Source organism: Phoenix dactylifera, chromosome 5, assembly GCF_051530095.1.
Source record: "Phoenix dactylifera cultivar Ajwa chromosome 5, Ajwa_hap1_PhDact_Kaust_v1.1, whole genome shotgun sequence".
Classification (NCBI taxonomy): domain Eukaryota; kingdom Viridiplantae; phylum Streptophyta; class Magnoliopsida; order Arecales; family Arecaceae; genus Phoenix; species Phoenix dactylifera.
The window spans coordinates 3,341,682-3,407,748 of record NC_143194.1 but is presented as its reverse complement, the minus strand read 5'-3'; the positions used below and the strand labels follow the sequence as shown (position 1 = coordinate 3,407,748).

The window sequence follows — 66,067 nt, the reverse complement described above, 5'->3', positions numbered from 1 at the left end:
CCTTTGAACCATCTCCCATAAGTCAAATATAAAATCTTAATTAATCTAAAAGAAAATTGCCTATCTCTCTAAAACAAGATTATTTGTATTGAAAGCCGAATCATAACCAGAATTTTGATAGAAACAACTATTTAAAATAACTTGATTAAAACTTAACTGGTATATCTTATTGATAATTATTTTAGGCAAATAGAATCTAAGCTAAATTGCTTCTGAAAATAAAAAAAAAAATTAGTTTGACTTTGATAAATCTTCCTATTGCCTCACATGGGTGTCCTTGAACCATATTATTTAATAAAATTATCTCTTTAGTTCAAGTGACTTGTGCTTGCTTATATTTAGACAATCTCTTGAGTAAAGTGACTTAATATTCAATTATTGTCATATCTTATGTTGAGTCATCTAGCTAAAGAAATATATTGTATGAATGTTTTGTATCTTGAAGAAACTAATGACTTTCCTTCAAGAAAGAAAAAGAGTTTATTAATGATACAGGATTTATGAGCAAGAAATTTCAACTTGAAGGACACCTTGATGAAAGATACAATAAACATTCCTTTGCAAACAAAAAAGGAGAGAGATTTTCTTCAGCCAAGGGTGTAAAGAATCTAAAAGGTATTTGGCTTGAAGAATGCTAAATACACTGGTAATCTAAACTCTTCTCTTGTGAGTTAGTTGAGCAAAATCAATAATCTGAAATTATATGGTAGCATGATTAAACCTTTAATTGCTGATCATCTTGATATCATGCTTCATTCTCATGCTAGTGATGATTGTTTCATGGTGTGATTAAATTGAAGTTTACTTTTTCCTATATAATGCATAACCATGAAATACACAAGTTTATGCCTCAAATCTCTAATTCAAAATAACTTGTGATAAGCTATGAATCATTGGGCATAATGAAAATGCTGTTTGCATGATATATATTTATATGCAGCATATTAGATTAATTCTTTATTCTGCTCTTTCATGTAACTACTTGAAAATAACAAAAAGAGAGAGAGGTAAAGAAAAGAAAATGGATATTATTCAAGAGAAGTAAAATCTAAGTAAAGGCAAATACTTCAATCTTAAGGAAAAGCAAAACAAGCATAATACATTCGGCACATTTGTGAGACTAATATGAACATTCCTTTGGAAGAGATAAAATCCGTAATTAATTACAGGAAAAGGTTGAAGTGAACATTTTAAACCTTCTATATTGCTCATCATAGGGATGGTGCCAATGGGGAGGCTAGTGGTAGTACCCGGCACTATTTGACCCAACTATTCGGTGCAGGGCATATTAGGGACGGCACAAGAGGGAGGCTAGTGGTAGTACCTCGTGCCCCTTCCAACTCCACCGGATAGGGAGCAAATAGAATATAGAGCATAGAAAAGTAAAACCGAAAAATAAATGAAGATAATCAAAATGTTCATTGAATGGTTAAAGAAAGAAATTAAAAATTTGGGGAATGAATGATAAATAAATAAAAATATATAAGAAGGTTGTGAAAAATCAAATGAAGTTTGAATCACTTGAAAACACACCTTAAGGATAAAATCAGTGCTAAATTGTATTTAAATAAAGGAAATTTTATTTGAAAAGAATTGATTTTGATCCATGACATGCTTGTTATGTTTTGCATATTTTGAATTATGTGTTTTCAATATTCAAATAGCAAAGATCTTTCCTAGATATAACTTGTAATGCTTCATGCCTATAAATTTTGATTGAAACATGTTATTACCAACAACAACATCATTTTGTTTTAATGAATATATTTTGAAAAATAAAAAAAAATTTATTTGAATTTGCAAATTAGGCAAAATGGATTGATTCTGACATATCTTTTATCTTGCCTAACATTAGTACATAATATCCTCCAATTTGTACCAAAATTCAATATGAATTACAAAGATTCTGGATGTGCTCTAATGTTCTTGAAATATGTGTCTTCAATCTTAATAATTTAAGATGAGCTACAATGTAGAAGATGCATATCTCAAATTATAATCCTGAAAGGCTCCTTGAAAATTTTTATGAAATTCAGAATCTGATGTTGTATAAAAGCTTAAACTTAATTTAAAAATGCCTCTATCATTGTATTTTTGTAACCTTCATTATACGCTTCAATGATTGCATCATTTTGGGGAATAACTCAATATAAATTTCTAGATAAAATTACAGCTTAAGAAAAATAGAATAATTCTGATGCCTTGATTGCTTGCCCTGATACGCATCTGAAACATATCATTTCTTATCTTCAAAGTGTACTAATATTGGTCTGAATGATGTGTCTTTTGATGATCTTGATTGCAAACAAATATTTTTTAATATATGATTTTATTTTGATATTGAAAAGATTTATTGTGCTTCATATATACATTGCTGAAAAACCTTGATTAAGAAATTGAGTTCTATAAATACATATACTTCAATGGTCATCTATATATTTTTTTCCTCTCCTACATTGTTAAAGACTTTCATCAAAATATATATGTATATATATTATTAAAAGAGTGAATGATCTCAAGTCTAGAAATATTTCAGCTCACTCAAATGATTCTTAAAAGAAAGAAAATATAAATGCTTTTGAAAGAATTTGAGCTTCAAATGAATCATTTTCTGATTAATATTTCAGTACATTTTCTCAAAGATTAAGAGGAAGCATAACTTGTTCTTAAAAGATTAAAAAGAGTGATTGCTATAAATTTTGAATAACTCTAGATCACTCTACATTCTTGATATCATAAAGTTTCAGTTTTATTCACGTTTATCATTAAAATCTGAAATTCAACAAAAGAAAAGAAAGTTTAAAAGAAAATGCATCTTTTGAGGGAGAGCTTTAAATACTCAATCTCTTTATTGAAAATTATCTTCAAACTCTAAACTCTCAAATGGAATGATTAATTGAGGGGGAGAAAGAAAATTTCAGAGGGAGAGATCATATAGAACTTAATCATGTAAATTCACAACTAAAGATGAGAGAAAGAATACCAAATGTAAAGTGGTATTAAACTCTGTGCTTCATTGAATATCTTTTGAAAGTTGGATTTTCATCTGTACTTAATTGGTAAATCACTTGTTTTGAAAACTAAGTGAAAAGGATTCCATTTGTCTTAGTATTGGAAATTTACTTTGGAATCTACTAATGAGCTCTTATTGGCTTGCACTTTAGCGTTTCAATCATGAGCCAATTCATTTTAATTGATTTTGATGTTATGATCTTTAAAGGAGTAAAAGAAAGTCCTTAAGAGAGCTCTAAAAGAACTTTCAAAGCCTTGAATTTTATGTATCCTACACTACATAAATTCATGTTTTGGTATCTATGCCCCAATACTTTTATTTGGATTTTCATCCGTGCCTTTCTTTGAATATTATTCTTGATACTCCTTGAAATAACTTGAAAAAGATTCCATCTACACTTGATTTCAAAACTATCTTTGGAATCTACATTTAGAGATCACTTCTGGCTTACATTCTAAATATCTCATTCCTAAAGCCAAACACATAGAAATAAGATATCATTTTATTAGGGATCATGTGCAAAATGGAAACATATGAGCATATATGTACTGAAAAACAATTAGCTCACATATTCACAAAACCCTTGAGTGAAGATAGAGTCTGCACGCTAAGGAGAAAATTAGGCATATGTGATCCTTTTTATTGAAGAGATATAAAAGGGAGCAAGCAATCTCATGATACATTCCTCCCATTTCTAAAAACCCATGAAACATGAGTCAAACTTGTTATCTATAGATTCCTTACTCATGTATCATTGTCCCATAAAGAGTTTATAAGGATTGGAAGCAAGGAAAACATTTTAGAAGCAAAACGGAAGAGAAAAGAAAAATTCTGCACTTGGGTCAACCCAACCCAGAATAGGGTCGACCCAACGTTGAGTTGACCCAAGAAATTTCTTGAGTCGACCCAACGTCGGGACCCCACTGTTAAAAGGGGGACCCGTGAGCTATCTAGGGCACTGTTTACCCTTTGTCCTCTTCCGAAAACCCTATTTTCCACTCTCAATTAGAGTCTCCCTAGGCTGATCTTAGCATCTATATTTAGAGCCTAGGCTAGAAATCTAGTTCTCGTATGTATCTTGCCTTTTCTCATATATATCTTGCTTTTTCCCTTATGAATCTTGTCTTTCCCTTATATCTTTAAATCTTGATTGTGGAACATTGTACTTTTCATCATTTTGAGCATTAATATATGAAAATGTTCCTATTTTGATCAATGAAGTGTGAAGTTTGTTCTTTATTGCATCTTTTCCCATATATATGTTTTTGATGATAACAAAAAGGGGGAGAAGAGAAGGAAAGAGTATATAAAGGAGAAGAGAAGGAAAGAGTATATAAAAGAGAAGAGAAGGAAAGAGTATATAAAGGGAGAAGAGGAAAGAGTATATAAAGGAGAAGAGAAGGAAAGAGTATATAAAAGAGAAGAGAAGGAAAGAGTATATAAAGGGAGAAGAAAAGAGTATATAAAGGGGGAGACGAAAAGATAAAGTATTCACTCTAAGAAAAGAAAGAGTATTTCATTTGAGAAGAAAGAGTATTACTTTTGTGAGAAAGAGTGAGTAAAGAAGTTATGAAAAGAAAAGAGAAATAAATGGGCAAACAAATTGAAAATCATATAAGAAAGCTTACATATCTAAGGGGGAGCAATTTGTAACAATGAAAATCATCAAATCAAAAATTTCTATCATAATTCAGAATTTGGCACATATAAATTCAGAATTTGGCACGCTCCTTTCTCACCTCGATACATAAGCTGAAACTCTTATTTTATCTCAAATTTTTGAAGTTTCATTGCTAATGAATTATAAATGAAAGGGGGAGCCATTCAAAAAAATCAAATTGGCAAATTTTGAATGATATAGGGGGAGATTTCACTTATATATATGAAAAGCTGAAATTCTGAAATTCAATCCCTTTTATAAACTGATTTTAAAGACAAGTATCAATAGGCTTATACTCTTTATTTTGTAATCATCAAAAAGGGGGAGATTGAGGATGATAGTGTTATTTTGATGATTAACAAGCAATTCTCTAGAGTATGCTATAAGTTAAAATTGATACTTCATTTATAAGTTCATTGCTCTCAGTACATTTGCTTAATTGGAAATATATATATGGTCTTGTTCATTTGGATGAAACTAACCTTGAGAATGCAGCAAAGTGTGGATTGAGTCGACCCATAGGTTGATTGGGTCGACCCCGGCACATCGAGGAATCATCTGGCACACTCCTGCAAAAACAGCACAAATGAACAGTGAGTTGGGTCGACCCAAGGTAAGCAAGAGTCGACCCAACCTCCAAAGAACCTCAAAATGCAAAGGAAGAATGCTCTCTGGATTTACTGAGAGGGTCGACCCAAGAAGAAGTTGAGTCGACCCAAGTAAACCTTGAGTCGACCCAAGAAAAGGTTGAGTCGACCCAAGTGAAAAAAGGCTGAAATTCAAGGCTCTGAATTTTCTGAAGTTGACCTTGGGTCGACCCAAAGAAAGGTTGGGTCGACCCAAGGCAACAGAAGGCTGAATTTCAAGTTTCTGTGTTTTCTGAGAGGGTCGACCCAAGAAATGGTTGAGTCGACCCAAGTAAAGGTTGGGTCGACCCAAGGACAGGTTGAGCCGACCCAAACACGGGCTGAACATAACGGCTAGTTGTGCAGAAATGCTTTTTGGACTCCCAACGGCTATAAACGGCTAGTTTCTTCAATCCAACGGTCAGAAAGGACTATTTGGAGGTTGGAGAAGTATTTAAGAGGGAGTATTCATCAGAAGAAGCAAGCTTTGGGGAAAATACATCAAGTGCATTCAAGAGAGAACCCTAGCAAGACAAGCTTCATCAAGAGCTTCATTCAAGAATCAAAGAAAGGGATTGAGCAGATTCAAAGAGGCATTAAGAGCTCCTTCCCCCATTGAAGAGTGAAGCTTCCTTGACCAAGAAGAGCAAAGCGACTTCAAAGCGATAATTTCTTTCTAACTCTTCTTATTGTTCATATTGCTTTATATGCTCATCTAGGAGTTTAAATCTTTTCTTTTCATTTGTTTAAACACTTTGTAAAGGTTCGTTGGTAAGCCCGCAAAACCAACAAAGGTTCGTTGGTAAGCCCGCAAAACCAACAAAGGTTTTTGGTGAACCCGGAAAACCAAAGTTGTATAGGTTCGTTGGTGAGCCCGCAAAACCAACAAGGTTCTTGGTGAGCCCGGAAAACCAAGTGTATAGGTTCGTTGGTGAGCCCGTAAAACCAACAAGGTTTTTGGATTGTGAGCCCGGAAAACAATCCAACTGTAATCCGCAAGATTATAGTGAATTCTCAAGGGTACGCTTGGGGAGTGGACGTAGGTGCTAAGGAGAGCACCGAACCACTATATATTGGTGTGTTTGCATTGTGTTTGTGCTTTCATTTTCTCTTGCTTTATCTTCTCTTCTTGCATTAGATTAACTCACTTAAATAACCTAAGAGAGCATCCATCGCACTTAATTAAGAAAGTTTTAAAAGTACCAAAAATTTAGAAGAAACCAATTCACCCCCCCCTCTTGGATTGTCACCTTGGGCAACAGTGGACTTCTCCTTCGTCCACTTCTTCTTCATCCGCGCCGGCTCTTCGTCTCTTTCGTGAGACGCCGATGGCGCCTCCGGTTGGAAGCACCCACTTCCGGCGGGATTGCAATCGCTTCAGATGGAGGTTTCGGGATCCCAGATCTTCAGCTCCTCGGAGTCTCCACCTCTTCTTTACTTTCTTTACACCCTAATTCCCCTCTGGGAATTCCTTGTAATCACACGAGCACGCCGTTGTAACCAGAAATTATTGAAATGAAAAGCGTTATACATTTTTGAACTGTCTTTCTAGCATTGTCGTTCTACTGGTAATACATCCGCAGGTTAGCGGAATTCCAGCTCCTTAGAATTTCTCGACCATCTAGGGCCTCCAACTGGTAGGAGCCAGGTCGGTTTACCCAGCGAACCCTATACGGGCCTTCCCAATTTGGCGCTAGCTTCCCACCTTCCGCAGGTTGAGATGCTTTAGCTCGCCTTAGCACCAGATCTCCGATTCTGAAAAGCTTCGGTCGGACCTTGGAGTTGTAATATCGGGCCACCCTCCGTTGATACATCGCCATCCGAACCTGCGCCATTTTCCTCGCTTCTTCCAAGAGATCCAGGTTCCCTCGGAGTTGTTCCGAATTGGCCTCGGGTCGGTGTGCGGCCACCCGAGGTGAGGGGAGTCCGAGCTCCACGGGGACAACGGCTTCCGTGCCATAGGTTAGGCTGAAAGGCGTCTCCCCGGTAGGGGTCCGATGCGTGGTCCGATACGCCCAAAGGACATTCTCGAGTTCTTCGACCCAAGCTTGCCCCGTCCGACCGATTCGCGCTTTGATTCCTTGGAGGATTGTCCGATTTGTGACCTCGGCCTCGCCGTTGGTTTGGGGATGCGACACAGATGTGAACCGATGCTCGATCCCGAACTCCTCGCAGAAGTCACGGAAATGCTTGTTGTCGAACTGTCGGCCATTATCCGAGATGAGGACCCGAGGTACCCCAAATCGGACAATGATGTTCTTCTTCACGAACTTCCGGACTTGCGCCTCCGTGATAGTGGCCAGCGGCTCTGCCTCCACCCACTTGGTGAAGTAGTCGATTGCAACAATCAAAAATTTTCGCTGAGCTGAAGCGACGGGGAATGGTCCGAGGATATCCATTCCCCACAGGGCGAAGGGCCAGGGTGCAGTGATTGGTGCCAAGGGGACAGAAGGGACTCTCTGGACGTTGGCGTGGCGCTGGCAGGCGTCGCATTTCCGTACATGATCCTTTGAGTCCTCCAACAAGGTAGGCCAATAATAGCCTTGCCTCATGATCTTGTGCGCCAAGGACCTAGCCCCCAAGTGTGATCCGCAAACGCCTTCGTGGACTTCGCCGAGGACGTAGGCCGCTTCCGAGGAGCGGAGGCACTTTAAGAGGGGGGCGGTGAACGAGGTCCGATACAGCCTCCCTTCATGGAGTACGTAGTGGGCGGACTTCATAACAAGTCACCGGGCTTGATCTTCGTCTTCAGGGAGGATCCCTTCGGCGAGGTAGGCGACAAGCGGGTCCATCCAAGACGGCTCCGGATCAATCGCCATCACCGCTCCAGCCTCGCCGATGCTCGGGGCATCCAGGGTCTCCAGGTAGATCGCCCTCGACAAGTTGTGCGCGTCTGCGCTCACTAAGCGGGACAACCTGTCGGCCCTGGCATTTTCACTTCTTGGGACCTGCTGGATGTCGACACTGCCGAGGTCGGGAATGAGTGCTCGCACCTTCCGGACGTAATTCTGCATGGTCGGGTTCCGGGCTTCGAACTCCCCACGGACCTGCCCGACCACCAGCTGAGAGTCGGTGAAGACCTTCAGGCGCCGGATGCCGAGCTCCTTGGTGAGTTTGAGTCCCGTGACTAGGGCCTCGTACTCCGCCTCGTTGTTGGTCACTGGAAATCCGAACCTCAAGGCATACTCGGCTATCACTCCATCAGGGCTGGTGAGGACCAGCCCGGCCCCTCCACCTTCGGGGTTCGACGACCCATCGATGTGAAGCGTCCAAATCGGGAGGTCGAGGCTGGGTGTTTCCGGCGACCTAGGTTCCGCCTCCTGCACCGTGCACTCAGCGAGGAAATCCGCGAGCGCCTGGGCCTTGATAGCGGGTCGGGGCTGGTAGCGGATGTCGAACTCACCAAGTTCTACTGCCCACTTCACCAGCCGTCCTGCATTCTCAGGATTGCTGAGGATCTGCCGCAGCGGTTGATCGGTCAAGAGGGTGACAGAATGGGCCTGGAAATAGGGGCGAAGCCTCCTGGTCGCGGTCAGCAGCGCGAAGGCGATCTTTTCAGCCTTCGTATACCGCGTCTCGGCATCCCGTAAGACCCGGCTGATGTAGTACACAGGCTTCTGGAACTTTGCCTCTTCCCGAACCAGTACCGCACTGACTGCGGTTGGGGAGACCGCCAGATAAAGGTAGAGCATCTCCCCTTCTTGCGGCTTGGACAGCAGGGGAGGAGACGCCAAGTATTCCTTGAGCTGGTCGAATGCTGCTTGACATTCGGCCGTCCAGAGGAAGTCTTTCGGGCGTTTCAACACCTTGAAGAAAGGTTGGCAGCGTTCGGCCGACTTTGCCACAAATCGTCCGAGCGCGGCGACCCTCCCAGCGAGCTCCCGAACCTCCTTCACTTTGGTCGGAGGGGACATATCTTGGATGGCCTTGATTTTGTCAGGGTTGGCTTCGATCCCCCGCTGGTTGACAATGAAACCGAGGAACCTCCCGGCCGAAGCGCCAAAGGCGCACTTCGCTGGGTTCAGCTTCATGCGAAACTTCCGCAGGGTGGCGAAAGTCTCCTCCAGATCCGCGATATGCTGGTCTGCATGGCGGCTCTTCACCAGCATATCGTCCACGTACACCTCCATGTTCCGGCCGATTTGCTCTTTGAAGATTTTGTTGACGAGGCGCTGGTAAGTGGCGCCAGCATTCTTCAGACCGAAGGGCATTACCTTGTAACAGTACAGCCCCCGGTCTGTTATAAAGGCAGTTTTCTCCTCGTCCTGTGGAGCCATCATTATCTGGTTGTAGCCGGAGAAGGCGTCCATGAAAGACAGCAGCTGATATCCGGAAGTCGCGTCGACCAGTTGGTCTATCCGCGGAAGCGGAAAGCTATCCTTGGGGCATGCCTTGTTCAGGTCGGTGTAGTCGACGCACATCCTCCACTTTCTGCTCGCCTTCCGGATAAGTACGACATTTGCCAGCCATTCGGGGTAGCTGACCTCCCTTATGAATCCTGCCTCCAAGAGCTTGTCTACCTCCTGGTCGACCACTCGGATCCGATCCGGGGCACAGTGTCTCTTCTTCTGCTTTATTGGTCGGTGGGTTGGGTCGACATTGAGGGCGTGAGAAATGACCTCCGGGTCGATCCCAGGTACATCGGCCGCCGACCAGGCAAATACATCAGCGTTGGCTCGGAGGAATTCCACCAACCGAGCCCGAGCTCCCGGGTCGAGATTGGTGCCGACCCGGACCGTCCGGTCCGGGCGACCTTCCTCGAGGGGAACTTCGATCACACCTTCGGCCGGCTCCCCGTGCCGCAAGGCCACCTCGTCTCTGGCGTCGAGGGACTCGACGCTTAAGGCTTCTATGGGCTCCTTCCCTTTGAGAGTTGCTAGGAAACATTGCCTTGCGGTCGGTTGGTCACCTCGGACCTCTCCAATCCCGGCCGCCGTGGGGAACCGCATGAGCAAGTGGTACGTTGAGACCACCGCGCGAAGGGCGTTCAGTCCGGGTCGTCCGAGGATAGCGTTGTAGGCCGAGGGAACACGGACGACCAAGAACCCGAGCCGCACCGTGGCTTCTGCGGGTGCAACGCCCGCAGTCACAGGCAGCTCAACGACACCTTCGGCTGAGACAGCGTCTCCAGTGAATCCTATGAGGGGGGTGGATGTTTTGTGCAACAATTGTCTGGACAAGCTCATCTTTTGGAATGCCTCGTAAAACAAAATATCAGCTGAGCTTCCACTATCCACAAGAACACGCCTTACATCATAGTTTGCCATAGTGAGGGAGATCACCATGGCGTCGTCGTGGGGGGTCTGAACCCCCTTTACATCTTCATCACAAAAAGTGATTACATTACCGACCCTCTGCCTCTTTGCGATGGCTGCCCCTGATGCTTCAGTCGAGCCCCCTGCGTTCCTCTCGGGCCGGGGGCAGCCCCCAGTGATAGTATGGATCACGCCCGCGACGGGTCGATTCTGCTCCCGAGGCTCCGGAGGGGCCGGGTCGGCCGGACGCGAGTCTGCGGGGGGACGTCGGTCGTTCACATATCGACCGAGACGCCCTCGGCGGATGAGAGCCTCGATCTCGTCCCGAAGCTGGAAGCAGTCTTCGGTGTCGTGGCCGTGGTCCCGGTGGTACTCACAGTACGCCCGAGAGGGCCTCCTCCCAGGGATCTTCTTCATCTGTCTCGGGACCGGGAGGTCCTCCCGCCCCTTGATTTCCATGAGGATCTGGGCCCGGGGAGTCAGGAGAGGAGTGTACCGGTTGAAACGTCGGGGCGGAGAACGAGGGCGTAGGGCGCCGTGGTTCCTCGCCGGCGACAGGCTTCTGCGCCGACGTTGAGGCGTCGGGCTCCTCCCCTGGCGTGCCTCTTTTCGCCTTTTCTTCCCGAGCTTTGGAGGGATCTCGGCGGCCTCCTTGCTCCGGTGGGCGGCCGCCTCCTCGGCGTCCGCATACTGGTTCGCCCGGGACAACAGCTCCGGGAAGCTCCGCGGCAGGCGTTTGTCCAGGGAGAAGGTGAGTCTGCCCTTTCGGAAGCCACGCTTCAGGGCTGAAAGAGCCACCTCCTGTCTCAGGTTCCGGACTTCCAGCGTAGCCTTGTTGAAGCGGGTAAGATAATCCCGCAAGCTTTCTCCCTCGTTTTGCCGGACATCAAAGAGAGAGTCGGAGACCAGTCGTCGCCGGCTACTGACGGCGAAATGGGTGATGAAGAGGCGAGTAAACTGATCGAAGGACTGGATCGAGTTAGCCTCCAAGCCGGCGAACCACGCCCTTGCCGGGCCACGGAGGGTCGCCGGGAAAGCCTTGCAGAGGAGAGGACCTGATGTTCCGTGGAGGAGCATAAGGGTCCTGAAACTCTCGACGTGATCCCGCGGGTCCGCCGCCCCGTCATAGGGCTCGATCGCCGGCATTTTAAACCCCGGCGGATTCGGGGTCCGCAGGATCCTCGAGGCAAGCGCCGGTTGGGAGGAGATCTCCAAGTCGGCGAAGGGATCTTTAGAGTGGCCCTTCAGGACCTGGAGTTGTCGGTGGAGATCGTCCACCCGCCGGTCCAGGGAGCGCGACCGATGGGTGGGAGACAAGGAGCACCGAGAGGGGGACCGACTGGAGCGCGGGTTCCTTGAGGACTGGGGGGTCTGGGAACGCGCCCGGGCCCGCCTCTCGTACCCCGCGCAGCTCCGATGGGAAGGTCCCGGCAGAATGGACCGTGCTCGAGAATCTTCCTCGCGCCGGCGCTCCTCCCCATGGGAGAGGAAGGAGCGCGGGTTGAGGAGGACAGGTGAGCGCTCAGGGAGCAGCGGCTCCTGAGCCCGCTGCGGCGCCCGAGACATCACACCCTGCAGGTTCTGCACTGCCTCCGCGAGGGTGCGAACCTGCTGGGCTAACTGGTCGAACTGAGCGGCTTCGACCATCTGAATGGGGGGTGGAACGGTGGAGTGTTGCTGAGAATGTGTTGGAGACGCAGCGGCCTCCCGGCCGGAGGCGCGAGAAGCCCCGCGACCGGAGGCATTGGAAGCTCCACGACCACCTCGCCGTGCCATTACGATCGCTCTGAGATTCGTCCCTTCCTCTAGCGCCAACTGTTACTGGTGGTCCAAACCGAGAACGATTGGCACAGCGGTGTGAACGGGATTCCGTCTGAGTTGCCTTGGTTGGTGTTGATTGTGCTCCACCTTCCACCGGAAAACCTGCAAGCAAGCCTCGCACCACCACTGGGGTAGTGGGGGCCCTCCGACGATCAAGTCAGAGGAGATTGGAGGAGAAGGAGAGATAATAGTAGCAAGTAGGAGAATGCTCTGGAAGTTCTTGCTTACCTCCCCCCTTCTCCCCCCCAGCAGCATATATACCAGGCTGGGGGGTCCTACTGGGGGGTTGGTCATCGTGTGGCACGATGGAGTTGCCACTGACATGGCCGTTACAGGGCGTCGTGGGGCAGCGCTGGGTACGGCCATGACAGGGCGTAGTGGAGCTCCGCTTTGTACGGCTGTTACAGGAGATCGTGGAGCAGCGCCGGATACGACCGTTGCAGGGAGTAGTGGAGCAGAGGGTCGCGGCGTGCTTCAGGGGAACAGCCTGTCGTTGTCGAGAGATTGCCGACTCGGGGTCGGATTGCTGGATCAAGGGGCAGCCGACTCGGGGTCGGGCTGCGAAGCCGAAGATATCCGACTCGGGGTCGGACTGCTGGATCAAGGGGCAGCCGACTCGGGGTCGGGCTGCGAAGCCGAAGATATCCGACTCGGGGTCGGACTGCTGGATCAAGGGGCAGCTGTAGTCTTCTAGGGCGCGCGTGCCGGTCACGTGGGGCATGGTGGCTGAGTTCCCCCGTAACAAGTACTGAATGTGATGAATGCCCAGATTTTGAGGTGTCTATCGCCCATGTCCTGTTTGGTTGTTCATGGGCGATTCAAGTTTAGAGGGGGCTCGAGTTGCCTCAAGATTTTTGCAGTCCATGTCCTCGGTTGAAGACTTTCTTGGCTACCTGAAGGATTCTATGAGGAGCACCACTACTGTAACTTGGGGTATCATGGGTGCTTATATGGCCTACTACATTTGGCTAGATAGAAACGCCCGCATCTTTGAAAATAGAAGAATACATCCGAGGAATGTGGTGGACGGGACACTTCCACATGCTACTAAAATTACTCAATCTACTGCTTTTCTTTCATCTGGGACGGTTAGGGATATCTGGGACTCCCATCCAACTTTTATAGTGACCCAAATGGTTTTCATCTCCTAGGAGTCTCCAACTTCGAGTTTTCTTAAGGTGAACTTCGACGGCAGCATGATTGATGGCAGTATCAGAGGAGGGTCGATTTTGTGATTAGGGGTTATGATTCTAGACAAATTGCTATGAGGGTCGATGCATTTTGACACATCTGTCCCCAAAGCAGAGTTGAGAGCTTCTTGGGAAGGCCTTACCTATGTGAGGCTCGTCTTGGGAGGAGACAACATCTACCTTGAAGCTGATTTCGTCATGGTAATCGAGTGGATTAAGGATCAGCACAGGATTGGTGATGGATATTTGCTGCTACTGGACATCCACAGGCTGATGAAGGGTTGTGGTGCATTTCGGGTTACTCATGTCTACTGGAAGACAAATAGGGCTGCCGACCAGGTCGCCTCCTTCGTTGCTCAGCATCCGAATAAGGTCCTCTAGGAGAACCACGAGGCTGCCTCTCCTTCTCTACAACAACTTGTTTTTTGTTTCGACTTTTCCTATTCACTCCGACATCTGGACCTATGACACCTCCAGTTTAAACGAGCACTTGGGTTAATTCTATCTTCTAGATATGCTTAAAGCCTCTCCACGAATTGGATTCCTACGCTCGGATAACGAACAAACTAAGCTATGTTTCCATGCATGGGCCCGGCATTGCATGGGCTCTTAGTAGATCACGTATCGTATCCATGCGCGTCCACATTTATTGGAATGATCCACGAAAAAAGAGTATCGTGGAATGTGGACTCTAAGTTTCCTCTTTCCCATCTTCCTTTTCTTTTAGGTTTCATATATATGTTATTATAATGATGAAATTTCTTTGATTGTCCGCGTAATGTGGGGATTTTTTTTTTTTTTTTTGAATATACGCAAGGCATTCAAACTTGTATGAGTTAGATGTCCTCTACTTTCATTCCGTCACATCCTTCTCTTGCCAAAACCAAGATCTTGCAATCTTTGGTTTAAAGTCGGAGAGAGGCATAGAAGAGTACCGAGGGACTACCTAGTTGTTAGGGCTCATTGACTCTTATGTGTCTTTCTAAAGAGAGATTTCCACGTAGATCATGATATCAAAGTAATGTTGGGTTGTACACCAAAAAAAAAAAAGTAATGTTGGGTTCGTCCAACCAAATTGGCCTAGAATTTGATGTTGAAATCATCACTTATCCTAAAAGCTTAAGTTAATAGGATGAGATAGATTTATTTATATATATTTTATATTTTCTTACACTCTTCTTCACATGTGGGCCGGACTTTCTTTTAATGGGTGAGCCCAACATATGAAATTTTTAATAATAGGGTTAAAGAGTGCAGAGACATGGTTCAAACTCAGAACCTCTGCTCTGATACCATGTTGAAATCACCACTTATCTTAAAAGCTTAAGCTAATAGGATGAGATAGATCTATTTATATATATTTAATATTTTCTTACAGTATATACATATAAATATATATATATATATATATATATATATTATCTGGTATTGCTAATTGATTGTTTTCTTATTACTTATAGTGTACCGTTTCAAGATTCTTACTAGGTTGGAAAAGCTCATATTCTTTGCATTTTTTTTAGAGTCACAGGAGGCATAGTTTCGAATGAGAGGGACATGGAGTTGATGTTGCTAGAAGTTAGTTAGCTAGTTATCTCTTTTATTTTGCTGATATCGATGGACATCGAAAACTTTGTAATTAAACTAGTTGATGATTTAATGTTAGTGGTATTATTGGATTGATTTAATTATAATTGTTGGTATTTTGTAGATATTGTTCATCCCATGCCTAGCATATTCTCTAGGGCATTGTCTTATGGAGTGTGCGGCCGTGTTATGTGGTCGGACCTAAGTGTTGGGTTTGGGGTATGACGGAAGTGGTACTAGAGCTTAAGGTTTAGGATTATAGGATTTAAGTATGCGGGTAGACATCTATGGAAAATTAAAAATCACTGTTATGAATAGGAGGCATATTTGTGATGTTGAAGTCATTTAGACTAAAGTAATATGTAGAAGTTGATAATGACATTGTAGGATTATATGGCACGAGGGTGTGGACGTATGTTTGCTAGGAGGCCTACACAATTTTAGGTTAGTGATTATGTTTTGTTGAAGGTATCTCCCACTAAGGGTGTGATGAGGTTTGGGGTTTGCGGTAAATTAAGCTTTAGGTATGTTAGTCCATTTGAAATCTTAGACAGGGTCAGAGAAGTGGCATATCAATTGGCATTACCACCGGCTCTATCAGATGTGCATAATGTATTCCATATTTCGATGCGGAAGAAATATGTTTTAGACCTGAATCATGTGGTAGCATGAGCCATTGTCTCTTCATGAGAATTTAACCTACAAAGAGTTTCCAATACGAATTGTAGACAAAAAGAATCAGATATTATGACATCGAACGATTCCTTTTGTGAAAGTATAATGTAATAATCATTCAGAAAGAGAGGCTACTTGGGAGCTCAAAGATGAGATGATCGTCAAACATCCACAACTTTTGAAACTTCATGTATATTAATTTCGGAGACGATATTATTTTAAGGGGAGAGAATTAGCGGCCCATAGGCTTGTGGGCCGGCCCAAAGGGGGCAAGCTAAACTCCTCACGTGTAGCGGACGTGAGGGAAGCGAGGAAGAAGACTCCGACTCCTCCCCGATCATGATTATGCCAAAAAAATTGGAGTTTCAAGGCGATTCCAAGACCAAATCCTAGCCGGAGTCTTCTTCCTCCCCGATCATGATTATGCCAAAAAAATTGGAGTTTCAAGGTGATTCAAAGACCATATCTTGCCTAGTTATGACCACTCATCCTTCTCTTTTGAGATCCATCAAAGAATAGGCAAGATTTCACCACTGTTCCCAAGCTCTTTCTGAGTTTCTTCCTCCGATTTTTGCTGGTAAGAGTCACCAGATTTTCGTTGGATTGAGGTAGGATCCCTTCTCTTCTTTCGATCTTCTTGCCATATTTTGCCATGATTTGAGCGAGTGAATCGCCGAGAAATCATCCAAAATAGAGGTGTCCTATTTCAGTGCTCTTTTCCGAGTTTTGCCATCACTAGCCACCGAGTTTGGCCGAGGTTGTGGCCATCATCGGGTGAGCAGCCGGCCATCGCAATTGCCACCTTTTACTTGCAGGGGGGAAAGTAGAAAGGAGAAGGAGAAGATGAACTTCTCCATTCATGAAAAGAGAAGAGAGTTTTCTCTCTCTTTTTCCCTCTTCTCTCTTTTCTCATTCTTTTTCTGCTCTCTATTTCTCTCTAGTTTCTCTCTCTTCTTTCTTCCTATTTTCTCTCTCTCTTGGTGTCTCTCTCTAGTTGATGGAGGTAAGTGGTAGAAGGGACTCAGGGGACCTAGTGATGGATCCCTAGTAGATGCCGGTAGGCGGTCTAGGTTACTAGTCCACTGTTTGATTTTTTTTTGATAATCAAGTTTGATTCTATAGAGAAAGAGTCATCTGTGCAAGAGGATTTTGATCGGAGTATTTTGCACTCCAGCTCGTAGACCATAAAGTGGGTCAGTCTTTGTTGTATTTAATCAGTCTTTGATAGAAATAAGAAATAACAAAATATAGTTTCAACTAACCTCGTCATGCGATAGCTTCTACGAGTTTATCCATGGGAGCTGCTGCTTCCCCAGTGCCTTGTTCTGCTACCTGAGGTCTCAGCAATCCCTTGACATCCCTCTCCTCCCGGAGCTTCTACATCGGAGGAGTCAGTGTCGCTTCCGAAGGCGTCCATGGGCTTATGCATGAGATAGCCTCCACGAGTTTATGCGCGGGATAGCCTTTACGAGCTTACGCATGGGATAGCCTCTATGAACTTATGCGTAGGATAGCCTCTACACGCTTATGCATAAAATAGCCTCCATGGGCTTATGCGTGGGATTTTATCAGTCTTGGAATGGGTCATGATCTTGGTTAGTCTAAAGTCAGAACATAATTGATAAGGAATATGGAAATCAAGTTAATGAGAAACAGATAATATGATTTTAAGAAATTATTGTTGAACAATTAGTTTCATTTGAGATATATGTATATATATACATATATTTCTATGATAAGATTATGATGTGCATATTATTCGTAAGAGCTTTTCGAGTATTGATACGATATTTATTTTATCTGGTATTGCTAATTGATTATTTTTTATTACTTAGAGTGTAGCGGTTCGGAATTCCTATGAGGCTGGAAAAGCTCATATTCTTCTTTGCATTTTTTTTTTCCAGAGTCACAGAAGGTGTAGTTTCAAATGGGAGGGACGTGGAGTTGGTGTTGCTAGTAGTTAGGTAGCTAGTTATCTCTTTTATTTTGCTGATACCGATGGACATGAGAACTTTTGTAATTGAATTAGTTGATGATTTAATGTTAGTGATATTATTAGATTGAGTTAATTATAATTGTTTGTATTATATGGATATTGTTCATCTGAGGTCTAGCATATTCTTTAGGGCACTAGCTTAGGGAATGTGCAGCTGTGCTATGTGGCCGGACTCGGATGTTGGATTCGGGGCTGTGACATAGGGCCCCTCCCTCCTCTTCTTCTTCTTCGTCACGTCTTTCTTCCACTTCAATTTTTTTTGCCATCTCTTCATCATCCTCGAGAGAAGTCATCCAAAGTGAGTTTAGATCGTTTCCCTAGCTCGTAATCCGTCTGCTCTTGGTCGTTTACTTGATCCAACCACGAAGGAAAACCCTGTTTTTTCCTCTCCCTAACACCTTATCTGAATTGAGAAAAATGAATAAAGAAGAAAGAGAGGAGAGAGAGCAAGAGTTCCCTCAGTGGTTAAGAGAGAAGAGAGTCTCTCTTTTGGTTAGAAAATATAGTACGTAAGAAAGTAAGATGAAGAGAGTTAAAATCCGTCATTTGCATTAAAAAAGTGAGAAGAAGCGTACCTTTAGTATGTTTTTCAGTAACCAATCCATGCACATCCGGTATCCAAATCCATCGGGCAGCAGCTCCCATACGAGATGAAAAATATCTCTAGTATATCTTTTCGGTTCCAAACATCTGCAGTAGAGCCACGGCATCTCATGTTCCCTGCATTATCAAATGAGATATATAGTTTCAAATTAATAATCCATATCGACATGCAAATTGTAAAAAGTGGGCTTTAGGCAGTGGGAATTATTGATGCCCATGGATAGAATAGAGTATCTGTATCCAGTATCCTCTCCACTGCGAGGACTCTATATAGAGTCCATTCTTTACAAGGAGAGACACCCCTCGCCCCTCGGTCTACCATCCTGCAGAGGAAGCAAAGAACCATATCTCTATAACAACAGTTGTACCCAAGGCTTGTTTTGCTGTTGCAAGACATCTATAACAAGCTTGAACAAATACCTGGATAACTGCAAAACGGTATTAGACATAGAAGTAGCAGAAAGCCAATAATTGAAATAGTATTGAGAATAGGATTAACAAGAGTAATAGGGCCCGCTGAAGAAAGATTGTCCCACTTTCAATCAAATGCTGCTACCGTGCCATAGGCTTCCTCTTGCCTGCAATAAGAGACCCAAGTAGTTGGAAGGAAACGCACCCAATAGTATTTTGTATGGATGGTAATGTGGAGTGGACAACCAGCTCGAAATTATTTGCATCTGATCGTTCTTGCACCTGATGCTCTAAGTCCGTTTTGTCAGCTTTCAGCTGAGACCGTGATTCACATGCTCTATGGAAGTAGACGTGCAAGTTTGCTTTGGCAGGGAACTTTGCCTATGCAGTACCTTTTTTTCAGCGACTTGCAGGTCTATTTAGTTCTACATTGGCTATATTTTAGATAGATCTTTTGTAATTATATAGAGCCAAAGAATTTAAATAATATTTTCTAACTAGTTTTTAAGGGACATTCTAGGTTGCGGTATGGCTACTGTCTTTCTTCTGCTGATCCACATCTGATGACAGAAAAAGTATAGCCAAAACTAAAAGGTGTTTACTGAAGGAGCTATTTTGAAGGCCAAGGTTTTATGGCAGGATTCTCAACAGTAGATTGGGGTTTATGGGGTGGCGTGTTTGTCTTTTGGTGGCTTTATGTTCTCCTTGCTGGTTCTACAAAATCACTCCAAAATATTTCAGGAGCATCTTTGGTTGCTTCAACCTCAACTCCAACATTGCATTTCAATATATGCTACGACCCTGTCAACCTTTATTTTGGCCATTTTGCAATCAGGATTGAGACTGAATCATCTCCTCGGCTGGGTTGAAAATGAGAGACCCACTCATGCAATCACAACCGCGCATCATTATAATCACATAATAATCCATAATTGCATGAGCTCTACATTATATCACACACGTATTGCATTATCCCATGCACCGCAGAGGATTCATGTAATTAAAACCATCGCACCATACACAAATCATCTCAATTTAGGACGAACAACCTACCATCTACAACACCAGACACTACTTGTTATTGAAGCTTTTTTTTCCAGAAATTTTTGCATATATATATATATATATATATATATATATCTTTACAAATTTATTACTTACATGCATATCTTTATAAATTATTTTTAAATAACTAATGAGGATATAAATATAAATAGTAAATTTGAGAAGATATTCATATAATTTTAGATATTTATAAAAATATACGCAAAAAAAAATCTTATATTGTACGACATTCTAAGGTGCAGACATTTGGTGTTTTTTTTAAGAGGATGTTGCTATCATAGCAATGATAGATTTTGCTGTTAATGATATTTGTTTATATATCTCGCATGACAAGTCGATTAATATTTAACGCATCAACTCATATTTACTATAAACAGGACATCAAGGCCATGGCCCACAAGAATGGCTCAACCTGACTCTCCATGCGTTATTATAGTAAGTTGTTGCCACGCTGGCAAACAGGAGTTGGCAAGATGTTGGATGGCTAAAAGCTTCCGCTCCATTGCCAGACTGTCTCCTACCTCCTCTCCTCCTTTCCCTCCCCTTCTCTCTCGTCAACAACAAATCCAGAGAGAACGAAGCAGCGATCAGAAAATCCAACAACCCCCAAATGTCTGATCCAGAAGAGTAGGAGAAGGAGAAACAGAGGAAAATTCTATCTAATATTAGCAGTTATCTTCTTTCAAAAATGAGTCTTTTCGGCCTCGGAAACAGGTCCATTTCACCATCCTTCTTCCTTTCTTTCGTACTTTTTAATCTCTTGGAGATTCCAGTCATGTAGGGCTTGACCATGGTGTGCTCTGGGGTTTCTTCCAATTCTTTTAGATTTCTTTTGCAAATTTTGGCGCTTGTATTAAGAGATTTGATGAAATGAAGCCTTTGTAAATGTATAGCAGATCGAGAAGCTGAGTTTCTTATCTGTGAATAAAATGGCGGTGGTTTTGTTTGTGTTGTTAGATTTTTATGCCATTATTTTGATTCCTTCGTAAAAAGTTCATGGATTAATGTATTGGCTTGTGTGAACAGGAACCAGAAGACATTTCGGCCCAAAAAGAATGCTCCATCTGGAAACAAGGTAAGGACTTTTTCTTGACAATTGTGGGATTAAGACTCTCAAGTTTAGAGCTTGCAATCAAGGCCATAGTTTTATAGATTATTGATATTTCAGTACTTCTTAGAATGTTTCTTTCATGGATAATTATGTGATGAGGGCAGAGCTGGCGGGATTTAATAATCTCTATGGATAATCATGGCAGGAATCTACTCGTTTTCTTGTATTATATGAAAATGCTTATCGAAAATGTTGGATTGTAGGTTGTATGTCTATGCTGCGTAATTGTGTCTTGAGTGCAGAATCAGTGGCTTGATGGATTACCTCTTGAATTATTTTATTTATTAGTCAATGTTCATGTCTTAATCAGAAGGCCTAGTCAACTTTTAGTCGCCAATTAACTATGGTTATTTTATCACTGGCCCATATTCTTGTTACTATTTCCTTTTTCTGTCGATTTATATAATCAAGCATTGGAAAATACTGATGTGCTTTGACTGGTCTGTACTTGTACCTAACTGTTAAAAGATCTTATGCATTAATCATTACAATTCCTCATGGACTATACCAAGTGTATCTCAGTGTCAGTACTATTTTGTTACTAGCCTTAGTACAACACATGCAATCAACATTATAACCCTTGTTTTACCTTTTTGTATGTTACTTTCCTATTTTTCTGATTTTTTATTCTGTCAACAAATACCTCCAACATTTTATTATTCCTCTGTTTCCTTTTTTTTCTTTTAAGTTCGGTCGGTACCCTCAAATCTCCATTATGATATACTAACTCATGTTTTCAGCAAATGAACAGCTCCCTAGCGCTGCCCAAAGGCATGAACTTATAATTTGTGAGTTTTTTTTAATATAGTTTGGCTTGTTTTTTAGTTTGGTTCTTTGATTTGTGTTTTTTTGGGCTCGAGATGAATATTCATACGTTGCTTTATTCATCTAGACTCTTTCCAAGCGTAGGGTAATCTTGGAAGATTTCTCCTTGGTTCCTTGAGTGACCAAAAGATGTCTTCCTACTGACCAATTGATCTAAGGTGCCACTATGTGACCTTCTTTAGTCCAAAGTTATTTCGGCCAAGAATTCAGTACCAACTCACAAAATGTTAAATGATAGATTGAGATTAAACCAAGGTTTGCTGAACCAAAGAGGAAGGGGGAGAGGGAGAAGGAGAGAAAGGAAGAAAAGAGAGAGAGAGGGAGGGGGGAGAGGGAGAGGGAGGAAGGGAGGGTGAGAGAGAGGCCGAGAGAGAGAGAGAGAGAGAGAGAGCTCGAACAATCTTCATCATCATCGTCAAGGGGGAGACAGGGAGAGAGGGAGGGAGGGAGAGGGAGAGAGAGGAAGGGAGGGAGAGAGGCTGAGAGAGAGGGGGCTTGAATAGCCCTTGTCATTGTCGCCAGGGGGAGAGAGGGACTTACCTAGCTGGGCGAGGATAGAGGGGATTAGGGTTTCGAAGGGGAAGGGGCAAACAAAGTGAAGTTGAGAGAGACATGCCGAATCTGAGTGAAAGAAGCAAAGCAGAGGGGTGAACAAAGTGATCGGATTGGGCGAGCCTTATATACTGAATCAAAGCCTTGAACTGTGCCAGTAACCAACTGGTTTGGTTCAGTGCGCCCAGAACCAGCTAGTTTGTCATGGTTTGGCTAACCTTGATTTAAACCTTAAAATATCCTCAAGCTTAGATGAAACCTCGCTTGATTTTTATTGTGGTTAAGAACATGTGAGCTACACATTAGCTTCCATTGACTTCTTTTTAACTTGCTCCCTCCAGAGCTTCTGTGTTATGTATTTTTGTTTCCTCTCTTACCTGATACATTCCAATACATTTAATACATGCAATATATATTCAGTGTCCATCAATGTTACTATTTTTCTATACCCCTCCCAAAATGTGATGCTTATTTGCCAGATTTCTAATGTTATATTGAATTGCAATAAAGTCAGTAATATTTTGCTGCTCATGATTTGAATAATTTATAACTAGCCGGATTTCTTACTTTCTGCCTTTGGATCTAGAACTATTGAAAGCCATTCTCCTTCATTATTTTGTATATACCTTTTTGACCATTTGCTCCTAGTTATTCCAAATTTCTTCATTTTCATCATCATTTATAATTTTGGATCTCCATTTTTTTATTCATCATACTTGATATGCTCCCTCTAACATAGTATTCAAACATGCTAGTAAGCTGTCATTTTGAAAAGTGAAAATTTTCATTTAACGGAACAAAGTTTTGACACTTTTTATAGATTCTCCACTCTCCTCTCTCAGTTCTTATTCTATAAGATGTATAGACTAAATTTGAAACATTTTCATTAAATATTGATACCTTTCTATATCTTTCCTTGGTCAACCTTTTTTTGTTGATGTCTCTATGAATATTTTATTTCCTGTGTGTGGCATTCTAGCACATCTTATACTGCACAACAGTACAAAGCATTAACTCAATATGATAACTTTCTCTATTGCACTAAATTTAGCCTCAACAGCATTTTGGGCAAGGTTTGATGTCCTGCTGAAACAGGACAGTGCTATCGTTATAGTACCATTCCAATGGGAAAATAGGACCAGGACACCCTATGAGACATTAGTCCTATATCGAATTGGGACTTCTCACCCATCTCAGCCTAACTAGCTGTTTCAAGGCTTGGCTAGGCTGGTAAACATGCAACCCCACCAGGTCACCTAATTCTGAAAAGAAAAAGAGAGTAGCGGGGACCTAAACTTTCTTTCCTTTTCTTAGTCACAGACATACTGTGGTTAGAGACCAAGAAAAGAAGAAGGAAAGAGAGGGGTGAAGAGACAGAGGAAGTGATGTCTCACAAATATCTGTTGATAATGTGTCAAATATTGTTATACCAATACCTGCCCCATACACCTCATCATTGTCACAAAAAGCACTTAAACATGTTAAAAATTACTATGAATCTATTTAAGATAAAAAAAAACTTTAAATTTTAAAAATATAGAAATGTCCCAGTACCTAGATTAGGACCATCTCAAAAATAGGGATGGTACCATCCCAGTAATGTACTATCCCAATGAAATACTATGGGTATTTAAGCCTTTCTTTGGGGTCTTTATTTTAGTTGTCTATTACTAATGTGTTGCTAGTCATGTCTTGAAGCAATTTATTTTTATATTATTTGTCTATGAATCTGAACATTATTATGAATACTGCCTATGCACCTCTTTCAGTAAAAAAAAATATGAGAGAGAGAGAGAGAGAAAGAAAGAAAGAAAATAAAAGAAAAGAAATAACTGCCTCCACTAAGATTCTTCATGTCAAACACTTGCGATCCATTCTTCACCATCCACACATTACCAAATTCACCAGGATCATAGTTATACTGTTTTGGAAGGTAAGCTGTGTCCAAAAATGGGATGGCATATTTCAGTTTGATGGTTAATTGAAAAATTTTCTAGTGACACAATATGAAACACTTACACATCTCAAGTAAGATCTTTGTCTCTCCTGTCCTTAAAATAATTTTTTTTTGCTTCTGCATATATTTATTTGTGTGAGCTGTTTAGTTTTGTAACATAAGCATTGGAACAAAATTTTAGTTTGATACAGTTCACAATACACTCAACTCTGGGTCACTGAAATCCACAAATTTGCCAAGCATGATTTCTTATACTCATTTTTGGTTATTATCAAACAGGGGGCGCAGCTGAAAAGACACATTGATGCTACATTAGGTAGTGGGAACCTAAGGGAAGCTGTACGATTACCACCTGGGGAGGACCTTAATGAATGGCTTGCTGTCAATAGTATAGCTCTTAACTCTTTGAGTATTTCCATGCAGAACTACTATGGTGGTGATATATAGAATAGGACATTATCATATCTCTATGCTTTCCCTTTATGTCATTTTTTTCCATCATTGACGGCCAACTCAGTCCACCTGAAAAACTTATCCCCTGGATTACTGGATCTTAACATTTGTTATTTTAATTCCGTACTTCATTTTTTCCTCTGCAGCTGTTGACTTCTTCAATCAGGTTAATATTTTGTATGGCACTCTCATAGAATTTTGCACACCAACCAGCTGCCCAACAATGTCAGCAGGAGCAAAGTATTATTCTATCACCACTGGTCAATCCTATTTGGATTTATTTTAATAAATGCATATGAGTGCAATTTCTAATCTATTTCTGTAAGCAAAAATAGTTGAATGAAGCATTGTTTCTCTAGGATATGCTCTAATGGGGGATGAAATTCTACAGGTTTGAGTATAGGTGGGCCGATGGAGTTCAAATTAAAAAGCCTATCGAGGTTTCTGCGCCAAAATATGTAGATTATTTGATGGACTGGATCGAATCACAGCTTGATGATGAAAACATATTTCCGCAAAAACTTGGTACTTATATGTCCATGAGATAGATATAATGCTCAACGATATAATGGTTTGTGCCCCTTGAATTTTATCAGTTCTGACTTAGTGATATCTACTTCAGGGGTGCCATTTCCTCCGAATTTTCATGATGTTGTCAAAACGATATTCAAACGTCTGTTTCGGGTGTATGCTCATATTTATCATTCACATTTTCAAAAAATTGTGAGTCTGAAGGAAGAAGCTCATCTCAATACTTGCTTCAAGCACTTCATTTTATTTATATGGGTAAATATCTATCCTTGATGTAAGCAAGCAGTATTTTATTCTGGTGTTTAGCAGACTATCTAGCTGGCTACTCTTTCCTCTTGCCTTTTTTTACATGACATAACTGACTCTTCCTGAAGATCTTTGTTGCAATTTATCTGCCATATCTTAGATGATTTATGCCCTGCATCTTGGACTAGAACTATAAAATAATATTATCCTGAGTCCTTATCAAGAATAAATTGTTACTGAAGATAAAAATCAGTTATGTCTGTAACTTCATTGCACAATGATTCCATATTATTTTAGTTAGTAGTTGATATTACTGTTTCCTCAGTATTTATTCCCTCTATAAAAATTCATGGTTGCTAGAAGAATGTCAAAGCTTCTTAACATGGCAACAGTTCAGCTCTCAGGTTACAACATGTCCAGCTCCAATTTTTGGTCCATGCAAAGGAAGTGTATGGAAGTGCTTTGTGTTATACAAGTTTTTTTTTTTTTTTTTTTAAATTTCTGGAAAATACAGAAGAGGCTTCGCCATGTGGTTTTGACATGTACAAAAATTCAACAAAATTACACACTTTCTCCTCTAAAGGAGATACTTATAGTGAGATGCCAATATCCAATGTTTGTGAGACTCCATCAAAGATTTGACTGCTAGCTAGTAAATCATTGATTTTCGAGTCCAGATTGCATCGAGATTCTAAATTATCTTCTCGTTATATTTTTCAACATTTTATGCAATAATATGGTTTGAAATAATTAGAAATGTAAGACCCATTTGTTGCATAGGGTGTCACGGGTTTCAAACGAAGAAAATGTCTATCCGTGCATGGGGATAAAGCTGTATACATCTAACCCTCCCAAACCTATAATGGTGGGAGCCTCGCGCATTGGAATGCTCCTCTCTTAGACATATAAGATCCATAATAATTTTAGATATCTCAACCGATGTCCTTCATACCTTGTATTGTAAATATTCTTTTTTTCCCATATCAAGGTGAGTTTCTTCTTGTGGTGGGAGATGTAGATTAGAATTTGCAATGAAGTGTACATCACAATGTCATTTGCAAGACAATTTTTGGTACTGGCAATGATCTTCTGGCCAATTAGGGGTCATTACTTGGTGCAGTGGTAAAAGGCTTGGGCTGACAAGCATGATTCGACTCTTGGGGCAGCCACTTTGTTGAAAAAAAGTCAAAGGTTTGATCTAACACCCGGAACACCCCTCCTAGGGCATAAATTGTTGGGACCATAAGTGGGTTGGCCTTTTTAATGATCTTTCTGGCCAATAGTTGTTAGCTCAGTTGGTTGGCACCCCTCTCTTAAGGGCTTGACATTAGGGGAGGACCAATATTCAAGAGTTGGGATCCTCTCAAGTTCATGGCTGGATCAAATAGATCCAATCTTACCATCAGTGCCATCCATGTATTGCATGATGGCCTGTGATGGGGCAGCGCCGGTTTAATGCATGGGGCAGACTGGAGAGGATCCAAACTGAAGGTTCAAACCTTGGTGGTGGTACATTATCACTGTATTGCTCGAAAAAAAGGAGCAACGATCATTATGCTACATTTCTTAGATAGACCACCTCTATAAAATTAATCAGCTGACATTGGTTGAGATCGATTTTCGCCTGGAAATTAGGATCTGCATCTCTTCATTTTTGCATCACCATTTGTGAGGTAATTACTAAAGGAATAAATGCATCTATGTCACAATCATATTCTTGTGCGTACTTCTTTTATTTATGAAAGGAAGAGAGTTTGCAATGACATCAGAATTTATGCAGAAATAGTTACCATTTGTGTCCCTTCTTTGAAGGAGAACCAATTTAAATTTAGTGGACATACTGGCTAATATCACAAGAAAAGCTTATGATCTTTAGCTTCTCTTGAAAGAAAATGCTTTGTATCCACCAAAACCTCCCTGAAATGGCTGCAACTCATGGATTTTTCTGAACTGCCAAGGACAAAGTTGGCATTTTTGCCCCAAATTAATAACCTTAGTTTTTGGAAAAATGTGGCAGCATTCTTTCTGAAAACAAATGAATGCAGCCAAAGCAGAATGATTGTACTCCTTAAGCTTGTTCAAGCCAAAGTATGAGGCACTTTCTGTACCTGATATGGGGAAGTTACTTAATGTACCCTTATATTTGAGGAACTGATGTCTTTGTTAAAGTATTACACGGTGTAGAGGCCAACTTTCTTAAATTGTGATATAGAAATAAGCTTGCAGAACTTAATGAAAGTGGAAAACCTTCATTCCAGTTGGTACGTATTAAGCTCTTTCTGTAATCAATGCACTGTTTATAGGCAATATTTTTCTCAGCTGACATAACCAAAATAAAGACATAGTTATTACTTGTGAACAAGAGCAAAACTTAGCTTTGGAAATACAGCTTATGATAAGAGATGCGTTGTGAAAGAGGTCAGTGCTGATTTTCTCTGCTTAATCTAGATGTGGTCTGTATCCAAAAATGTTTCTTCTAGCTGCTGGTCTACATTTGCTTTGAAGCAAACTTTAAGGAGAGAAGTTTCAGATTCTTAATCAACAAGCATGTACTTTGGAGCTATGAACTCGTCTCTGTACTTTTATGATTCATTTATAGATCCAGATCCTTTTGAATGCATGTACTATAGGGACCAGTAAAGCCACAAACTGATAGCAATAAGTACTCATGTAAACCTTCGAACCTTAATATGTATGAATTCCTACTAGGGGCTGAGCAATATCTTACTGATTGTTCCATATTTGGGTTTCTAGCTGTGGAATGTAATGTGGCTTAATTACTGTGCTAATTTAAGTTGTGGGTTCTTTCTCATACCCAGATTTGAGATCATATTTTTAATAGTTGTGCAAATGATACCTTTAAAATATGATGGTTATTACATCATACACTCAAACATTTATTGCATGCAGCCATCAATCCAGAATGGCCGATTGTTATGCCATCTCCTTACTCAATGCTAAACTTATCAGATGACAATATTTACATTTTTAGCTGTACCATTCTTTGGCCAAAATCAAGTGTTCCTAATTTGTGATTCATTAAATACTGAAATATATAGCTGGATGCTTCATTCATCTAACTGCTTGTTCTTGATTCATTTGTTTTGCAGGAATTCCGTCTGATCGATGAAGGTGAACTTGCACCTCTTCGTGATCTAATTGAATCTATCATTGTTGCACATTGAAAAAAAAATGACAATCCTGAAAAGTAATTGACAAAAATAACCAATTAAGATCCTGGTCGCTCTTTTTAACAATTAGTGTTTACAGGTGATGATTGTGAAGAAAAACATAGAAAATAAAGGCAATCCTCTTTGATCTTTTTTGATTAATTGAAACAAGACCTTAGAAATGTTGTTTTATTGGTTGTTTTCTTGTTGTTGTGCTCGAATGCACAAGAACGCTGCCTCGATATGGCTGAGTGATCATGCCGGCATTTCTAATAGGGAAGCTCTATTTTAGACATTATTTTCTAACTGTTATTCTAAATTATCTCACCTGCTCCTACATTTTGTACTTCTATGGCAATCATAGGCTGATGGGATGGGTTTCAGGAGCAATGTTAACAGCAGATTCTGAAGCCACAGAGAAATTCCTATGCAAGTATTTGATAGTTTGACATCAGTTTGCATCACTCTTGCATTGTCTTGCCCCCTGATATATTTGACATGTATCTTGCATTAAAAGATGTTGGGATTACTGCCAGTGGCCAATTGGTTCATCGGAATTATTTGGCTTGGCTGGATACTTGCATCCATGCTAAAGTGAAGTCTGTTCTGAAGAAGAGATAATACAACAACAGAATACATCAGTAAAGTTAAACAATTAGCAAATAGTGGGGGAGAATACCAAGGGGGTAATTAGTAGTACAGCTATTGGCTGTTGCTCAAGTGCCTCTGTTCATGCCACGAGATAAAATGGAACTTGTTTCTCATTTGATGGCTGGAAAGCCAAAGACCAAATAAAAAAAAAAAAAAAACAGTCTCGTCTATCTTACATGATCTAAAAATAAAATAAACTGGCTTTTGTTCTAATATCATGAAGATGGCCAAGCCGTAGACATGGATCTTGTTCATGACACTACCACCTGTTGAATGTCAAGTCAGAGTGCGAATCCAGACATGCCTAAGATTGCTACAGATTTTTACCGTTGAGCACAATGACAGCTTTTGTTCCAAAATGCTTTTTGACCTCAAACACATCTTGGAAGGTAAAGAACATAAAATCCCTCAATATTTCCAATTTTATAAGATGTCTCCAAATAGACATAATCCTTCATAGTTAAAACAGATTATTGCATTCCATAATTTTCATTTTTTTTCTTTTTTCAAACTCATAATAAGCAACAGCTGCCCTGCCAACCAATGCAAACTATCCACAAAGTGTAAAAGTTCCTTCAGTTAAAATAAAAAATCATAATAATCAACAATTCTGGAATTAAAAATCCTTTTGTTTTAATGATATAACTAACTAGACCATAAAATGCATTTGCCAAGAGAAGAAATGATTGGGAAGGATAAAGGGAATGCATAACATCAAATTGCATGAATCAACTATATATTTGTGTGGTTAGAAAGTTATCAATTTTCAAAAATTATGCTAATGCTATGCAATGGCAAAATAATCGAGTAATGTAAATACATATCACAAGTGGCAAAATCAAGAAAGAAAATTCTTCTGCAAGAAATTATTATTAGCCGTGTCACATGAATGAATTTTCTCAGGCAGTGCCTTGATGTCAGATCTGTTTCGTTTTACATAAAGGAAATAATTAAAAAACTAAAGAAGTCTTATTACACGACATCACAATTAGAATGAAGCAGGGTGAGAAGAATATCAAAATCTGGAAAGAGAATTGCGGCATGCTCCACAATGTTGCATTCTATCATATCCAAGCAAATTTTTATACTTGTGATCTTGTAGCTGACCGGTCCAAAGTAATCTTGCATGATTTCGTCACTGTACAGGCTCTACAAAGTTCCAAGCTTGTGCCTTTACCAGAAACAGTGTATGCTGAATCAATAATTGTAGTTTCTACCAAGTAGTGAATGTAAGCTTGGCTTTCATCTGATAATAGCCCCAGCAGTTGTTATAAGAATTTCTTCCTCCCCAAAGTCTTTGATGCACCAATGCACATCAATGAAACAAAAAAATGTATAAAATTATTCTTTTATCTGCTGCTCTGCTGTTTTTCACATATACAACCCGGTAGAGGGTTCGCATAGAAACTCTCTTCCAGCTTCGGAATTTCTCCAGGCTCCCTCAAATATGGAGCTCCATTTCGATCTTTGTGCAGTTTCTTCACTTTCGAGCTGAATTTCTTCCAGGAGATCTTTCCTTCATCAAAGTCATCAATCAGTTTCACAAAATTCAACCTGCATAAAGACCACTGTTTTCAGATAATGCAGCCTATTTTATCAACAAAGAAACGAGGGTAACAAGCAGATATAAATAGAGAGGAAACTATTGGATCAATATGATTGAAGAATTCTACAATTATCAGTCCATTAAAGAGTTCAACCAGAGGAACTGACAAATTTCCAGTAATTGAGTAATACAATGACCTTTGTAAATGTAGCAACCTTCTTGAAGATGCTAAACATGCACATCAAGAACACAGCAACTCTACAAAAAGATCAATCCAATAAGGGTTCCAGCATATAGTAATGTAAAGTCTGCTATAAGACACACGACAATGACTCATTTTTATGATAGAAGCAGTTCTATCAGAGTGCGGAAGAATTTGTGTAACCATTTAACTGTTGCTGTTTCATCAATCAGTAATAATTACCACAGTTAAAGGTGTGAACTGAGTTACATATCAGGTGTCATCAAACAATTATCATGACAATTTAAAAATTGATATTTGCAATACTCCAGAGAAGGGTGCAATTCCAAAAGGTGAGAATAGATGAAAATACAAAAAAAAAAAACAAACATGACCATGACACTTCAATATCATATCTACACCAAGTATTTCCATAATTTTCCCAACAAATGAAGCATAATGACATTGCAGAATAACTTTTTTATGCATTATCAATTTCACAGAGCGAAAAAAGGGGGACAAGTTGATGCATCACCTGTCTGGGTTGATGGTTTTTCTGAAGTTCTCGAAGCGCCTGTGCCCCTGCACAGCCTTTGCCATATTTCCATCGTAAGTGTAAACAAAAACATCACTCTGAAGAGCAACAACATAGTCCAAACCAGCAAGCATGTTTTGGTGATTTCTGAAGGGTCCAAGTTCCTCTTCAGTAGAAAGAGTTGAATGGGAGTAAATGTTCGGGAAATCATCTAACAGATACTGCATGCTACCATTTCCATAAGCTTCACCAGCCACCAAGTATATTCTCGTGTTCAATGGGAAGCCTAGTCCTTTAAGTAGAAGGGAAGTTTCTCTGGGTGTCAGAGGGCAGCCACCCAGCTTTCTTCTTTCAATTCCATTGATCTCCTTCTCTTTCCAGTGGCTTACTTCATAACGCATTTGACGAAGCTCCTCCTCTTCTTCAGTTGTCAAATTATAACTACAACCTGTAAATGCCAACATGTCCTTTTCATACCTGCAAAAGGTGAAAAGAGTATGATTCTGTACCAAAAACAAAAGGGTACGATTAAACTATCTACCTTTTCCAACGAGATTATTTGATTCCTAAATGAATGCTAACAATGAAAACTACAGGCATCCAGGCTTATCATGTTTCTGTAGTGATTGCACCACAGAACTTTAAAGTCAGAAATTGTCAGCAAAAAAGAAAAATATAAAACAATGAATACCTTGAAGCAGCATGTTAGGTAAATGATATGGCACTGTCATGTCAACATTTAACAATAGATTTATAAGCATGGAATCAAGGTTCGCAGGACCGATTGTACCGGCGTACCGGTGAGCACCGGCACCGGTACGGTTCCGGTTCGGTACCGGCTTGGAAATTAAAAAAAAAACAAAACAAAACGCGTCCGCGCGCGTCTGGGACGCGCGCGGACGCTTCAAATGCCACAGAGTGGCATTTAATGCCACTCTGTGGCATTTAATGCCCCCACGCGGGCTGCCAGCCCACGTGGGCACGGTGCCCCGCGCGGAGAACCGCGCTCGGGCGCGATTCCCTGCTGGGAATCGCGCGCGGGCGCGTTTCCTACGCGGGGAAACGCGCACAGTCGCGCGCGCCGCTCGCGCGTCCGCGCGCGTTTCCCAATTTAAAAAAAAAAGCGTCCGCGCGCGTTCGCGGACGCGTCAAATGCCACAGAGTGGCATTTAATGCCACTCTGTGGCATTTAATGCCCCCACGCGGGCTGCCAGCCCGCGTGGGCACGGTGCCCCGCGTGCGGAACCGCGCTCGGGCGCGTTTCCCTGCGGGGAATCGCGCGCGGGCGCGGTTCCTACGCGGGGAATCGCGCGCGGGCGCGCGTTCTCCGCTCGCGCGTCCGCGCGCGTTTTTCAAAAAAAAAAAAACAAATGCCACAGAGTGGCTTTAAATGCCACTCTGTGGCATTAAGAGGCCCACGCGGGCTCCAGCCGCGTGGGCGCTCTTCCCCGCGCGTGGGGCGCGCTGCCCCGCGCGCGGGCGCTCTTCCCCGCGCACCCCCGCGCGGGGAAAGTGTGGCTTGGACCGGTGCGAACCGGGCCGGTTCGCACCAGTACCGGCTTGTACCGAGCCGGTTCGCACCGGTCCAGGTACAGAACCAATCGATTCCGACCCAGTTTGGGTCGGAACCGCTTTATACCCCTGTACCAGACCGGTGCCAGTCGGCACCGGTCCGGTACGGGCTGAACCGACCGGTACCGGTCGGTTCAGCAGACCATGCATGGAATTATGTAAACTATAAGTTGTACCACATAAAAATGAAGAAAATGTTCTGGAAACAATCTATTCCACTGAACATTTGTTCCTTAAACGTGACCTTATTGTTGAAGAACATGTTGCCGCACAAGCACATAAGATGAGCATGGATAAGTGGTAGACTGGGAATGGTAGAACTAGGATAAGAGTGATTATATTAAAATAAGTACAAGCAATTTGGGACAAACCGGTAGTGAACCAAATAAGATGGCATCATCTGCGATAATAATCAAAGCAAGCCACTCAACAAGGGATTGATTTTGTTTTGAAGGGTCAAGAAGGAGGGGAAAAAGACTTAACAAGATAACATGGATAGAACCTGTGAGAAACGATTCTGAAAAGCTTGCTTTTGACAATGATGTAGCCCTTAATAGGAAACATTAGCAAAGAAAAGTTTTATGACATTGACCCCAAAAAGTTGGGACTCAGCTTGATGGTTATGATTTTCTACTACAGGTTTCCACAAACCAAATCAGGGTATCATTTTAGCTACTAACTATTTCAAATTATTGAAACAATATTTCCTTCAGAACATAACAGAGCAAGATGCTAGAATTGCTAAATACCTACTGTTTCTAATAAGTGACAACTAAAATATACTTATGGTAGATAACATCTTGGCTCCAAATAAATCATAGCAGATATGGAATTAAGGGCTAGAGGACATTTGAAGTCTATCTTCATTGGAGATGAAAAACGAGTCACTGTTGGAGCTGAAGATCTTAGTTTAAATGCCAACTTGAATTTTAAAACAAAAACTTAGCTGGAAAGTTAAGCTGTAGCAGAATGGATGAAGCAAAATAAATAAATAAATAAATATTTACAAAGATCTCTCTCAGAAATTCAGGGTCTTGAGAGCAAAAATAAAGTAAAACAATGAGCGCCAAAATGTAAGACCTGACCGAGCATATCCCAGGAGACTAACATACACAAGGGGAAGGATACAAAGAGAAAGAGATAGATAGGTAAGGTCAGGTCACTGTAGAAAGTGAAGCGGATTGATGAGTAGGTCTAGTAGAGAATGGAATTGGAGAACAAAATTAAGGCCGACAAGCATTGGTCAGAAACTTTCCAACCTCAGCTAATGCTTATAACGAATGGTCACTAATACCTAAAAACATTAACACCTAAAATAAGGAATGTGTGAAAAAACTGTGCAATATCAGATCCTGAAAGGCAATTGTGAAAGAATTTTCAAGTTTGAAAAACAGGTTCAACTGCAAGAAATTCTGGAAAACTGTTCCTACGTGCTCTCAAGATGTTAGAGGGAAATGAGCAAAGAAACATCTTTGAAAAAGCTGAGAGCCTTCGAGCAAAAAATTAAAAGTGAGGAATGGAAGATCGTCTAAAGATATGCTTTAACTAAAAGCAGCTACTTCAAGAGAAAACTAGGTGAACAGGTTAAATGTCTGGTCAATCAAGAGCAAAGAAAGCGAGATAATAGCTAGAGAGAGAGAGAGAGAGATCAATTTGGGTAATAACAAAGGAAAAACAAATCCAGACTCGACATCCAAGAGTACGTAATAGTGATAATAGAAATGACAACATAAGGCATTTTTCCATAATTGCCAACTCAACACTGAAAGCTTATTCTCAGAATTAATTAAATTGGTGTGTAATTGAAAGAACATTTACAATGCTCAAATGTGTCATTATGCAGTGACTGCATTTCATGATTATATAGATAAACCAACATGAATCAGATAAAAACCAAGAGAATTTGTTCTATATTTCTAGATAAGAATGTTTAGATGTTAAAGATTGTAGTTTAAGATACCCTGAAAAAGAATATAATTTAACCAGAAAGGCAATGAAATGGATCAGGGTTATGCATTTTGGAATGAACTAATGTAAACAGGTCAAGTATTATAATTTTTTTTTTTTTTTTTTTTTGGGGGGGGGGGGGGGGGGGGGGGGGGGGTTGAGGTAGAAAGATTCGCTTGTGCCAAAAGATGACTGGCGAGATAGTTTTGCAGAGTACTGAATTTATAATTATGAATGAGTTTAGAACTTAACAAACTAATCTGCGCAATAAAGGCATTGTGAACAAATTGTGTAAATAGAATAACTTGCTGATCCAAAGTATTTAACTGAATATTAGGAAGAACAAAAGCTTGCACTGAAGAAAAGCCCGGCATAAAGGGTGAGCAACATGGGGACAAAATCAGAACTTAGGGATTTAAGCACAAAAAATTGCAGAGTGAAACTACATCAAGACTTGCCTTAAATGGAGAGCAAGATATGGACTTCCACCTTCACGCAACCTTGAAATTAAGGTTGCCCCTAGTTCCTCTATCGGTGCTGAATATTTCAATGCCCTGTAATTTGCACGGCATCTCAGTTTCTGGATAGAGCCAGGAAGTCCGTTGTTTGCAAGTCGAGAATCCGTATGAGTGAAATATATAGCTTTGTGTTGTTTCAGAAGTGGGAGAATTTCTGCTTTATAATAATTAGCCTGCAGCAGAACAACTGAATTTATCAGGGAGACAGTTCAGTTCAAATAATCAAGAAATGAATAATTCATTTTCTGCTTGATATTCGGTCTTAACCTTAGACCAAGATATTGGAGTCTTCACTAAAGGTTCCATTCCTACATAAGCAGCAGGCAATGTTTCAACTATATGAATATCATCCTTCAGGGTCTCTATGAAATGCTTCCAGTCAAAGAGATCCTTGAAGCCACTGAGATATTAGGCAGGAACACATTATAAGTCTTTCATTTAACAAGCATCTCTGAAACATATAAAAATGACTGGAGCAATTGCAATTTTTCTTTCCAAAATACCTATCATCTGCCCAATAGGAGTTATGGTCAAGCGAAGGAAGAACAAGAGCTGCCTTCAAGATCTTAGCCACAGCTACCATATCGCAGATCTGCATTCCAAAATATGATTCATTAGAGTCCTGTACCATAATATCTCAACAGTAGCCTAGTGGAATCTGTAAAATAGTAAGCAGACCCCGAATCTCATCTGATTCAAACCTCCATTCGCATTGATGAGGATGTAACCATTCGTCTTGGCATCCAACTCTGCAAAACCAGGAGGAAAAACCTCTTTATGAAAGGCATATCATGTTGACTAAAGAATGAAGAGGTAAAAAGTAAACAAGAAAAGAATCTTAGCATTCAGCAGAAAACATGAGAAAGGTAAGAGATAGGCATGGCTTACTTTTGTGAGGACCTGTATGGTCAATGCACTGTGTAAAATTTGCACTGTTTGGCTTGGCCCATATGCCTGAGTACTGTGTGAAAGGATTATTTTTGGTTACCGAGTCAATCAAAGAATTGTTGGTTTTTGAGGAATTAATAATGGACAAAAATAATGACTTGCCTCAACTACAATGTTTTGACTTCCACCCTTGCTTGATGATACGGTCATAAGCATTCTCTCACTATCACTTCTACAACCAGTAAATTGACTGCTAGATAGATCCTAGTAACCATAAGCTAGAGTATAAGTGAGAGCATTTTTAGCAGATTATATCTACTAATTATTCTATTCAATATAAACATTTCAATGTTCTCTAAGCTCCACATAAACAAGGGCGTAAATCTTACAAAAAGTGTTGACAAAGAGAAGTAGTATAAAATTTGCAAATACAACAGAAATAAGATATGAAGAAACAACAGTGTCATACAAGAACTTGGGCAAATTCAACATGCTTCAGTGACAATAATTGGAAGAAGCTGGTAAAAAGCATCATGATACTGGTTCTGTTATCAAACAACTTAGGCCATTCAGCTAAAACGGACAAATGGCCAGAAGAAATTGAAAAGTAACATGATAATATCACGTTTGTCATTGAACAACTCGAGCTTTTAGGCTGCAAGATAAGGCATGGACTCTGAACATTTATAGGTTACCTTTTCTTACCAAAGAATCCAGTTAGCAATTTCATTCAATCCTTAAAATATGGCTGCTGAGGCAGCTGCCAAAGGCTCTCACCTTAATGTTTTGCATCTATGAAGCATGGACATGAATACCATGTACACATAATGTTGATATAGTGAATCTTAAAACGTAGGACATGGCACGGCTAGGATATAGAAATGAAAATATATGTATTTTTTTATTCTATAAATGTCAAAAAATATCTACAAAGCATGTTGAGCTATGAAACAGCATGGTCCATACTTTGTGCAATAGCATTAACTTCCACAAACTCGTCATGTATTCATCATTCAAATCTATATACCCCAACCTATACTCCATAGCCCATACAATAATATGTCAACGCCATAACCTCCAAAACTAACCATTCACTATTAAAATGTTAACATTAATAAAAAATTAAGAAAAATCCCTCTGCCTGATTCTCCAAGGTCAATAAGTATTCTGAGTGGATCCGAAAATTATCAGAAGTGGGTTTTTTTTTATGAAAAATAGGATACTTATTACGAATATCATATATGTATCCTAGAAGCATCTTATGAGTATCAATATCGGGTACCCAGCTGATGTGGACATGGCATTGAATTTGAAGTATATATGCTTAGAAATTTTGCATCATTTTTGAGTATGGAGGATCAGATTAGTTATGAATTATCACCATTGTTGCCAAGTTGGTACTTTCCATTGACTTAATACATCCGATTTGATATGATATGTTTCCTTTTCCAGATTATAACTTATTTTTTAAATCTCTATTAGTATTCTTTTCTCCTTTGCATGTATGTGTTTTGGGCTGCCTTGACAGTTGGGCACTTGTCTGTATAGGCAGCCACTTAGAAGTGCTAAGCAGGCCCTAGCCACCTATTTATCGCCTAGGCCTTCTAAAACATTGATTTCATTCAACCCAAAAAAGACATCTAAGATTTAGGTTTTTGTACCAACCAAAATAAGTTATTTTTCTTGGGGAGGACAAACTTGAGTCTGATCAGACATCTGACCTCAAGCCTCCATGATCATTATTCATGTTCTTACAACCGAACTATGCTTCAGTATTCTTTTTTCATTAAAAAAAAAAAGTTAATTGACCAACCAACATCAAGCATTATTTTATATTTCACTTAAAATTATCAGTCTTGGTTCCTCAAATTCCAAGATAAAAATTCAATATACCGTACATAAGCTTTGATCAAGACGTGGAAAGAGAATCAGAATCCTTTGGATCTGATCCAAGTGCATCAATATCTTCTGGTCAGGAGCCTTCTGTTAAAAGTTTGACTTATAAAACCATATTTACCATGAACTTATAAGTTTCAAAATGGAATTCACCAATTTCAAAGAAATACCATGTTTTCAAGGTCCATGTAAAAGGGTGTCTCGACGCACGCGGCTCCCACGGGGTCAAATACATACAGCCTTACCCTCGTGTGCTGATAGGCTATTTCCATGTTTCGAGCATGTTATTCCTGAGGCCACAACAGACCAACCTTACTGTTGCGCCAAAGCCAGACATCTAATTTCAGTCCACATAATTTTTAATTTTTCACAATGGTAGTTCTTATTTTGGTGGTCGAGACCACTCAGCTTAGGGATACAGAACAATGCATGTTCTAGGATCAAGCTTTGCACCACAAAATTTGAATGATCATTTCTATTAGAATCAAATAGCTTGTACTGAATTTAAATCTAGAAGATCAAGAACATGGACAGTTTCGAACCTTCAGTCCTCAACCACTAGGAATAGAAAAATGATCAAGTCACATGACAGCCAACAAACTCTACATGAAGAACATATGATCAAATGTTTTAAGAAGATACTGCAACCAAACAGTCAAATAATCATAAAGATCATTCAGATTTGCTACATTTTTGTTGCAAGGATCAATATATACCACCAGCACTGATCAAGCCCCGGATCCTGAAGTAGTTTCTTAGAGCATTGCCTATCCCTATTTCCGACAATGAATCCAGTGGCTTGACCTCCAATAATGTTGAGATAATATAATATGAATTCATTTTGCTAGTCATGTAGATTGCCCAAAAAAACTACAAGAATAATACTGAAAGTATCCAACATTAAATGTCTAATCTTGAAAATATTGAACATATATCTAAATATTAATTGAGAACAAAAACAGGATCATGTTTTCCCTTTTTTACTTGTGAACCGGTGGATAATAAAAATGAGAAACGTGATACAAAAAAGAAAAGTAGCACAAAATCAAGAATTTTGCGCCCAAAAATTTCATTATTAGAAGAAAAAGAAGTGGAATCTCATCAAATTGTCAAAAGCTAACGGATCATAGTAGATTCCTCTTCTGCCCAATCCAAACTTATGAGCATCACCTTGCGAACAATAACTAAAAACGGTAGATTGCTTCTAAGAATGAGGCCTAACCTGATAAACTCCACTTTTTTTGATCCCGGGAAGCCCAAGCCAACCCCCAGCGCAGATCTTCACAACCCCAAGCAGAAAGCACACGCTACAGAACGCAAAGAACAGCAGGTTCCCGATCCTCCTCCTCTCCCGGAACCCTAGCTCCGCCACGCCGCCGGGGGGCTTCCTGAAGAGCCCCTTCCCCAGCGTCGGCACGCCCAGCCGGAACCGGGCGCTCTGGTTGTGGTGGAGGTGGCCGCCGCCCTGCCACCTCTCCGCCGCCGCCGGCAGCTCCGCCCCCTCCCCGGCGGCGCTCCCCGGGTTCTCGCCCGGCGACCTGGGGGAGTTGATCTGGAGTTCGATCTCCCCGTTCCCGCCTCGCTTGAAGGAGTGCGCCCTCCGCGTCATCGACCCGGTATACCGCGGGCTGTTGACTCGCTGGTGATGGGCGACACCATCGCCACCGGAGTTGTTATTGCCGCCGTGGTGGTGCTGTTGATATCCCATCACAAAGAGCAAGAGAGAGAGAGAGAGAGAGAGAGAGAGAGAGAGAGATCTACGGTTAGGGTTTCAGTTTGGTTCTTTTAGGAGCGGAGGAATGGAATTCACCATTAATGGAGCTCGCGGAGCTCATCACTGGCAACGGGAGGCAAGGTTTTAAGAAAATTGCTGGGGGTAGGAGGGTCAGAAATGGCCAGAACGGAGCTGATAATTACGTTGCTGCCATCGTAATCCAATATCGCGTTTGGATTCATTCATTACTAGGTGCATGAAGTTGATACCATTGGAAAGATAAAAAAAAAAAAAAAAAATCAATGTGTAACATTCTTACTAACGCAATCTATACTATATACCTTATTAGATACATGTTTTTTTAAAAATATTTGTGCATACCGGCCGGAGTGCCCAATATACGGTTATTTCTGTTCGCATCGAACATTCTTCTGGTAGAGTGGGAGCCTAGTAGAAACTGCTATGCGGGGATGGGCTCGTCGCTTTCTTCCTCCTTTTTCTTTTTTCAGCAAAAAAAAAAAAGAATATTTGTGCATCATATATCTATGTGTGCATATATATATATATATATATATATATATATATATATATATATATATATATATATATATATATATCAGTGGCATGATAATTATTGTTAATAAGAAATTGCTCCAAGCATTATCATCTTGGATCACATCTAGCTGTGTCCAAAAACATGTATTGGAAATTATCTTTTTTGTTCTTTTGGAGTAGGGTGATCCATTCTTTCCATGTTTGTTCAATTGGATCATGAATTATGAATCTATTCCCCAAAATAAGCTATTATATCAGGGATCCTGTCAAAATGAAATGTATCAATTATTTATGATGACTTGCAAAATAAAACTCTTTTCAAGTCTAAAATTAAAGTCCCAAGCACAACTCGTTCGCCTAAGAATTGCAGTTCATTTTATTTGATGTAATCATTGGTCAATTATAAAGAGTTATTGACCATGGTCTACCCTAAAGCAAATCAACTCATTTTAAGTCAAATACAATCTTAAGTTGTCCAAGTATGACAGGGTTGAAGTAACAGCTCTGGTTTTTGACGTTTATTTTGACTCGAGCTTGATTGAGTCTAAAGAATGCATCTCTTGACCTCCTCTATGAGAACTTAAAACATCAATCAAAGTGTATCTTAGATCTATATTAAGCCAGAATGCTAACAAAATCTTCCACACCTCTCCAAATTATGAAGTCACTAGTGCTTCTAAATTGACCAGAAACCAAGTATGTTACTTCATCTCACTTTGAAATTATGCATAATATGACCTTAGTGTTATGTCCGTGATCATACCTTATTTACAAATGAGGATTCCAGGATTAGAGTTTTAAGTGGTGTTATTTTTAAAGATTTTATGTCAAATATAAGTGAGAATTTTCATTGAGTAAAAATCTTGGGTTCAAGCCACCAGCCCAAGCACTTACGGTTGGGACTGCTCCCTGACCTTAAAATAAATAAGTAAATAATAAAACAACGTACCACAACAGTGGACAGAATTGTGACATTCTTATGCGATCGATCTAAACTTTTAGAAGAAAAGTTTGAAACACTTTAGTCTATTTCCACTCCTGATGAAAGTTATGTTTTTGTTTGTTAGCCCACAGCTCACTTAGTAGAAATAACATTGCATTTATGAAGGATGTTGATCATGTATTAATGCTACCTAAGCTATTTATTATTGTGCAAGCCTGAAAAGTGGAGAATTATCATTTCTTCTTATATATTAGGAGGGGCTAGAGGAAATTACGTACTTATTTAGCTTAGAAGTAAAAATAAAACTCTAAATTCATGAATTCTTTTTTTAAAAAAAAAGGATAGGAGGACATGACAGAGTGATCCCTTTTCTACTGTGTTATGCAAAATTATGGGCATATTTATGGGAGATTCCAGGCTCTGCCAAAACTGAGTATGATTACAAAAATTTTTGATCAGTGACTCTATTAAGTTTCCAAGTCATATTCTTGAGTTATTTCTTATTAATATTAGAAAAAAATTACTCCATTCTAAAAATGGAGGGAAAAACTCCACACAACCGAAACAAAAACAACGGAACATTAAATAGGACACATGAAAAAGTTTATATTAAGGAATGCCTCCAACATCTCTTTTCATGTTGCTATCAACATTAGCCACACTTGTAATAATTTTTTACTGTCATTTAAACATCTTAACCTGTCTCAACCATTCTGTCGCTTAAATAAATGTCGAAGCCGTCCAATCTTTTCTTTAATCTCGCAAAAATCTATCTATTTTTATACAAAAACTGACAACAGCTTTGCCTACATCCAAGAAAATCTAACTTCAAGTCATACTCTTGTAAACCCTATATTGGTACATCAAAATGCCTAAAATGCATCTTCTAAGTTGAAGTCATGATGGGGAAGAAGATATATTATTTGTTTGATTTCTATCACATCCAACATTTGTTTACGAAAATCTAGTACCATATGCTAACATTTCTTTATATGAAATCAGCATGTCTAACACCCATTAGCAAGCAAATTATAGTCATCTATAATCACATCCACCTAAACGAAAATTAGAGTTAGATCTATATTTCAGATCCTCTTCCTTTTAAGCTTAAATTGGAGATACGTAATGTAATAACGGAGGATCTCACCCAAAATAGCTAGCTAAAAAGTATTATTTGGGTTCCTTGATCCTGTATAGGTATCCAAAATCTATCCAACGAATAATCGATATGGAACTAAATACACGTCCACACGAGTCCTCACATACTTCCTCCGTTCAAGCCCTGACGTCCTCATCAGGTTAAGGATTCAAATCCATTCAAATCTAATCACAAACACCACGATCCGTTCATAGTCAGCCCTAATCGATTCGTGCTGCAGTATTTTCTAGTCTACATAGGTTATGGGTCGGGTTCGTTCTGATACTAGTTGTAACAATTCAAAACCTCATCCAAAATAGTTAGTCGGAATGTATTATTTAGTTCCTTGATGTAAGTATCTAAGATCTACCCAGTGAATAACCGATATATGACTAAACACATGTTCGCATGGATCCTCACACCTAATCTTTCGTCGCCTGATAGTTGTAAAGGCATCCACCTTGTAAGCCCTCCTCCTCAGTATGGGAGACCAGACTTCTCCAGTTAAATCCTGGATCCCACTCCTAGCCCTAGCAAGAGTGATGTGGCCTTATCGTTAAACTTACACAAATGCATGTTTAGGGTTGGCCATGCATGTGCCCTTGTCTCGTAAAGCAAGTACACAACTCAAAGCCCCCTATCAACCTCCACCTTCATGTGGCGCGTAAAAGGGCATATGGACATGCCTGTAATTTATGGGAATGTAAAGGTCATTTTGTCTTGATCTTTTGGATTAATTAATTATTCTGGCCTGCGCCCGTGGTAAGATGGAATGCGAGCTGGAAAGACATAAATCTCCATCGCGTTGTTAGTTAAAATTAAAATAAGACGATGTCGAATCCTTTTGAAGGACGCCTGCCAAGTTTGACCTCCCGGAGGGACAAAACTCTCCCTATAAATTCCAGAAAATCACGGACTTGCCACCTGGGAGATTATCTCGTACACCGACACAAGATTACCCTAGCTCATAACCTCAGCTACTGCTTTACCTCAACAAGACTATGATTACTTAGTTCAAAATAAAATTAATTATTATGATAGCCGTTATTAACCATTATAGTGAAAATAATATATACTTATCAAAAATAAGGTTGATATTATATTGTTAAGGTATAAATTAAACTTCAAATTTTCAATGTATAATTTAAGTCAGTATAACAACAAAAGCTTCAAATTATAATAATTATTCTCATGCAATTATGGCTGGTAAACTTAAAATTTATGTGTTGTCAGTTGAAGCAATGGTTATGAATTTATAAAAGCAATGTTTTTAGAAAAGCAGTTTTTAAAATGATATAAATTAAACTTTTTTTTGTAAGAATTACAATTTCTTTCAAAAAAAGAAAATTGTAGTTTAGGATTCAAGACAAGGGCAAAACTGTCATTATGTTATTAAGTGGACACCCGATGGATCCCGTTTACGCGGCGGAGGGACGCGTTTTGCGCTCTCTCTCTCTCTCTCTCTAACTTTATTTAAAACTCGTTATTAGAACAAAAACTTGGTTGTTAATCATTAATATTAAGTAAAATAATTTATTGGATTTCAAAAGAAAGTTAGCTGCATTTGGAAGTTGGTGAAATCTCGTTGTTACAAGTCATTGCTTTTTATTTTTCAAGAGAATGGTCGCAAAGTCACCACTATTTGGTTGTGGAAATAATATAATAGAAGGGGTCTCCAAAAAGAACACTCAAAAAAAAAAAAAAGAGGAAAAGGTTAATGAAACAAAAAAAAAGGTTATTGTCCTTTCATGTTCATGCTTCTGGATAATCCAAATGGTGGTATTTTCTATCTATCATTCTTTCAGGTGATGTTTTTGATAGACTTGGTATAAGTTTGATGGTCAATTGTAATTTACCAAAGTAAGTTTTAAAAAAAAATCATTTGTAGGTAAGCTCGCAAAACCGGGATGAGGCTAAAATGTGATGATTATGATATCTATTATCTATCTTCCCTTATTTTTAGATTGAACATGCTAATTAAGCCTTCGATTATGCAATATATCATGGTTGGAGAATTGGCACTCTTCGGATTGACCCTATATATTTTAAGCAATGCTTGGTAAGAGTGCGATGCGCCATTATTTTATGACCCTATAATCTTCAGAAGCATCGAAACCCAGCTTATGTTGCAAATATTAATTAGCCAATATCCAAGTTTGACATGTTCACAAATAGGACTTGGTAATTGGAACCAACACATGATTGATGGTGAGATTTCATACTTGAAAATGGAAGGTGACATCTACATGCTTGCATGTGTCATGCAAAAGACCAAGCCCTTCAATTTTCATGTGCAAAAGTCTATACATGTGCATGACCGCATAGGTGTTAGACCAGTAAAACATATGATATTATCAAAGTGGTTAAAAAGAAAGACCAAATCAGGAATTACAAAGGTTTTGTTTTATATAATAGGCAACTGTTTTGCCTTGTCCCTCAGAATGAACTTATAAAATTTTTGTTCTACTTTAGACTTAAAAACATTCTGCTCCCTTACCAATGTTTATTTTACCAATATTTTACTGCTCGAGGTGCTTTTGATGCATGCTGCATGATAACCATGAGAGGTTTGGAAGCAAACTTGGTCACACTAGCCATAAAGATTAGCAACATGTTTTAGACCAACTGTGATACTAAGTCTCTTTTTCCTTTTCTTTTTTTTAAGAAAGCATTTCATTTTTAATTCTAATCATTAGAAAGTTACCTCTCTTAGAACATACTTGCACTTGGATTAGCAATACATCAGGGGAGAAGTTGGATCATAGAGTTCACAGTCAAATGTTCTCTGTATCCACTTTTGCTGAATCATTGACCTCAGCCAGGAGTCAAGAGTGACCTCCTAAGTCTGTAAAGCCAGTTCCAAGTATATGGTATGGCACTGGTTGTTCATGTCACTTGTCAAAATAAAAGGAAGTCATCCAATAGGACAGGAGACGACTCCACCAGAAAGGTTATTTTTTGCAAATGGGTAGTTGAGAAAGAGATGGCTAAGGAGTTATGGATGCATTTAATAGTTAGAAAAAAATTAGTAGCAATTTAAATTCAAAGATAGATGCTTGACATTTCAGTCAACCACCATCCATTAGAAAGCTCAACCAATTGGAACAATTTGCATGAGCACTGAATGCAAGCCCAAGTGCCTATCATCATTCATCACCAACAAATGAAAGCTGAGCCTCACATAAATTAAAGAAACACCCTCCAAATTCCAATCTCCATCAGGGCCAGAAAAGGACCATAATTGCCTCAGAAGACAGTTGTTATTTTGGCTTTTGTGAATGGTCCATGAAGGCTATATCATAAATATAAAAAAAAAAAAAGGAAGAAGAAAAGGGGGGAAAGTAAGGTCAAGCAACAGGTGGCCCATGATATCAAAAGGAAACCTATTGACAGCTTTGTCTGTGAAAAAAATACGCCTAGCAGATGGAGCCAGTTACACCTCATGACACAAATGGGTCATGATCCACAATGAAGAGCTAAGTCATGGATGTCATTGATGCCTGTTGGGGGGCGGATGGAACAATACCTCTGGTCGGGACGCAGTCACTTTCCCGCTCTAACAATGCCAATGTCCAGATAACAAATTTATGGTTGCATCCAAATCAAGAGGTTTGCTGAGGAGTATATGAGATTCATGCATTCAGCGAAGTGAACTAGCCCACTGATTGTTTGTACTGAGTCAGCCAGGACTTGAGGCTTCTGTTTGGAGCTTTCTATGGCTCAGCTCCTTGCTGTTAACATGTTGGACAAGTTCTATTGAAGCCTTGCACTTCTCATGTCAAATAGTAAAAGCACCGGAAAAAAGGAACAATAAGAACAACTGTTCAAGATTCCTAGGTTGCTCACAGGTGGCTGTTCTGAATCCACAATGAGAATCCGAATAAGAACATGAAATCTTAGTAAAACTGCGTCTGTATCCAAGAGATTGAGACACCAGATGAGTGCTTTACTTGCAGATGATCTGTTCATATAACTGCAAAATATCACTGCAGAAGAGCATGGAGGTACATAATTACAGATGAGATAGCACTGGTTGAAGAAGACTAGTAAATCAGTAAAGCAGTTAAAAGGTGAAAAGGCAGTCGACCAACTGAAAAAGCATATGAGTTCAGGTTGTAATTGAAGAAAAAACTATGTAAAAGGGGATTGTTTCAAGGACTTCAGTTGCATGTGCTGTACTTTTCTTCCTTGTTCAACCTTTTTCAGGAACTCTTTTTTCTGTGCTGAAAATTGTTGCTTACTGCTAGAAAAGGAGGGACCTAACAGTAAGAATAATTAAGTTAATGCAAAGATTCATCTTTTAGAACAGTTATAACTTACTCGTACCCAATCTTTCTCTATATAACAAAAAGGGTAACATAATTCTTATTTATAAGCATCTGTACAGCAGTACCAAACATGCAACTCTCACACTAAAAAGATATTGCCTAAGTAATTTCAACCAAAAACTATGGAAGCATCTATGAAGTGTCTGTGAGCTATTGAAGCTTAAAAATTCTTTTAGTGCAAGCTTGTAACAATTAAGATCCATAATTTGGTAAATGGTTTTCTTTATTTATAAATAAATTTTGTATAAGCTTTCTAGAAAACAGAAATAGTAGATGAACTGGACAATTCCAAAGCAATAAAATGTTAATCAAAATAAGGTTGGTGCAATAGTTGTAGCAATATCAGATGCTTGGCAAAAACGAAGGAAGAAGTCTCAGACTCTTGGTCTCCATTTTGCTGGGGTTGGGGATTTTGTTCTCCTTCCCCTAAGTCTCTTGTTATTTCTCCATCTCATTAGATGTCAGATATTGTGATCCAACAGTTGCAAAAACATATAGTGCAACTACAAGCGGAACATGATCATGCAGTAGGCCGTGATTTCCATCTTAAAGGACCATTTTGGGAGGATGATGTGCCATCGGATGTACCTTCTAAGAACGTCGCCAACTCTTCCACCATTGTGGTCTAAATAAAGGTCCGGTTCATCTTCCCCTGCTTGATGAGAGTCTTGCAAGACCGTAATAGGCTCTTCGACATCAAAGCCGAGCTTTCTGAGCTTTACAGGAGGCTCAATCCAGACAACTTCCTCAATTGCATCACCACTGTCGAGAGGTTCTTTGAAGTTATAAAGGGCATCTTGAAATACTGAGTCGTTGTAAAAGGCATCTTAAATTGAATGAAACTTCTAGTTCTCTTCTTCATTGTTCTGAGTTTGCGAGTTCTTTATTAGTGCTTCTTACTCCAATGTTGCTACTCCATTATTGGATAAATCGTCTTGCTCAAGAAGAAAGATCACCTTCTCCTGGCGGGGCGGGGGCCCAGTGGGGGCTGCTACGCGGGGATGGGCTTATCCCTTCCTCCCCCCTACCCCTTTTTTTTCAGCAAAAAAAAAAAAGAAAAAAAAAAAAGAAGAAGAAAGATCACCTGTGCACTAATTAACTAACTACATGCAAACCCATGCTTAGTCTGAAATTTCAAACTCCTTATAGATTTGGTCAGGACGACTTAGCTTAGTTCACTTATGTTGGCTCAAGCAAAATTAAGTTGCAAAGGAAGTTCGTATCCTATAACTATATAAGTGTGACCAGAATGATGTGAAAATTTCCTTATTCTCAGAACATCCCTATCCTAGAATACCCTTACAGTGTTTCAAAATTTATTCTCAAAACACACCTTTAGCCCTCCTCGATGCTCTTATCTTAGAATTATTATCTTAATCAAAGTTGGTTCGAATTCTAATCAGATGGTCCCATTTACATCATGTGGGATCTGGGTTTCTGATGAAAAGCAAATTCTTCCAATGCAGGTCCCCTACCATACTGAAATACTACCTACTTCTGCCATTCTCTTTCTCACTTCTTTATCCTTATCCTTACTACTATTTTAATTTTTAAAATGCTCTCACATTTGCCATCCCATGACAGCCCTATTATCAAAATACTCTTTTCTTCCTAATATACACCAACTTAACCAACTAAATATTTCAACTTCACTTCCCTCACAATTCTCTTAATTTCCTTCTGGGAACTTATAGTTTGGACAACCATAATCATCCTAATCCTAACAAGATATAAAGCAGAATTATTTTCTAATTTTTATATTTTAATTCCAAAAATATTCTTATTCTTAAGAACACATATAATTACCCTAAGGATTGAGATACAGCTTGCTCTTTCCCCCCTCTTTTTTAAAGACAAGAACTCCTATATTTCTCTCTCTCTCAAAAAAAAAAAGAAAAAAGAGAGAGAGAGATAAGAACTTCCCCGTTCTTGAATTTTCTGAAGAGAATCCACGTAACTTAATCTATTCTAGGTTCCAAAACAAAACCCATGCAAATAATAAGGGTGTGAATTGGAATCTCAGCTCAAGCCATAGTAGTACTGGCCACAACATAGCTACAGATAGGGCATGTGAAATTATTGGATTTGATGTATATCTCTTTGCTGCTTGGTGATTGAACAGTGAGATGCAGTAGTTAAAAAGATGATTTCTCATCCAAGATGTAGGTGCAATACCACTTCTAATCATGTTATGAATTAGGGTCTCCATCTTCACCATGAAACCTAATGTCTTGCATGTTTTTTGGATGTCCTATCTCCTTAAAAAGTTTAGCTTCCAAAAGGATTAATACATTGCACGGGCAACACACATGGAGAATAATTTCATCCATGTTTACCAATTGCATTTTCTTATCCATTCTATTTCTTTTATTAGATGAAAGCTAGTCAAGACCCTTGTCCAAGTAAATCTAATGTCTTTATAAGGAGGAAAATAAAATTACATGCTCTTAAAAAATGCTACTCATCCAATGTAAAAGAATAATACTGAGACCAATCCAATATCCTGACTTATGATTAGCAACCCATTAGTTGTCTTTCCAAGATTGTCGCATCCTAATATTAAATATGTTACCTTTAAATTCTCTAGAGGATCCTAGGAATCTGACAAAAGAGTAATATCTACCAACAATCTTCAACTCATCCACATGCTTCCCTGACCATTCTCAAAACTCTCATCCATGTAATGAAGCCTAATTCCTTGGGCACTTGAGAGGAGGAGGGCATGGAAAAGTGACCTTTCTTGATATCTTTTCACAGCCATATTAAATCTAGTGAAGAAAACCCATATCCTAGACTGTAGGTATGCACATATTCTTGAGATGATCTTAGCACTTCAATAGGAGTCTGAGAATGCTTCCCTCTTCATTGATCCTACCACCTTATTCAAGTTCTTTCTTTTTTCTTATTTTTTAAGCAATACATAGAATTTGAATCATATACCTCTAGAAGTACAAACCCTTAGGAGAGAGGTGCCAACCGAGCTAGTTTTTTTGAACCACTTTACTATCTTTCTCAGGTCTCATAAGAGTCAAGTAATGTCAAAATCCGAATTTCTAAATGTTGATGAAAAAAACACTAACAGATCTAAACTGAGTCAAAAAGCTATGTGCATCCCAATAATTCCTAAGAAAAGTTATAACCTTATTACTAAATCAAGAAACAACCATGAAAGATTATCCAAATGCAGAAATCAATGACATAAATAATACCAAAGTTGCATGGACAACTAATACAAGACCTTAATAAGAGTACTCCAGAAGAAAACATTATTTGAGACAAGTGAAAATCAAATAAAGCACAAATCATTCAGCATAAAATGATGGTAAAACAAAGATGTATATGATCTAAGTCAGCCTCTACAACCTTGTTGGTTCTATTCATCATCATACATGATGTATACCACCTCTCTTTCATCCCCCTTTGCAGTTTTCCTCATGATCTCGTACTACTTACTATCTAATTTTGCTCACTTACCAGAATTAGAACACTAAGACTGTCATGGCAAACACACTAACACATCAACATCAATTCTGGCAATCGGAGAGCGACCAATCTCGTGAGTCCTCTATCCCCTCTCTCATCCTTCATAAAAAAGGGATTAACCAAATTTTGAAATAGAACTCATGATATCAAATTGATGAAACTGCGGAAAGGAAGCACCATTTTGAATCTCATGCCCATCAGTGAGATGAAACATAAAAAAACTAAAACTCCAACCTAAATGTAGATGTTGTTTCAAGGTTCTCCTCTTCAATAATGATCCCAATGGCTGCTTTCTGGGATCAAGCATCTATGAGAACGTTTCCCAAGTCTCTCTCATTTTATATCTAAAAAAATAATAATTCTCTTGCTTTCTTCCAATAATTGCTAGCACCAATCAACAATATGCCTAAGCCTAAAAACCCATCTAATATATTAGATCCAAGGAACTTATAAGGAGATGAATAAATGGACAAAGTTTGATTTTCCTAATGAGTCAAGAGTTCTGTAAATCCAGATTTTGGCCCATGTAGATGTTCCAAATGAAGCACGTTGCACGAGGGAAGGGAAAGAGGAACGATCATGGAGCTGCACACCGTAATAACATGAGATAAGAGAGAGAGGGAGAGAGAGAGAGGGAGAGAGAGAGAGGGAGGTGCCAAATTTAATATTGTTAAATAAAGAGGGAAAATGGATGGATTGGGTTTTCGGATAGATAGAGCAGGAGAGGAGGCACCAAGAGGAGAGAAATGATTAGCAATTTACAACTGAAGTCTTTTATTATTTTTTTCCTTTAACTGAAAAAATGGATGAATATATTTAGAAACTTCATTTGGGCTTAATTTCCGCCACATATATCAATAAATAGGAGTTAGAGAAACAGGAGAGAGAGAGGGATGAGGTGCACACAGAGAGACAGCTAATTTTTTCTCATCATGTATTTTATCTCCTTTTAAAATTTTTATTTAATTTAATGCAGGATATTTTAGTCATTTCAAGGGGTATGATCCAAGATTCTACTCCAACAAAAACTTCTACTATTTGCTTTTAGGAGTACTATAGATGAGAAGACTTTTTCCCATTTCCTTGATTTCTTTTGATAAATTACAAACTTGTGATACACTGTTGGACACTTATTTTGTTTCAACTCTTAATAGAATTTATTATAATGTAAATGATCAAATATTTACAGCAAGTAAATATTTCACCTGTTAATTGAATTTGAAGTATAAAAAGCAAATTTAAGCCCTTAGATAAGGATATAAATATAAAAATTGATGAAATTGGAGCAGGAGTGAAAACAATGGCTAGAGTTACATGATTGTAGTTGAGTTAGATAAATCCCAGATCCTCCAACCAATCCAATAACAAAATTGCAACTCGGTTAAATAAATATGCCATAAAAGTTTGCTTTTGTTAGTTACTTATAGTTAGTATTTATGCTATTAGTTAAAAGTTCCATTTAAACAAAATTAAAACTATTATTTTCATTTTTGTTAAGTTTAGAATTTAGTCACAGCATTTTAAGTCTAGTATCGTTGATGGTCATGTGCATTTGCATGTGTACTATATCAAATTTTACAAAATATGGATTACATTTGAATCGGTTGAGTTAGAAAATTTAGCAATACGGGTTGCAAGTGGGTTGGTTGGTTAGAAGTTGTTGAAATATAAACTAAATATGAGTTGGATTAGTTGGGAGTCTTTTAATAAAAAATTGAGATTTGAAGCAAATGGATCAAGTAATACACATGCAATAAAAGGCTTATATGAAGGTTTGATATCTCAATTTATGCATAACTAATCCATAAATTGATACAATCATGAAACAACATCACAAACTTTACCAAATAACGGAAAGTTCAGAAAACTTACTACTCTTTTAACAATGGCATTCTCCTGCATTTTAATAGTCCAATTGTAACCTATATATAAGTACCGTGGGGAATTTTACTTTAGAAAAGGAGCATTAGGAACTACTTACGCGTTGTCCTGCTTAATATAAGCTACACCAAGCAATAGTTAATATGAAAGACCAGTGTTGTCAAAAGCATTGTCTGGGCACCTAGACAGTTCACTTGGCAACTAGAGAACGTAGGATGCCTAAGTAATGGCTGACTTTGCACTCTTATACTAACACATGTATACACCTCTTTCCTGTTTTCTTCTTTCTTTTACTTCATTTACACTCTATGACTAATAAATTTATTTTAAGTAAATCAGAAGTGAAAAATAGCATAAGATGTATTCACTTTGTGCATTTCTGTCATCATCTTTCCTGAACCAATGCCTTCTTTAAACTCTCAAGTCTCAATACTAAGGCAAGTGAGTGACCCACCACCATCGGTCATTTGCCCATCTGCATATGCCCCTCCAAATGGAGACTCTTATTGAGCCTTCCTATAGCCATTCAACCATCAACAACCCTTTAGAAGCTGTTTAACCAACCAAAGACCTCCAACTTTATTATATTTTTAATATTAATAGATCTAGCCAAATCTCACTTTAATATTTAATCAAAAGAGTCATCGAGATTAACATGATATCACCTGATCTAGCCAAATCTCACTTTATTATATTTTTGGAATGCGAATTTTACATGAAACTTTCTCTAGATTCTCTATATTGACCAATATCCAACCCAAAATAATGTTGCGCCCAACATCTAGACTTATACCTGACCATCTCTTGGCAAGTTCAAATCATGTCCACTTACTTTCAAGTGTGTTCCAGGTCACAACCAAACTAGAGTCTGATTTTTAACTAATTTTCATTGCATGAAATTGGGTCTGTCTAGATCTAGTTGGGTCGAATCCAACTTGACGAGATCCATACCTGACTCAAGTTGAGGTCTAATCTTAATTAGACTTATAACCAAGCTGGTAGTATCGGTGTGTACTACCTCTTATCGAGCATGTATCTTACTATATTGGTACCGAACCAAAAAACTATCAAGTGTTGGTACACTGAACCAACTCCTGTACCGGGCAAATCAATGTTGTACCAAGAAAGTAACGGTACAAGATATGCTATCGAAATTGAGAATTTTACTTATGACTATAAATCTTACCATGAAGTCAAGTCTAAATCAAGCCGAGGAGGGGTGATATTTCTTTTTATCATTTTATTTTTTGTATATTTTCATCTTGTTATTTTTAATTTTATTAAATTTATCATCTTAGCATATTGATTCAATTATCCTTTTGGTTAAAAGTTTGAACATTTACAGCTATTAACTAATTTTTTTTATCATACCTTAGCTTGTAATATAATATTGATTTTCCAAAAATACGATATTAGCTTGTCCACTCTAGGCCTTCATTTAACTTTCAAATTTTATTTTTACAGAGTTAGACCATAATGCACTAGGTCGCACTTAGTCCCACATGCTTCCCAATAAAAATCAACGTTGAACCTCTCAAGATAAAATCCGTATCGTTGATCGTGATCTATGGCGTATGAAATGCCTAGAGACCCAAAAAATCAGACATTTTTATGATCTTTTGACCATGATATCTAGTCTATGCTTATCTAGAATCTATATATATCCTATAATATCTAGATCTATATTAATAGTTTGGGTCCGCAAATTATATAGTCTATGATATACTTTGCTCACCAGTTATATTGCTATTGTTCATTTTGTGATTACTTGATACATAGGCAAGAGAAATCGAAAACATGTATTTTTTAAATTCCAAACATTTGGTACACTGTAAATCATGATCAATGGTATGTTTCATTTTGAGCAAAACCTAGCATTGATTTTCATTAGGAAGCATACAGGATACCCAACAGCATTTTAACCTGGCTCATTTTTAACTACTAGAATAATCAGTACTTTTGCTGTTTAATATACTTCTGTGTAACAATAATGTTTTTTATATATGTAAGTAGTACATTTTATTTCTAATTGTTGACTTTATCACATTTTTTTATAATTTAATATTAAAGTCACAGGGTTATTTTACCGGTTACGAATCTATTAATTCTGGCATGATCTACATCTCCATTGAATCATGAAATTTAATAACAACATCATAAAATGCGAATAAACATAATTTAGCCAAATCTAACCAAAGAAATTTGGCAGCACCTAAGGAGGTGAGCGTACCGCTTCAAGAGGCCGCATCGGTACCCGGAACGCAAATCAGACGGTGGACGGAGCGTGACGGGCTCCGATCGCCTGCCGATAAGAGGCAGCGGCGACGGCCGCCACCAGGGGAAGAGGGAGGACTTGCGGGCGGTGAGCAGAGCGGAGGCCAGGTGAGAAGAAGACGAGATATTTCGGTTTCTCGTCACCCTCGAGTCACCGCCCCTCGTTCCCCACCGGCACGACTCTCGACGCTTTGGCGATGGAGAGTATGGATCTTTGAGAGTCGTGCGGTCAGGAACGCCGCTCCTTTTTTTCTTTTTCCCCCCTCCTGTGTATACAAATTTTGTGTTTTGGGAGTGGGGTTTAAGAGGTCTGGCGTCATTGACCTAAAAAAAGGTTGGAAACGGCTGGTAGGACTTCACTGTCACAGGAGGAACAGAGCTTTCCAAGAACAAAAGAAGCAATGTAGAGGCATGAGCTCATTTCAGGTCATTCAATCCTAATTGACTCGCTATGCAGGTTCCAAATGAAATTGTGAGAATTTGTATAGGCGTATTTAGTTCTATATCAGTTATTTTTCAGATAAATTTTGGATATTTATGCAGAATCAATGAATCCAAATAATATTTTCTGACTAGTTTTTTTGGATGAGATCTTGAACTGTGACAAGTGGTCACGGATAAATCTTGAGTAGAGAAGTCATTCCACCTATTTTTGAAAGAATCTTGAAGGATGATGTAGCTAGCATTTTGTTTCCAAAACTCTATGTACTTTTTTATACACATGCACGCATGTATCTCATACATGCATTGCACATGTTTTATTTAGAGATATGCCGATAAGGAAGCTCATAATCTTTGAAGAATTTCTCAAAAATTGCAGTTGTAATTTTGAAGCCTAGCATTGGGATTCTAGATAATCAAGATTGGACCTCCACAATTTTGATGATTTCTCAAAAATGGAGGTAGTGGTTTTGAAGTCTAGCATTAGAATTTTAGAGAGAGAGAGAGAGAGAGAGAGAGAGAGAGAGAGAGAGAGAGAGAGAGAGAGAGGATTTTAGCTTGAATCTCTTTTTTTCTTTTTGAAATACAATTGCCCCCGGCCATGTGTTCTCTCTATTCACCATCAATAATGTTTCCTTTCACATGAAGCCACACGCTTTTTCCCTCTTTTTATAATTTTTCCATCATGACTCTCTTTTTTTTTTTCTTTTAAATTGTGATGCTTTTCTTTGAAAGTGTATAAAAAAATAATGATCTGACTACGCAAGAGTACTCAACCATGATCAAAATTCTAGACATTGGATAATGATAAAGGGTTTACGTGATTTGTAGTGAAATTTATTGTAGCAGCTCTCAGTGTACAGGAGTTTTTAGAAGATTTTGGTGTTCGTAGAAGAGAAACAAAACTATATAAAACATGCTTACCAATTTGCTTTAAAGTTGTAAATCTAGTGGATATACAGAGTATTATGGAAGGATTTAACTTCGATTGGCATTGTATTTTGATAAAATAAGAGCATCTATGTCTATAAACATGATGTAATTTAAAACCATCATCCGGTTTTTATAATTGTGAGTGAGTGAAAAACAATTGATGTATTTCAAAATTAATTCGATAGTTCTATTGTTTTAAATTGCTTAATGAAACTTCAATCAACATACTAATGAACCCTCAAAACATTAACATTGTTTTGTCCAACATTTGGTCACCATCCTATGTTTGATAAACATATATTCTTTGTTGAAACATCAATTAGTTTGATGACTAAAGGTTGGAAGGCACTTGTGAACTTGTACAAGTCATCAAGAGACTTCTTAGTCGAGTGAATAATAATCATTATTAGCCGAAAAGGATGGGCGATCACTCGTACCTTACTTCATATGCATCCCATGTGCAAATACTAAACCCAACCAATCAAACCATATCACCATCCACGCTTGTTTACTACAAATAAATATACTACCAAATTCCTATCGCCAACCATGCACGTACACACAAAAATAAAGAAGCACCATCCATAACATTAGAGAATCAATTAGGTACCACTGAAATTGTCTATCCAAAAACAAATAGGTTGTTATAGTGATTATAATGGCCATCATTTGCTTAAAACCTCACGGGCAAAATTTATTTTATGATATAAGAATAACAACGGTTATGTTTTAATCATTTTAATTTTTCTAGCCATTTCAAAAAAAACAATTTTATTTTATTTAGTGATATAGAAAAGATAATTAACAGCCATTATAATAAAATAAAAGTCAAATAAATAATTATTTTTAAAATACTCATGTTAATATGGATGATATAATGGCCTAATTATGAAGCTTGTAGGATCGCAATTAGCAATATTCTGGCCAGATCTAATTACCATGAGCTTTACTTCCACTATAGTTTTCTTTTTTTTTAAAAAAAAAAAGCCGGTGTTGGTGTGAATATTCAAGAAATGAAATAAAGAAGTAACAACTTCACCAACTGGAAGGTGGATCTTTGCCACGTGCCATAGATTGTCGGCCAGGGGCATTTCAGGCAACCCGGAAAAAGACCGCCATAGATTGTTCCGGATCCAGTCCCGAGTACTGCCGCTAATTTTGAACCCAAGTCTCGGTCATTTCTGGCATCCACCTCCGGCAGCTAATCTTATTACAAGCCCCAGAGAGACAGAGAGAGAGAGAGACGGAGAGCCCACCGATTTGAAAAAAAAAGCTGCGACTCCGCTCCGGACGCGCAATGGCGATCTCCGCCTGGATTCTCGCCCCCTGCCTTCTCCTCTTCTTCTCACCGGCCTCCGGCACCGACAGCACAAGTTAGCTTTCTCTCTGTTTATTTGTCTTTTGATCTCCTTTTTATGTAGTACTGGCAATTAATCCTAGTATTACCGTCTTTTCTCACCGTGGGTTTGCTAAAAATTCGGTTTTCATATCCATATTTGCCTCAAGCTCAGATCTTTTAGTATTGTGCTACATTGTGTGATTCGGTGGTTGAATCATCCTCCTGCTTGGCATTCTTGATCTGATTTGCTTGCGTGATTCCAATGGAGTATTTTTGTGTTTTTTCCTTCTTTGATGTTGAAAGATGAGATTTTTTTTTGGGAAGCAACGAGGAACAAATAGATCTGGTGTCATGAACTGGTTAGTGATCTTTTGTTTCATTATTGAATCTTTTCCGATGCTTTGGTTGTTTGCTAGGATCTTATTTTGATGGTATAATGTACCCTCTGTGCCTTATTCTGATTTCTAAAATCATATCTGTTGCCTTGACCTTATGCTGATATCTCCGCTATTGATCATATCCTTTGATAGGGGTTTGCTTCTTCTGGTCTTGCTTGCATCCATCTACGGGACATGATAGCAATTTTACAAAAAAAAATTATAATTTTAATAGTCTTTTCTGGTTTTTTGATAATTTATGTAAACTCAGAGCATGCTTCTCTTGCTTTTTTACTTCTTCACTTGAGAAAAGAGGAAAGCTAGAGGGCATGCAGGTATTCAACCCCACTCACCTCCAAAGAAAGAAGAAGCCATGGCAAGTTGTTGAGCTTAGAACTAGACACCTGTTGCCACCGATGTATGAGTCGCATGGTATGGTGTTACCTTTTTTGCAGGCATCCCAATTTTTGCCATACTTCCTCCTTGTATTTCTGGTGATGGTAGGACAACAAATGGGCTGGGTCAACCCATTACCCAACTTGGACATGACCCAATGCATATTTGAGGACCTGTGGGTTGGATCAGGATTAGAAATTGATCTTGATCTAAAATCTGGGTCACTTTGGATCTCGTATTTTTCTATCCGACCAGATTGATCCCAGCCCATATATTATCCGGGTCTAATTTGGGTCAAAAAAAGGGTCTAATCCAATCCAAACCTAATCCATCCCAACCCAAAAATCCGAATCATATAAACCCCATTCACTCTGAATATCTTTCCTACTTGGAACTATTATTTAAGCAAATTGCTCTTTTTCCATCTCAATAACAGCATCTTTTCTTATCTATTTTCACTTAATTATATTTAAACTTCATACTCCATTGTTTATTTTGATGGATTCTTATTTATAATGTCTCGAGTATATATATTTTAGAAATCATAGTTAGTAAACTTAAGAATTGTCATACACCAAATCCGGGACATAATCGACCATGTTGCTGAGGGGTACAACCCACGATAACACAGGTTTGGGGGGGGGGGGGAGTTTCCTGCCTTAGAGGGAAGCACCTGCGCAAGCAGGTGTGGACGAAGCGGAAGCAAGAATGTCAAGTTGAGTAATGCAAACATTGGTCAGAATCCAAAGCCCCGAAAACTTAAGGGTTCCTCCGCAAGGTTCGTCCACGGAGGGGGTTCGTAGTCACATATGAAATAGCTGTTGGGATAAATTTAGCAACACTTTTTTCTTGGGATCTCTTATAGGAAAAGGATAATGTCCAACTTAGAGTTGTCAATTATATCCTTTATGAAAATGGCAAGTCAATTCGAAGAATTTATCACACAAGTATTCAATTAGTTCGGACTTGCTCAGTATTGAATTTTGGATTGCACAAACATCCCCCCCCCCTCCCCCGAGGGGGGACAACAGGGGGAAACGTTTTTTAGCTAAGGAGGGGGGGGGGGTCGGGGGAAGGAAAAAATAAAAGGTTATAATTCGTTGGCAAGGGCTGTGTGCTAAGCTACTATAATTCGTTGGCGCAGGCCGAATGCCAAGCTACGGTAATCTGTTGGCGAAGACCGTATGCCAAGCTACGGTAATCTGTTGGCGAAGGCTGTATGCCAAGCAACCATAACGCTCGCAAGGTTATATGCGAAGCTACTGTAACCCGTTGGCAGGGTTGTATGCCAAGCTATTGTAACCCGCTAGCAGGGCCGTATATAGCTATCTGAGAGCATATAGTCATATTTCTTAAATCATATTTTTTAAAATTATACATTCTTATATCATAAATAAATAAGTTAAAAGACATTAAATGGATTTTATAGAGTTCATAGTCCATAAATAAATCATTAATGGTGAAACAATCATGCAATCAGTTTTTTCATGAAACCATTTAACAAAAATACATAAATATGGAGTTCATAGTTCATAGACGAGCCATTAATATTAAAATATCCATGAAACCATTCTTTTCATGACAATACATGATTTGCAGGATATCATATGTTCGACCCTTAATTAAAAAAATACAAAATCATCAATGCTAAATATTCTTTTTATATTTCATAAAATTTTAAGAATTGAAAACAATAGGTAATTCGAAAACCAGTAAGGAGTGTCATAGTTATTTACCTCTTTTCGCCTTAAACCTCAAAATTCAACTATACGAAGCAGCTCAACCTATTTAATGTCATGCAAATCCAATTAATTTATATTCAATAACTTTAACAACATTAAGATTTCAAGAGAAAGAAAAGGGGGATGGTTGGTCAGGTGACGACATTCGGTGGCTCCTGTTAGGTCAGATCTAAGCAATTTAATTGTTGGATCACAAAGTAGGGATTCAATCGGGGCAAAGATTGTTCAACAAGAATCATCAGTAGTTGGTTTCAAGGATATTCAACAATTGCCAAGGTGATCGGTTCAATAGGCTGCTCGGGCACTTGGGCGGTTCAAGGCCTCTTTACCGGGTCAACTCAGTTCCATAAAGAAAGAAGACGAGACCCTTTGCGAGAGTCCATGGATCTGCTGGAGAGAAAACAAGGGTGGTTTCTTTTTGTTTTTGTCTTTTTCTTCTTTTTTTTTGGGGCAAAATAAAGGAGGAAGACCTCCTCTTGCCATTCCCAAGGGAGAAGAAGAGGAAGAGGATAAAGGAAGGGTTTGGGGGTGGTCCGGTGAGGTGGCAGCATGTAGCGGCGGCAGGCAATGGAAAGCGGCTGGTGGTGGCGACCGGTGCAAAAGAGGAAAAATGGGTCAAACAGGAGGATTCTTGAATCCGATCAAATCTAGGCTCCAGTTTGCTTATCGGAGGCTGGAGCCCAACATCTACAGGGACCGACGTAGGAAAGGGGATGAAGGCCTCAGCAATGAACACAAACGACAGACATGTCCGGAAAAGGAAAGAAAAGAGGAGAATAGGGAAAAACAGGGGATTTTTTTTTCTGTTGATGTCCGACGAAAACGATGGGGAGTGATAGTGATCCAAGGCTTAGAGAAGAAGGGGAAGGTGAAGAGAAAAAAAGTTGGGGCTTTATCTTAGCTTCGGCGAGTGTCATGGCCCGGATTTCCGGCGAGCACAAGGATGGACCATGGCGAAAATCAAATCGAAGAAAGGGGGAAGGGAGGGTTGTGCTCAATGGTGGAGGGTCATGAAGGGGATGAGATTTCTATTTATAAAGGAGATCTAGGGTTTCGGCAACCCTAGGTCTTCGAGTTCCTCTCAAAGTCGTTGGGGCTTGCGATGGAAAGCAGACTCCCATTGGGAGTTTGTTGTTGCCCATCAAGCGTGAAGCACGCAGGAGGCTTGCGACAGGCCAAACCCTAGTCGGGTTGATCGAGTGGATCGAGCCCAAACCGAGCCTTCACAAGAATGATCAATTACTTGGATGAAATTATAAATTTTTGAATTAAAATTTTAGTGTAAGTTTTCCCTTTTTAGTTAATTTAAATTTTTTTAGTGATTTTCTATTTAATTTTCATTGTAATATTTTAGCTATAAAAGAATAGTTTGATGCTTGACTCGAACTACAAACCTGACCTAGTATGAACTGGAATCCAAATATTTCAGGTTGGGTGCAGGTTATACTTGACTCTAATCCAACCTAAATGACTTGCTGGGTCTAAAATTCTTTCAATGGATCCAATACGATCCAACTCAATCAGCTAATGGGTTCGGTCTAGGTCCAAAATCATGACCTGAATATGAAACCGGGTTGGATCGGAGTTAAGCATGATCTGCATAAGAGAGGGTGATCTTTTTCTTAGAGTAGTGAATGAATATCCCCGCACTAGACATTTCTCTGTGTGTGTGTGTGTGTCATTCAAGATATTTGGGTGCTAGTATTTGCTTAGTAACCTGTAGCTTTAGCATGTATCACTATATTGAACATTTCTAAATTTTATATCTCAAGGTTTAGATATTGTATAGCTAGAGTCTAGCACAAAAACTAGGGTGGAGGCATAAAGTGGCAAAAGAGTGTGTCACGATCGCACACGTCTTTCTGTTTTGTCCAGTGTTGTGTACATGCCACATAAGATCATAGCCATGGATGAAATACAGGTATATGCGGTTTCACTTATTTATATACTGGATCTTGACAGGTAAGATACACATGAAAAGAAGCATGGACTACCAGGTGGCACGAGCTGACTAGTGTTGCTTACGGATGGTGTAGGAGATGGGTAGGATAAAGAAGAGGGAAATTAGTGTTCTCTACTTGAAATGCTTATAGTTGTTCTCTTTAATTTTTTATCTCTGTTTTATCGCTACTCCTTACACCTGCCTTAGGAATAGTTTGGCGCAAGCTTGTCATTTTTGTTCTAGATGTTACCAGTGTGGCAAAACTGGAAGGTATCTGGTCTTGGTTATAGTCGTTCTTGTACGTGCATGCATCCTCCCTGAAGAATATGCATGTAAACTTTTCTGGTTGCTAATCTTTTAAATGTCATCTCTACTGCAAAATGTGAAAGACCTCATGGCTAATGGAATGCTGTGTCTCCAAGATTCATTCATTACTCTATTTGTGTTCATTTTACAACAGTACAGAACTGATGAATGTGTTCTAATTTTATGAGATTCACTAACTTTCATTGCGTTTTTTCTTACCACTGCATGTAAAGAGACAGCTGCAATGAATGTAAAACCATGGATTGAAGTTCCACCCGCAAATCAAAAGGCTCTGATTTCCACTGTAACTGATCTGAAACTAGGTTTAGTTTCGGAGCTCCAACCAAAACTTAGGGAGCCAAAGTTATTTTATGTATCTCTGTTCATGCTATTTTTTGCCAATTTTTCATTTCTTTACATGTTGGGAACCTTTTCTCTAGATTAAAGTTAGATTTTGAAAGTTTTGTGGAGACTTGGAGATATTGGAATTAGCAAAAAGTTCATTTTTTTGGCATAGCTTTGTTTATTACATATTTAAAATCTTGTGGGCATTACCGTTGTTATATGTTAGAGTGCTGATAGGAACTAAAATGATGTATTACTGTGTAAACATGCTAGTTTGGATTTTTTTTTTTCTTTTTTGGAGTATTTTCTTTTTTTGTTTCAAGCTCTAAAAGGATGCATCCAGAGTTTCTAAGTAATCAGATACACTATAGCTTGACATGTGATATATCTTTGTTGCCATATTATAGTTCTCTTTATTCCCTAATTTTAAAACTAACATTTTTTGGCTTTCTCTATAAATTCCAACCTAAGCTGCTGCAAATAGAGCAAAAACCATCAAATTTGCTGAAACTGTGGATATGAGATCTCAATTGGGTTCAGTTGAAAATGGAACCAAACCTCCAAACCTTGATTAAAAACTAAAGAGCCCTTCAGGTTTTTCGCTTTTCTATATGGTTTACTTTGCTGACGAGATATAATTCAAATGCATGTAATCTCAATGAGAAGTCTTAAGTCTCCTCACATATTGCATTCCTTTTCTTTTTGCATTAAGCCGCATGTCACTATCAACAGTTTGTACCTATACATGGTCCCATCCATTCTATGTCAGTTAAACACTGAATGGTTTAATCTTGAAGGAGTCATAGCTTCAGCATCAGGCTGATATAAAATTCACATAAATGTGAAAAGAATTGGTCTTTGGTCTCCATATATAGACTACTGAAGCAGCTGGTGGAACAAACTTATGGAGCTGCACAGAGATCATCAGTAGATGAAAAATAATTTAGAAACTCTCTTGCTGTGTTGATCACTTAGAAGTTTCAGCAGTTACCTTACGTTAGCAGTTGTATCCTACACAATATGCTAAAAACTCTCATCGCTCAGGAATTATAATGGTTTTCGAAGTACTGAAGTTCCGCTTGCATATAGCTGTTTTAAGAGGTTTACCAGATGCAGGCTTATCCCTCTTTGCAAATTGACCTATCTGTGTAAGTTAAATTTTGCATTTCTTGAGATAGTATAATAAAGGTAATTGAGAAAATTCAGGACATTCCTGAGAACAATAGTTTGGAGTATGGTATGTTGGAAAAGAGAAATTTGAAGGAGACAGATATCTTGAAACTACAAAAGAATTGCAGTGTACAAATGGAAATCCTTCTAAGATTACCACATGATTACAATCGGAACACTGCTGTAGTAAAACAGATGCTTCTTGGTGTATCAGTTAAAATTTGCTTATTCGCTGAAAGAACATATCATTGAGGTTTAATCTATGATTTTATGGAAAAATACAATGTCTAAGTATTCAAATGTTACAGATATCCTCTTTGTTAGGTTAGGAGTCGACAATGTGCAGTATTGGTGCTATACTTGCTGGATCTTCCTATGTACCATTACTCAAGCAAGAAACAAGTTTAGGAAATAATGCAAGGAATAGAGGCAGGAGTCCATTATTTCGGTAGAATGTTGAGTAAAAAATTATTCAAAAGTTGCAAATGAATGCATGGGACAGGAATGAGATTTGATTGTGTGAAATGAACAATTAACTAGATTTCTTTCCTTAATATTTTTATCTTCCAGAGATAATTATGTAAATGAACTACCTTCTTGTGTTGTAATAATCGTAATATTGAGCCATGAAGATGGACTGAAGACTTGAAATTTCTAAGGCCTCTGGTGGATGCGGGAACAATCACTAGGGCAGTATGCCAATTGAGAATAAAGAGACCTCTGGTGGATATAAGGATACTCACTTTTCCGTCAGGTAAGAATAGAAGTGATGAGGAGTTGACTTTTCTGTGGTTCAGTGCAATGTTCTGATGAGGAGGAGGCACATTCACATTGAAGGTTGAAGAAAGATGGGAATATCTAACATAACTTAAATAAGATGGGTTTTGCAAGAGCTAATTTGGAAAACTGGCATCAACAAGCAATGTGGGCCTCTTACAAGTATTGAAGGTTAAAGAATGATTCATAATCAACCCCAAATAGTTGGAACAAAGCTTGGCCCCCATAATTATACATGTGACAGAATTATATTTTTTTGGTTTCTCAGAATTTTAGTCAAATCTTGTGATCTTTTTTCCTTATCTGTTTATTTTTAAGCTCATCAAGCATGGTTGCTTCCTTGCTTGGAGTGAATTAGAATTCCAGTGTTCAACATTGGATCTCAATTGTTAAATAGTCCTTGACTGCAGAATGGATTGGCTGCTTTCTGAGTTTTTAATTGCTCAATTCATTCCTCTCTCATCCTTTTCCTTTATATTTTCTTTTACTCCGCAGACAATCCCGCTGATCAGCTCGTGGCAGCGATCAACAGCAATCGCACTGCCCACAAATCAACCAAACTCTTCGACAACCCTGGTCTGGGCTGCATCGCCCTCCAGTACATCAAAGCCTATCAGGGCCAGTGTGATGCATTGGGCGACAACAAGAAGCCCCCTGACTCCAGCTTTGCTGACACATTGGCACCCAACTGTGGTGTGGAGGCGCAGACGCTCGCCCCTATCAGCGGAAGGCTTCTTGCTTGCCAGTCCAAATACGTCTCGCCTGACCAAGCTTTCTCTGATATCTTGATTAGAAATGCTGAAAGCCTGCAGATATTGTATAACAAGAACCACACACAGGTTGGTGCGGCGGTGACCGGCACTGATGGTGGAGCACCATATTTCTGGTGTGTATTGTTCAGCAGTGGCAAGACTAACAGCACCTTTGTATTGGAAGGTGGGGTGGCGAAGACGGTTCATCCGGGTTGTTTCAGTGGCAACAATGATGATTGCAGTGGTGCTGCCAGACTTGGCATTGGGTTATGGAAGATGGTTGCTGGGGTTTTGATTGCTATGGCTTGTGCTGTTGGCTTATGAATGTTTACATTATCTAGTACTGCAACACATCATTTGTAATTCTTTTTTGTGATTCAAACATTTTCTAAACATTTTGAGAGTTCTGTTGTTTTCTAGAATTTCGCAAAAGTTGTTGTAGTTTTATCAGTTTATTCCTGTATCACTTGTAGACTTCTTTGTAGTATTATGCATTAATTTTCCATATGGCCTGATCAGGATTTCTTTCTAAAAGTTGGACCTGGTTTTCTATTGATGTATGTATGATGTGCATCAGACCAAGTAAACCTACTCTGAGCAAACTCATCCCAAGAGCATGAGTACAAAATATCTCCTGTATGTGCTAATTATAATGGAAAGTCTAGGGTCTAGGGTTCATCTTATTTGATTTCCACTATAGATTCATTTATAACAAAAGATTTTGCGTATAAGATAAGTTGTAGAAAAAAACTA

The 66,067-nt window shown here is 39.3% G+C and overlaps 3 protein-coding genes and 1 long non-coding RNA gene across 4 annotated transcripts; 2 read left to right on the top strand and 2 right to left on the bottom strand.

The window, feature by feature from the left end:
- The first annotated feature begins 20,368 nt into the window (after positions 1-20,368).
- LOC103704907 (MOB kinase activator-like 1A) lies at positions 20,369-30,064 on the top strand. The gene is made up of 7 exons (XM_008788413.6): positions 20,369-20,613; positions 20,926-20,974; positions 24,624-24,732; positions 24,944-25,037; positions 25,189-25,322; positions 25,420-25,583; positions 28,685-30,064. The coding sequence occupies exons 1-7, from the start codon at positions 20,588-20,590 to the stop codon at positions 28,757-28,759; spliced, it is 651 nt and encodes a 216-aa protein (XP_008786635.1). The 5' UTR covers positions 20,369-20,587; the 3' UTR covers positions 28,760-30,064.
- A 163-nt stretch (positions 30,065-30,227) lies between these two features.
- LOC103704968 (O-fucosyltransferase family protein) lies at positions 30,228-40,341 on the bottom strand. The gene is made up of 9 exons (XM_026803780.3): positions 39,701-40,341; positions 36,745-36,846; positions 36,583-36,655; positions 36,373-36,443; positions 36,198-36,286; positions 35,962-36,094; positions 35,635-35,867; positions 31,658-32,134; positions 30,228-30,949 (listed from the first exon to the last, which is right to left on the bottom strand). Exons 1-9 carry the CDS (start codon positions 40,184-40,186, stop codon positions 30,745-30,747), a joined length of 1,869 nt encoding a protein of 622 aa, XP_026659581.2. The 5' UTR covers positions 40,187-40,341; the 3' UTR covers positions 30,228-30,744.
- A 5,595-nt stretch (positions 40,342-45,936) lies between these two features.
- Positions 45,937-55,263, bottom strand: LOC113462582 (uncharacterized). Its single transcript, XR_003385238.3, has 2 exons — positions 54,751-55,263; positions 45,937-46,814 (listed from the first exon to the last, which is right to left on the bottom strand). It is a non-coding gene; the product is annotated as an uncharacterized LOC113462582 (long non-coding RNA).
- A 2,055-nt stretch (positions 55,264-57,318) lies between these two features.
- LOC103704909 (uncharacterized) lies at positions 57,319-65,819 on the top strand. The gene is made up of 2 exons (XM_008788414.5): positions 57,319-57,541; positions 65,058-65,819. The coding sequence occupies exons 1-2, from the start codon at positions 57,466-57,468 to the stop codon at positions 65,636-65,638; spliced, it is 657 nt and encodes a 218-aa protein (XP_008786636.1). The 5' UTR covers positions 57,319-57,465; the 3' UTR covers positions 65,639-65,819.
- Positions 65,820-66,067: the final 248 nt, after the last annotated feature.

Bases quoted from the DNA above. Each gene is read 5' to 3' on its own strand.
- LOC103704968 (XM_026803780.3), bottom strand. From the start codon at position 40,186: ATGGGATATCAACAGCACCACCACGGCGGCAATAACAACTCCGGTGGC. The intron at 36,847-39,700 runs GTTAGGCCTCAT...TATGGTTACTAG, and splicing joins AAAAAAGTGGAGTTTATCAG to GATCTATCTAGCAGTCAATT. The intron at 36,287-36,372 runs GTCTGCTTACTA...TTTGGAATGCAG, and splicing joins TGAATCAGATGAGATTCGGG to ATCTGCGATATGGTAGCTGT.
- LOC103704909 (XM_008788414.5), top strand. From the start codon at position 57,466: ATGGCGATCTCCGCCTGGATTCTCGCCCCCTGCCTTCTCCTCTTCTTC. The intron at 57,542-65,057 runs GTTAGCTTTCTC...TTTACTCCGCAG, and splicing joins CTCCGGCACCGACAGCACAA to ACAATCCCGCTGATCAGCTC.
- LOC103704907 (XM_008788413.6), top strand. From the start codon at position 20,588: ATGAGTCTTTTCGGCCTCGGAAACAG. The intron at 20,614-20,925 runs GTCCATTTCACC...TTGTGTGAACAG, and splicing joins CTTTTCGGCCTCGGAAACAG to GAACCAGAAGACATTTCGGC. The intron at 25,038-25,188 runs GTATTATTCTAT...GAAATTCTACAG, and splicing joins ACAATGTCAGCAGGAGCAAA to GTTTGAGTATAGGTGGGCCG.